This window comes from Cyprinodon tularosa, unplaced genomic scaffold (genome assembly GCF_016077235.1).
Source record: "Cyprinodon tularosa strain WSP-4 unplaced genomic scaffold, ASM1607723v1 ctg386, whole genome shotgun sequence".
Lineage (NCBI taxonomy): Eukaryota > Metazoa > Chordata > Actinopteri > Cyprinodontiformes > Cyprinodontidae > Cyprinodon > Cyprinodon tularosa.
Genome location: NW_024039103.1, coordinates 38724 through 109165, shown reverse-complemented (window position 1 = coordinate 109165; position 70442 = coordinate 38724). Strand labels below are relative to the sequence as shown.

The 70442-nt window shown below is 38.3% G+C and overlaps 5 protein-coding genes across 7 annotated transcripts; 2 read left to right on the top strand and 3 right to left on the bottom strand.

The window, feature by feature from the left end:
• Nucleotides 1-938: 938 nt before the first annotated feature.
• LOC119791300 (disintegrin and metalloproteinase domain-containing protein 11-like) lies at nt 939-27694 on the top strand. Of its 3 annotated transcripts, XM_038297329.1 has the most exons (25): nt 939-1441; nt 1944-2110; nt 8749-8825; nt 9150-9216; nt 12545-12627; nt 12741-12804; nt 15104-15164; nt 15455-15636; nt 15967-16038; nt 16163-16329; nt 16424-16508; nt 19467-19557; nt 19750-19801; nt 20180-20279; nt 20374-20445; nt 20536-20628; nt 22574-22654; nt 22740-22790; nt 23228-23291; nt 23384-23489; nt 23597-23716; nt 23823-23991; nt 24722-24833; nt 25550-27166; nt 27484-27694. In XM_038297329.1, the coding sequence occupies exons 1-24, from the start codon at nt 1381-1383 to the stop codon at nt 25642-25644; spliced, it is 2292 nt and encodes a 763-aa protein (XP_038153257.1). In that variant the 5' UTR covers nt 939-1380; the 3' UTR covers nt 25645-27166; nt 27484-27694. The 3 variants fall into 3 exon arrangements, with proteins under 3 accessions (XP_038153257.1, XP_038153258.1, XP_038153259.1); XM_038297330.1 differs by lacking the exons at nt 25550-27166; nt 27484-27694 and adding an exon at nt 25164-25534; XM_038297331.1 differs by lacking the exons at nt 939-1441; nt 1944-2110; nt 8749-8825; nt 9150-9216 and adding exons at nt 11887-12165; nt 12299-12403.
• Nucleotides 27695-34634: 6940 nt separating this feature from the next.
• On the bottom strand, nt 34635-41663 carry p3h4 (prolyl 3-hydroxylase family member 4 (inactive)). The gene is made up of 7 exons (XM_038297313.1): nt 41090-41663; nt 38157-38306; nt 37909-38080; nt 37705-37833; nt 37481-37626; nt 37024-37107; nt 34635-35247 (listed from the first exon to the last, which is right to left on the bottom strand). The coding sequence occupies exons 1-7, from the start codon at nt 41537-41539 to the stop codon at nt 35098-35100; spliced, it is 1281 nt and encodes a 426-aa protein (XP_038153241.1). The 5' UTR covers nt 41540-41663; the 3' UTR covers nt 34635-35097.
• Nucleotides 41664-43672: 2009 nt separating this feature from the next.
• On the top strand, nt 43673-52970 carry fkbp10a (FKBP prolyl isomerase 10a). Its single transcript, XM_038297305.1, has 10 exons — nt 43673-43960; nt 47256-47401; nt 47493-47682; nt 47784-47929; nt 48038-48227; nt 49959-50104; nt 50205-50394; nt 50636-50778; nt 52407-52570; nt 52668-52970. The coding sequence occupies exons 1-10, from the start codon at nt 43767-43769 to the stop codon at nt 52848-52850; spliced, it is 1692 nt and encodes a 563-aa protein (XP_038153233.1). The 5' UTR covers nt 43673-43766; the 3' UTR covers nt 52851-52970.
• Nucleotides 52971-53262: 292 nt separating this feature from the next.
• Nucleotides 53263-58141, bottom strand: LOC119791307 (cytosolic 5'-nucleotidase 3-like). Its single transcript, XM_038297346.1, has 9 exons — nt 58033-58141; nt 57608-57706; nt 57453-57522; nt 55885-55931; nt 55520-55605; nt 55352-55441; nt 55108-55270; nt 54824-55024; nt 53263-54743 (listed from the first exon to the last, which is right to left on the bottom strand). The coding sequence occupies exons 1-9, from the start codon at nt 58033-58035 to the stop codon at nt 54633-54635; spliced, it is 870 nt and encodes a 289-aa protein (XP_038153274.1). The 5' UTR covers nt 58036-58141; the 3' UTR covers nt 53263-54632.
• A 2465-nt stretch (nt 58142-60606) lies between these two features.
• Nucleotides 60607-65926, bottom strand: LOC119791304 (kelch-like protein 11). The gene is made up of 2 exons (XM_038297337.1): nt 65290-65926; nt 60607-63740 (listed from the first exon to the last, which is right to left on the bottom strand). Exons 1-2 carry the CDS (start codon nt 65838-65840, stop codon nt 62156-62158), a joined length of 2136 nt encoding a protein of 711 aa, XP_038153265.1. The 5' UTR covers nt 65841-65926; the 3' UTR covers nt 60607-62155.
• Nucleotides 65927-70442: the final 4516 nt, after the last annotated feature.

Below are 70442 nucleotides of genomic sequence, written 5' to 3'. Positions count from 1 at the left end.
TGACCAGTGGAGCGTGGTTAGGACGGTTCTTCCTGAAGTCCAAGATGATCTCCTTCGTCTTCTCCACATTCAGGATCAGGTTGTTATCTTTGCACCAGTCCACCAGCTGCTCCACCTCCTCTCTGTAGTTCTGGTCGTTGTTGTCTCTGATGAGGCCCACCACTGTGGCGTCTTCTGCAAACTTCACCATGTGATTGGTGGTGAACCTGGGGTCAGGACGCAGCCCTGAGGGGAGCCTGTGCTTAGGATGATGACATCAGAGGTGTTCTGTCAAGCAGCCAGTTGCAGAGGGGTGTATTGAAGCCCAGCTGTTCCAGTTTGCCCATCAGATGCTGTGGGATGATGGTGTTTAAAGCAAAACTGAAGTCCAGGAACAGCATCTGCTCGTGGCTGCTCTTCTTTTTACTTACAACTTTCCGTTATCTTTGGATGTAATTCCCTGTGAACAGCAGACTCCTTTGACATTTTGGGCCTCAGTCTGTTCATGTTGAAGGTACTGGTGACTATCTCACCAACTGTCAGCCATCCTCCTTATATTTGTGTGCAGCTTTGATCATTTATGTTAAAGAAGACTACATTTTATGTAATATGGGTTGGATCAAATAAAATCAGCTGTCATCAAATCAGCCTGTTAACAAAGAAACAAAGTGACAGCAATGAGTCAGGGTTGTTTTTGGTGACAGGACACACCTTAATCCTCTGCAGACCTGCAACCTTTTCCAGAGCGCAGATTAGAAATATTTTCCCCCTCCTGCTTATAGCCTCGCACTGACAAACGGAATCAACCTGTCATTCGCTGATCTCCTTCCTTCTGTTTCGGTCGGGCGTGCTCTTCATCCGACGGACTGCCGCATCCTCTTCCTGCGCAGCGCTGCATGGCAACGGGAGGAGGAGGCTGCGCGGGATGAGGGAGGGTACCGCGGCCCCACGTGTCCTCCTCGCCGCAGACCCGCTCGCTTTCCCATCCCTCCGTTTCCGCATACCGCACACACACATACACAGCTCCTGCCTTACACCCAGAGCCTACTACGCATCCTTGCAGCGCTGCGGAGCGATGCGTCCGCGATGCGCGCTCTCTCCTTCCTCGCCGATCCCATCACCGATCAGTCTGTAGGTCCGGATCGATTCATGGTTCTTCTTTTTGATATGCAAATTCTGACTTTCCGTTGCGGCGCTGGTCGGAGCTGAGAGGGCGAGAGGTAGAGAGGAGGGAGAGATGAGAGGACGCGCATCATCAGATGTTTAGCAGATTAACTTTGGATCCTCGCCATCATCTCTGCTGTGCGTTTTTGGATCTTTGTCCTCCTCTCCACCTGCCGGAGGGTTGTTGAAGTTTGGCGGGGTTCTCAATGCGGTAATCAGAGGGAATATGTGAAGATCATGCTGGTGGTGTGGTGCTTCATGGTCTTTGGTGCAGTGGGCGAGAGGCTTGCGGTGGCAGGTAAGCGAGAGGGAGGTGAGATGGGAGGGGGGGTTGAGAGGGGGAGCACCCTTTGCATTACCTTTGCATATATATATATATATATATATTTTTTTTTTTTTGCCATTGAGCATGACTTTCTTTTCTAGCCCGGGATTTTACTGTTGCTGAAATAGCTCTCTGACCACCCCCTAGATTTGCTGCATCAACATATTTCTCCACCTGCTATAAAACACATCACCTCAAGTTGTTTAGTACACTTATAATATGAAAGCACAAATTATTTGCTGTCTGATAACCATCTTTTACATTCAAACAGGCCCTATGTTTTTATGAGAGTCGCCCTCACCAATGAGTTGCATTATCCACATCCATGAAAACACTTTTTGTATCCTATAAATGTCTTAAAATAGCAGCCATTAAGCACACAGTGTGCTAAATTAGGTCATCACTTATAAAGAATATGCTTTATGCTTATTAGGAACATCAGGACATGTTTTTGGGATCTGATGTTCTTGTCCAGGTGCAGGTGGAGGTTTGTGGGACTGGTTTGCCCCCTCAGGCCAGCAGGATAATGGGGACACTGAGATCACCTATCCCAAACGCCTGGTGCAGCAGATCAAGTCAGAGGAGGAAATGGCTCATGGCTTCTTGGATACCAGGGTAAAGAATAGCAGTGGGGGCAGCTTGGTAAGTCACCTCTCAGATTCATCGTCTTCTATATTCGTTCTGCCGTTTCTCAGCCTGCAGGGTTAATTTAGAAACCAGGGATACCCAAGTATGCTTGACATGGAAGCTTCCTACTAAATTAGAACTGGATCTCATTAAAACAAAAGCATCCCAGATGGACTGAATGTACTGGATTCACTTTTTTTCAGTTTTAACTCTGTTGCTACACACCATCTATAACAGAAACTCTCTTGAACTGAATGAAGACAGACTATATATGGGATATATATATATATATATATATATATATATAGACATATATATATATATATATATATATATATATATATATATATATGTCTATATATATATATATATATATATATATATATATATATATAGACATATATATATATATATATATATATATATATATATATATATATATATATATATATATATATATATATATATATATATATATATATATATATATATATATATATATATATAGACATATATCTATGTCTAAGGGTCTCCATATGACCCTTAATTAAATATTCAGACGTCACGTTCATTACCTTGCTGAGCCCCTCCCTGCCTTTTTTATTATTCAGTGGTGTGTGGAAATATGCCCTCATCAAATATGAAACACTCCTGTTGAGAAGTGCTGCATGGTCTAGGAGGATTCAAACAGTCCCTATTTTGTTAATGTTTTGCAATGATTTTCAGATTTTTTCTATCCAACATAGAAAGAGCCACAAAAAAAAAAAAGTCACAGTTCCTCGACAGCACTAATAAATGAAAACATGCGGTTAACAAAAATAATCCCAGTTCAAAACAACGGGTAAATAGTTTCCAGGAAATGCTGCGTTTTATGTTTGGGAACATTGAAGATGATTGCGCACTGATATATTTAGACGTAGCAGTGTTTGAAGAGGATCTGAACCCTTTTCTGTTTTTTGTGATGTCAAATATAAGCTGGTTATATTTATATAAACTTTCCATTTTCTAAGATGATTATCTTGAAGGAATATGGCATTGAGGAAATCAACTAAGTACTGGTATAATAGTTTGGCTATTTTATTTCTACCTCAGTTATTCTATTACTGAACAACAATGAGAACAATTCAGTGACATAAACACATTGCTTAGACGTGTTAAAATCTTTCCAAAGGTATGAGTTGTTCATCATTACCTAAACTATGCAGATTTTCTCTATAAGCTACATATAGTTACACTAAACACTTTCAGAATATACATTTTTTTAGAAAAATATGGTAAATTGAGGTGTCCTCTGGGCAAATCATATCTTTGAAAGTTTATTTCAGTAAATCAAACTAAAAAATAACCCACACAGTATTTTTTTTCTACATATTTCCGCATTTTATATTTCTTAATTTCAATTAATATAGCTCAAAGGTAATTAAAATGTAACAGTTCGTTTCTTTGAAGATAATAATGCTGCATAAAACAATTAACATATTTTTTGATACAGACTTTTGGTGGTCATATTTTGGGGAATATCACTGACAGGAAATAGTTTTAGTAAGTTTAATATTAGTTTAATAAGTTTAGTTACTTCTGAAAAAGCAAAAAAAAGCTGTTTGTTTATAAAGGTACTTCTTCCAATCATATTGTCAACATATAAGTGGTAAAAATCTGTGAAAGAGCTTGGTGCACAAGCAATCAATATGGAGAAAAAGGGGACTGGGATGCTTGTTCACGCTCATTCATTTAAAGTCCTATTTGACAGGTTAAAGTATTCTTCTTTATTTGAAATCATAGTCTGAGACCTGAAGGATGAATGTAGATACACAGAATCAAAGTGACTTAAGGTACAGTTTAAGTTCTCAGCAAGAGCTGGGTTCCAATAAATCTTAGAACCCTTTATGATGAAAAACTTTACTGAGATCTTGATTTCATTTCTAACAGGACGAGGTGCTACCAAAATTACCAGTACCTGCTCAAATGGTGTTGGAATTAATTTACCTAAATGGGCTTCAAACGGACCGACACAAACCTCCACTGAATATATATGTGGAGTATTTTATGTCAAAAAGAGGATGTGAGATACTAGACCCAGCAAAGCAGAAAAGCTAAAGGTCTTGGGAGAGAAAGGAAATGGGTTTCCTTAACAGTTCAGTAGAAACCCTTTCACACTTCAAGGGGAGATAAAGGCAACTTTTTGTTTTTCTCTTATTTATATTGAAAGAGTTGATGCAGTGATGGGAAACAGAAGTCAAATGGCCTCTTTCATGCCCCTGACTGGATAAGTAAGGTAGTTATGATCCCCAATTGGCTGACATGTAAAGCGGCAAGCTGGAGTGATGGGGTGAAGATGTATGGTTTTTGCTACCAGCTAGCTGCAGGGGTCACTAGTTTAATCAAGATTACAAAATCATTACCAAACAGAAGAATAACAAAATATGATTTCTCATTTATGTTCAAGGAGTGCTCAGTGGAGCAGTGTGTAGCACTGCTGCCTTGCAGCAAGAAGGTTCTGGGTTCGTTTCCCGCCCTGGGGTCTTTCTGCATGGAGTTTGCATGTTCTCCCTGAGCGTGTGTGGGTTTTCTCCGGGTACTCTGGCTTCCTCCCACAGTCCAAAAACATGACTGTTAGGTTAATTGGCTTTTCTAAAGTCCCCTTAGGTGTGAGTGTGTGTGTGAATGGTTGTATATGTGTCTGTTGCCCTGCGATGGACTGGCGACCTGTCCAGGGTGTACCCTGCCTCTCGCCCGTAGAAGGCTTGACCAGCACCTCTCGTGACTCCACTTGGGATAAGCGTGTAAGAAAATGGATGGATGGATGTTCAAGGAGTCTCTCGGCCAATGACAGGATTGCTTTAATGAATAATCTCTAATTGAGTGTGGGAAAACTTCAGACAAGATTTTAGGCGTAGTGCTACTCCACAGGTCATTTTAGCTGTGTGGCATATCACTGTCTTAACCGGGGATTTAAGAAAGATGTGAGCAAGCTTGAAGTTAGCTCATATTTGCACGTTTATCTGGCATATCTTTTGTATAAGAGGTTATGGGATGTGTTTGCATTGATGCAGTACCTCTTGCAAAACGAGATCTGCATAAAGTGAGCAATACTTGGACATGCTTGAAATTAGTAGCCTACATATTTTCTAATATTCAAATTATGTAAAAGATAAGCTGTATGCTGAGACCATCTAAGTTAACAAACACATGGTGTTTTTCTCTCAACACATACTGTATACATTTTTAACACATAGTGGAATTAGTTTCACATTTATATCTTTGTAAATTAAATCCATGAAATTAACTTAAATTGCACAACTGCCACCGATGGCAGCCAAGATGTGTATCACATTGTTGCAAAAATCCTTATGCATTTTAAAATTATTTTAACATAATACCTAAGTAAGATTTACCTTATATGACAAAAAATGAGATGGTTGTTTTTTATATTGCGTTTTCTGCATGTGCTAACGTCTCGTTCCTTTATCTGCTTGTTAGCTTTTCTGACCCCAGTCTTACTGCTGGGTCACGTGTCATCCTCTCTCTTTTCTAAACCCACCTATCGCACATGCAGCAAAAAAGGTTTTTTGGCACCCTCTGCTGCTCTCACCTTTCACCATTTACTTCCAAAGAAAACATCCAGGCCACCATAAATATGGCAAAACCTTGTAGGAAAGTGTTTTGTTGTCTGATCAAATAACCTTGAAGTTTAGGGTAAAAAAAATGAATGTCTGAATCTTAAACATGTTTAAAGGGGATGGTTTTTGGGGGGACAGAGAGTTCCTATGGGCCTGACCTCCGGCAAAATAGCATCATGCTTTGTGAATCTAGGTGGCAGCAGCATAGTGCTTTGGTCCATCTGATGAAAAGCTGCTTTTTTGTTACCAAAGTAGGTAAAAACCCATCAGTTGTCTCTGAGATAATACATTATTTTTTTAAGTATCACTTAAAGTCAAATAAGGACATCTGTTTCCACAAATGCAAAACTTTATGGGAGAAAATATAGAGCTCTGGAAGTGCAAGTCCAGAGCTGAATTTGATAGAAAGGATGTTATGTCACCTGTAGAAGCATTTGGACAAGATATGTCCTCACAGTATGTAAGATTTGTTTAACTCTTGCTTGGTAAAGATGCTGATAAACCAAAAATAAATAAGACTTAACATTGAGATTAAATCAAAACAAAGTATAGATTGATTGATTGACTTTATTGATCTCACAGTGGAGACATTTACTTGTTACATTAATTCAAATAGTCAAAGAAGAAGAAGGTACCACAGGAGGAAAAAGCTGCATGGGATATGTACAGTATAGAAAGTGTTTTTTTTAATAGTAGGATCACTATACAGTGTCATTGCATGGGGAGTTTATATGGGTATTTATATAGATGGATATTTATATGTATAGTTATTGCAATGGGTATCAAATACATAGAGACAGTTATTGCACATGGTATCAAATGGTAAATTGGACATTATACATTGCTCAGGTTATTGCCGTTATAGTGTAGCATTTTAGAGTCTGGTGGCAGCAGGGATGAATGACCTGCGGTAGCGCTCCTGTCTACAAACAGGGTTTAAAAGTTTTTCACTAAAGGAGCTGCTCAGCTCCTCTACAGCCTGGTGCAGAGGGTGGAAGGTGATGTCCATGATGGATGTAAGCTTGGGCAGCATCCTCCTCTGAGCCACTTCCTCCACTGAGTCCAGAGTGCCGCCTTGGACAGAAACAGCCTTTCTCACCTGTTTGTTCAGTTCTTTCTTTCTCCCCCCGGTTGCCAGGAGCCCAGCAGAAAACAGCGTGGAGGAGGGCTGATAGCCCCACAGAGTCATAGAACGTTTTAAGCACCATGGGCGTCGGTTTGCATAGGGACCATAGGGATATGTCCCTATCAAACTTTTGGCCCGACCTACTTGTCCCTACCAATAATTCCATGTGAATAACATGTTTATAATTTACAATACAGTGTTGTTGCAGCAGGGGCTTCTTTTCTCGCAACTTGTATATTGAAGTTAATATTTTAAATTCTCAGTGTCAGTTCCTCTTATAGTTCCCGCGTCCACGTAAATACAATACATCTATTTGCAGTCCCTTGAATATGTTATTTTGCTTTGTTTTACAATACAGAGAATATCAGCATATCAGATAAAAAAATAAAAATAAGAGTGGGTATTACCTCTGTTTGCCGCTGCACAATTCTATTTCTTCAAAAGAAAACACCCGATAAATACATAAACAACAGACATATTTAGTCTATTTTTGGTTAAAAAGGCACGTATTTGCCTTCACTGGTAAGTTCAAATGTAACCCTTTTCAAAGTGTTAAGTTGTCCCAATTTTACATTATTCTGAGCCACTGATGCTTCAAACATTGATAAACAGCATATTGTGTGTGTAGTGCTTATAAAGTTTGTATAAATGTAGCAAAAAATGCTGTTTTCTCTTTAAATGAAATGCGCCCTGATGCTCACATCAAGCATTAAAAAAAGTAGGAGCATGCATAATGAGTAGGACCAATGACATCAGAAGAATTCAACTTAAGACCAATAGTGTCCCTACCAAAGTTGAGATCAAAACTGCGCCCTTGGCCTGCACACTCCAAAAGATCTGAGTCTCCTCAGGAGGTGGAGGCGGCTCCTGTATAAGTTTTAAGGGTGTGGTCACTGTGTGTTTATTCCCTCTTATATTTGTTTGTTTTTACATTTGAATTGTGCAGGAAATTTGTCCCATTGAATATGAAAAAAGTTTCATCTTTTTCTAATTTTAAATAGACAAACGGCAGTATTTTAATTTGGGTATGCAGAGTTCTCAGATCCAGAAGAGATCAGCTAATTGCCAGCATTTAAACTGTTTTCACATAAAGACTGACAAAACAAAACCCCAAAATCTTTTGTAATTGATCCATACCTTTTTATAACATTTATTATGATTAGATGCCCTAGCAATGCTTGGACAGGAAAACACTTCATCCACTTATAAATCGTGTTTTTCCGATAAAAGCAATAAAGTGATGACCAAAAATGGGCGAAATGATTGAACTGTCCTGTCAGACAACACTGTCAGAGATTCACTCTAGATGAGAGCGTGGAGCAATGTTACTCTATCGTGATGATAACAGAACGTGTGCAATACTTCAGGCTCTCCAAGACAGTGGTGAGAAATATGTACTCACTGAAGGGAATGATTTGCGGACAGTGATGCATTTCATCGTAAAAGCACAATGATTCACTGGGACCCTGTTCCTCTAGACAGAAATCAAAGCCAGGTTGGCACAGTCAGAGCTGCTTAGTCGGTAGTAGATCTCTCTCTGTCTATTTCGGCCCTACTGTCTCCTCACTTCCAGGAAGCTGGCAGCCATCCACTGGGGACATCGGCACAGCTTGACTGATTATAGACAATCAACATGTAGTTCTGTCTTCCTCACTTCCTTCCCTTCTGTCAAGCCCCCTCTATCATTCACCTCACAAAGCTGCAGCAAATATCAAACAGCCTATGTCAATCAATAAGTCCTTTATCAGTCTTTGTGATTTATCAGCACCTGAGATGCTTTTAAGGCGTATTGATCCTGTTGAATTATTCATGACATAATAAGTATAGCTTTAACTAAGTGACACACTTGACCGCAATGTTTTTTATCGCCATCTGTCTGAGTTATATTTATCTGATTCTGTCCTCAGCCTGTCCACCTGGCCCTGAGCTGTTTTCAAGTCGAAGCCTTCGGACACACCTTCACTCTTGACCTAGAACTAAACCAGTTAGTATCATCAGATCCGTTTTTATTCCATCTTTCCTCGTATTAGTGAGCACTCATGATCTGCTGCATCTGTTCTCATTAGCATTTTCTCTGCTCATGCACAAATGCACTTAGCGCCTCTATTATGTTACACGACAAGATGGGGAATACCAATGTGGCACTCTTACAGGCACACACACTCATTTTAATAGCAAAACATGCTAATAGGTCTAGTAATCCTGTGTGGAATACATTTGAAGGGAGAACCTTTGGTGTAAAATATCCCAGATTACATTTTTCTGATCTTGCTACAGATAATAATGTTTATCTCTCCTCTGCCTTCAGTCACCTGCTGTCTTCAGATTATGTGGAGAGGCACTTTAACTACAATGGCAAACCCTTGCAGTCTATGGTAAGAGTTAATTTTTTATTTTATTTTTTTGAGTCTGTGCAGACATCACTGTTAAAATTGGTGTTTTCCTCTAGCTTATGATATAAAATTTCTTTGTTTTATCAGAGTTGCTGCACTGTTCTTTTCTAAAACATCTCTTTATTAAAGAGGAAATCTCTAGTTTTGTTTCCCTGGATGTCAATTACAAGGTTTTAGGAAACTGAACTGATCCTGTCCAGGGTGCTGTAGAGTTTTTTTGTCAGTATTCTTCCCTTCTAAGTTGTTATTTTGTTAAAGCACTTTCGCTGCAATGCATTTTGGGCTGTGTCACTACCAACTTTGCACATTTATATAATTTCTGCACATTTATTTCTTTTCTGCACAGCAGCTGTTGGCTGTTGCCACAGATTGCTTGGCAGATTTCTGTCTCTACTTGGATCTGACCATTCTAATAGACAAATATCTAAGGTATGCTGTTGTAGCTCTCCTTGTATGCTAAGGTCTGTTGTCCTGCTAGAAGATCACCAGCCACTCCAGAATCTATTTGGACAGGTCACTAGTGTCCTATTTTTATTTAATTTGTCTATTTGCTGCATAAACAAATATTGTGTTGCACAAAGGCCCACATGTTTTAAGTTTATATGCCACCTAACCAACTAAGATGTTTTAAATGTTAGCAGGGTGGACAGATCTGTTGAGGGCATGACCTTTAGTTATCCCGTCAATAGTCCTTCTTGAGCCCAGGTTCTTCTACTTGAGCTTTGCATCAACTGCAGCTCATCCAGAGTTGCTGTCGGCTTATTGAGTGCTTCTATGGATAGTATTCTCTCAACTGCTCAGTTGGGTTGACATTCCTCTTTCAGTAAGTCTGAAGTTGTGCCAAACTCTTTTAATTTTCACATAATGGATTGAGGAGTGCTCTGAGAAACGCTGACAAATTGGCTTGTTTAAATATAATTTTGCTGTCTTTAACTTCTCCATTAAGAGGATGCATAAGGCTGAAGCTTATCGGTCTAATTGGCCCTGGAGTCGTTTTGATACCATCCCCAACCTCCCACTGTTTATTCTCTCATTTCACCCTAACCATCAGGGTTGCATCTGTCAAAATGTGTCTTGGGGTGAGTTTATGCCTTTGAATCAGGATGAGTTACGCATTAAGCTATGCTTCACTTATGCAGCTAGACAGAAGTCCAAAGCACACCACAGCCTCATTTTAAGACAATAAATGTAGATTTTAAAGTGGCCTAGTCAAATCCAGACTTTATCTGATTGAGAAGCAGTCGCCTGATTATTAGCAAACCTTTCAGAAATTTTCCAGTTGGGCTGAACTTGAACAATTCTGCAAAGAACAATGGATCAAAGCTTCTCCACAGTCATGTATAAAACTCAACAGTCACCATTAAACTTGCTTGCAGTTGTTGACACAAGTGCTTTCCCAATTCAGTTCTAATATTGTAAATCAGTCTGATATCTGCCAAAAAGTGAATATTGGAATATATGATTCCTGCCTCATAAATCTACTATATTAGAAAACACACAGAACGTCCTGGCTTTTTTTTTTAAGTTTATGTAACTCTTTGGTGAATAGGAAATCAGTTTTTCTCATATCTGATGTTAATTATAGTTCTTTGTTTTTGAAAATTTAATTTTTCTGTCATTCCACACTATAAAATAATTAATAAATGTATGTATGACTCATGCTGAGATCTAATCGGGTCAGTATCGGTATCAGTCAGTTCTCAAAGCTGCGATATCAGTATCGTATATAAAAAATGAAAAGGTTGTATCTGGACATCGCTAGTTGACACTAAAGGTGACACAATAAATTGTTAGATTTAGTGGTGGAGTAGTTCCTCCACAAATGGCCAGGTTAATATGCATTCTATAGCTTCCAAAACAATAAAACAGCTTTTTAAATTAAACACAGGTTAATTTGTCACATGTACGTACTTTTTCTCACAGAAAATCAAATAAGTGTCATTTTTCCAGTCTTATTCAATGTTGCTATGGAAAAATTGATCTATAAATATGTAATTATTCTAAATTTAAAATCAGTGATGCTTGTTGCTTGGATTTCTCTTTTAATGTGAATTTTTAGATTTACCATTGTGCTGTTTGATGCCTTCCAGTTGGTTTGTCTATTTATAGAACGTGCATTATGTGCTTTCTGCTTTAAAGTAGACTGCTATGCAACAACAGGATCCGGAATGTTACTGGTCTGCACATATGGGAGCGTATCTGTCAGTCTGCTGTGGCCTTTCTAAGACGCTCAGGACAAAAAGACTTAGTGTTACATACCTACACATAGCAGGGTTACACTGCTGAAAACTTCACCATAGTGTTGGAAGATGCAATATGGCTTTATTCTTCTGGCAAGGAGGGATGGTGGACATTTATATTTGCAACTTTTTTTTTTTGACAATTGTACCTCTTACTGCCCCTCAAGCACCCACCTACCCATCCACCCTTTCAGCACTACATGTACCCACCCACAGTCGCTCCAAACTCTCCTTCAGTCCCTCTGACCAATCACAGGCTTGTTGCCACAGCAACCAGTTAGCTCAGCAGCATCATTAAGTTCTTGGCAGCCAAGAGAATGAAAGAAGACAAGGAGGGAGGGAAGAGCAGAGCTATAGCAAGAGGATGTGGAGAAAGACGAGAGAAAGGAGGAAAATGCCAGTTCAAACAAAAGCATGATGTATTTGGCAGTGTGACCATGTAGATGTGTATTTGCAGGCAGTCGGTGTAGCTCTGGGTGGTGGGAGGGAGGTAGAGGCATGCAGTGCTGGGAGCGGAGACCTACAGTCAGACCAGATTGTTGCTCAGCTGGATGTAGGCCTCACGTGTCGATGCTGCTGCGGGCTGGACGTGCCAGGCGCCATGCTTTCAGGGCACGCCAACCTGTGCCTTCCTTTCAGTCCGAGCCGCTGTGAGGTTGAGACTCACCCCGCTGAGCTCAGTTTGGTTCGGGTGAAGCAACATTTCTCTCCTTTCCTGCTACTTCGTCCCCATAGCTGCAGTCTTGCCAAGAAAGCGTGAGCAGATAGTAGCGTCCTTGAGTTTCAGCCTACTTACTCTACACTTCATTCTTAAATCAAAACAGTGCTGGCGACATGAGTGTTGATTTATTGAAGAGATCCTTGAGCGTGCTTTGCCTCCACCTCCACCCTTATTGTGAATGGAGCTCAAGAGTGCGGAGTAAACTCAAGTAGGTCACCAACTGCGTTGTAACTGTGATGGTGGGGGGACATGAAGAGTGGTGGTGTCTAACGAAGTGTAAAAGCAGCTATGTAAAGCCCAGGGTCTGTCAACACAGGTATTTGTTGAAGTATTTCTTTTGTTATTGCAGGGAGGAGAGCACTGCTACTACCAGGGAAGGCTAAGAGGTTTACCAGACTCCTGGGCAGCTGTCTCTACGTGTCACGGCCTGTGGTGAGCACCATTGTTTCATTTGTCCAAATCTTGCTTCCCTCTGCATTTTTTTCTTCTGCTTTTCATTATTTCCCTTCCTGCATCCACTAATTCATCATGCTGTTGCTTTGCAGTGGCATGTTCTCTGATGGTTTCTACTCTTATGGAATTGAGCCTGTTCACAATGCAAGCAATGAGGTAAACTTTTACCTAAAGGTATACTAGACAAAATTCAACAGGGATCAATAAAGATAAAGTCTATTCATCTATAAACCAGTGGTTCCCAAATTTTTAAAATGAACAGTTAAAGGCTTTTAGATTATATTGTATTTTAATTATATCTGTTGCTTAGAAAAAATTTTTTTTCACTGCTTCATTTATTGCAGCACAAAAAATATTTTGCAGGTTAGAGTTGTCATTGGATCTTGCAACCTCACTATTGCTGGTTTGCATTCTGAGCTTTAGAAATGACTGTATTACAGACCATGTGTTGAAAAGAACCACATAGTATTTTGGACATAAGGCATGATCTTCAGCAAGTTTGTGCGTTCTAAAAACAGGTGTTAACATGTCAGCATATTTAAAGTACATTTTCAAAAAAGGTGTGCAAACAGTGCATGCAAACCTTTTTTTGCTTGTGTGCCTCCATAAATATACAGATCATATTCTATTTACTAAACTGATTACATTTGTGGGGGAGGGATATGCAAATCTATTATTTTGCACATACAAATTCTATATTTTCTCAAATTAAAACTCAACTTTTGCAGTTTTTGCATCTTTTCAGTACTTTTGAAAGTCAGGTGCAAACTCACTCGCAAAAATATCTCTGTGCTCATTATTGCAAAAAATGATGGGACAGGTACAATGCTATAGGATGTAATGAGATTCATTGCACATGTAAATAAATATCTGCACGGTCAGAAATGACAATAGAAGAATTATGGAAGTAAATCTGTGTCGCTGGGATTTGAATTAAAAATGCTACTGAAATTTAAATGTTGTATGTTTGTACTTACTGTTTCAGTGGTAAAATATTTTCAGAAAATATTTTTGATCTAAAAAGAAGTTCATTGTCATTATTTCTACAAAGTTGAATTTAATTTGTTATTTTCTGTTCGAGCTAAAAATTCACATTACTATTTCAAAGTGATTACATTGTCAATACGTATTTTTCAGTTTAATTTTTGAGTGTTAAAAAAATCTGCATATAAGAAAATTCAACCTTTCAAAATTCAAACTCAATATTTTCAGCCTCCTGAGATTCAACTGGTTCTATTTCACTGTCTTACATTCGGCGTCTAAATTCAGTGTAAAAAGGGAGGGGTTACTTCAGGTCACGGACATTAGCAATGGATTGTGGCGTCCAACACCCAGCCAATCCCGTTACGTTACGTATCCAGTGAAATAGAGCCAGTTGAATCTCAGGAGGCTGAAAATATTGAGTTTGAATTTTGAAAGTTTGAATTTTTTTATATTAAGATTTTTTTTAACTCTCAAAAATTAAACTGAAAATTAAGTATTGAAAATGTAATCACTTTGAAATAGTAATGTGAATTTTTAGCTTGAAGAGAAAATAACTAATAAAATTTCAACTGTGTAGAAATAATGACAATGATTTTTTTTTAGGTCAAAAATGTGTTCTGAATATATTTTAACACTGAAACAGTAAGTACAAACATACATTTAAATTTCAGTGCCATTGTTAATTCAAATCCCAGCGACACAGATTTACTTCCATAAAGAATTATTTTAATAAATAAAATATGTTTAAGCAGGGTGGCACAAATTAATGCAGAGGGACAGCAGCCAATCTTTATACAATTAAATCAGTGGGGAAAAAATGGAAATAAATATTGTGGCAGGTTTATTTAAAAAAAAACTAGTATGTTAAAAGAGCCTGCAAAGAGACATGAAGGGGTTGGAAATTGTGCATTCCTTTTTGCAAAAGAGATTTTTTTCTCCCTCCATTCAACAAAACAGAAAGTACGGTCATAGTTTATATAATCAACAGACAAAGACAACTTTCTAGTGTTTAAAATTTCATTTGTTATATTTAAAACTATTCATTTTCATTATTTATCTTAAACTTAAGAGTTTGGTTACCTGTAAGGTCCACTATAGATAGATATAGATAAGAATGCTCATAATGCTTTAACTGCTTGTTGAACACGCCAACTGCTCATTTTAATGGACTTAAGTAAAACGGTTTGCATATCTTAACATTTGCACGGCAGGCTTTTTAGCTCAACAAAAGCAAATGCACGATCTAAACTCTTTTTTAGATGAAGATTGTTTAAATCTCAGCGATGTGGAAGAGAAATTTAAATAGATAAAAAGCAGAGATTCCCTTTTGTTAAAGTCTGGCTGCTTTTCCCTTCCCTACCTGACCCTTCTTAAAGGAAAGTTTTGAGTTGTGTTTTAGGTAAGAGTCTTTTAACTCTAAACTGGAAATGATTGAGGTATCTGTCTCTAATATGTAACTGTTCTTCTTTAGGAGGATGGAGCTCATTTAATCCGCAGGATGCCTGATATCAGACTTTCCCAGCACTGTCTAGGTGAGCAACACCAATGTGCCTCTCTGGGGGTTAAAGTCTTTTAGCTTTTAAGACTCTTACCTTTACCCTAACCTTTTGCCGCTGAATGGCTCTTCTCTTGTCTTTACCAAATAAATAAAAAAAATGATAAAAAGGGGCCAAATTGTTTTATTATATTCCTTCAAAAAATAAAAATAAGTCAGATATTATTAAACATTATGTTTGTACCCTTAATAGATCAATGTGGACAACAGGGCTTGTAATAACCGTAAAAAATGACTGCCTACAGCTCTGATTCTGGGTTTTTCCAGAGTGTAAAGAGAATAATGAGAAGGACAGCAGTGAAAGTGTTGAAGACGACAGCAAACCAGACCTCAATCAGGATCAGCAGGTGACTGGGGGGCTGAGGAGATCCAAAAGGTTTGCCCGCAGGCCCTCTGTTCAGATGGAGACCAAATACATTGAGCTGATGGTGGTAAATGATTACGATTTGGTGAGTTAAAGGGACGATCATGGCGCTGCATAAGTGTTGTCTTATTCTTTTTTTCCTTATTGTCGCTTATCTGATATGTAAAGACAATTAATATCTAAATCAAGCATCTTGGTTCACCCTGTTTAATGAGTGTGATGCATGCTAATTCATCTATAGCTTAAATAAACCCTTTAAAGATGCTAACGGTAAATAAACACTGTCTACATTTATGAAATTGGGATTATTTTTTTTGTCACTGATGATCTGTGCCATTTCCCATTCTTTTGGGCTGCGTGTTTGCATCACAGATCAATTTCTTAAGCCATCTGTGGATCTTTTCTCTCTCTTCAGTTTGTGCAGCTGCGTCGCTCGAGCAGCCAAACCAAAAACTTTGCCAAAGCTGTAGTCAACACAGCAGACACGGTGAGGACCGTCAATCCTCCTACTCCTTAACTCCACAAACACCACCTGTCAGGATGTATCTTCTCTTTTGGAGAAGGTTCATCTCTCCACGGCCACAAATGATTAAGCCGATCACTATCTTCAGATCTTTCAGGAGCAGCTGAACACCAGGATTGTTTTGGTAGCCATGGAAACCTGGACCTCAGAAAACCTGATGCCGGTGATGGAGGACCCGCTGATTACGCTGCAGAACTTCATGAAGTACAGGAAGGACAGCATCAGGGAGCAGAGTGACGTTGTTCAGCTTTTCTCGTATGAAAATTGGACTAATTTATAACCTAAAGAATTTTACTTATTGGTTCGAGCAAAGATTTTTTTCTCAAAAAGTTGTTTCTGTACTTTTCAGAGGACGTACATTTCACAGTAGCCGCAGTGGGACCGCCTACACAGGAGGGGTGTGTTCTCCAACAAAAGGAGGAGGAATTAATGAGGTATATTTGGCATTAGGCTATTAATGATTTAGAAAAAGCAGATTTTAAGACTCCGCAGTTAAAAAAAAAATAAATAAATCTAAGATTAGATTTAAAAATGTAATTTGGAATCATTAATATTCTAATCATTCTAATTAGCTGTTTCTACATTATTTTGTGTGGGTCTGCAGCACGTCATTCAATTCACGTTTAAAGTTAAGATTTTCCTTTAAATATTAATCAAACTCTTTAGATCAAGTATGTCAAGAAGACTTGCAATGATTTGTTTTATTTATTTACGATTTTGTTGTCCGTGTTTTATAAATAGCTGGTAATATTATATAAAGGCAAAGAAGCCAAGTCACATACCACGAGTTAAAAAAAACATATTTTAATTTTCAAATAAACCTATACATACCAAGAGTCTGTCCTGATAGAGTTAACTTATTCTTTTTTTAATCTGAAAATAGTTTTTGCACCAGATGTGATCAGCAGACATAAACATTGTCATATTATCAAACTCAAAACTTAAACACAGGTGATATTTTCTCACTATTACTAAAAGCCTCATTCTGTCACTAATATCAGTATAAGTAAGGCCATGTACTATAAACGGTTAATGTTATTATTCTCATGTTGTAATTCAATTTACATTTTTTTCATGATATCTGTATAGGAGCAGTAAAATGTTTGCATGGATATAAGGAAAATCCGGCCCCAGTCACCCCAAAAATAATAAAAAACCTGATGCATTCATATCCACCCAAAGCGCAGTTTATCCCATTGATATCTTTGCAGTCAAAATGACACTAAATGGAAACAGTAAGAGAAAATATAATCTCATAGCAGTAAGAGAAAAATGCCTGTTCAGGCAATCTAAAGTGTTCTGAGTTCATTTAGTGCTAATTTATGCATTTAGCGTAATAAAAGCAAAAATACAGCATTTATACGTTTAATGATTGGGGGTTAAAAGCGGCAGCTAATTAGATGAGAAATTCAAACAGGATTGTAAACAGATTTATGCATGGGCGGTTCTAGACGGGGGTCAACGGGGGCCAGTGCCCCTGTAGCTCATGTCCTGGCCCATGTTCTGGCCCCTGCACTGATGACATAATACTTTGTTACTTTTTTTTTCTCTACAAATTCTGTTTTACTAATAATTCAAAAACAATAAGGTAATAATAAGGCTTTTGTGGTATTGAGATAGGATCCCAGATTTTATCTACAAAATGTTTTTTTTTTAATGCTCTACTTTTTACAGGTGAATTTGTCGGCTTTTCTTCAGTTCTAATTCAGATTTTATTTAAAAAAAACGGTAATTTGAACTTAAATTATGGGAAAAATATGTAAAATCCCGAAATCCTGAATGTATATTGACCTAATAAGAAATAGAGTTTTAATTAAACCTAATTGAATTGAAAATTTACTTTATGCAACCCTCTTAATTTATTTGAATCCCTTACCGTGTTTTTTATTTCACGCTTTTCTGTGCCCCCTTGAAAACAACACTGGCCCCCTCCTGGCCCTCTGGTACATTTGGTCTAGAACCGCCACTGGATTTATGTCAGTTCATGCTCTGAAGACGTCACCATTTTCTTTAAGTCCACCATCCACAGCAATATGCATAATGGCTGGAGATAATCTAACACTGCTTAAACCATATATAATTATACAACCATAGGGCTCTGCAATATAAATCAAAAATCATATTTCCATATTTTTAAGCGAAGTGACATTTTAAGATATTTATCTTAAAGTGTTTTTTCTTCTCATCAAGTAATTATAGAAAAACATCTGGGTCACAATATTTTCAAAAATGTCTCATTGGCTCATTTAACAAAGAGTAGACAAAAAGAAAACAATGGCTGAAAAAAATAATAATTAAATGTATAATATCAACACAAAATAGAACATCTTGTTAAAAAATTGTATAGTCTTATCTTAAATCCATTGTGAAATCTTGATATGATCGAAATGTTGATATATTTCCCAGCCCTGGACACACACAACATGCATATACTGTTAATGTCTTAAGAGTCACTAATCTGCCACAGTGACGATGTATCCTGCTAAACAGAACGATTCTTGACCCTCTTGTGATTCAGTTTTAATTATTTTTTTTATATGTGGCAGTGAGCTGCGTTTTGCTTCTCAGTTTAGATTTCTTAGTGTGAAACAAAATCACTACTAGATGCTGTCTTTTAAGAGACACCTTTCTTGTTTCCCTGTTCCTGATCTACTGTTTTATTACCCATCTTGTTAGGTCCAAGCTCCTGAAAAGGCCTGTTCTGCTTAGATTTGTCCAAACAGGCTCGATGGCATGCAAGTCGTCTGTTCTCTGTTCAAAGCCCCTCAAAATAGTTCCTCTGCAGACACTATGCAAATGTCTCTGATTATGACGCCGTGACGCAAAGGCAGCTAAAGCCTGGACTCCGAATCAGATCGTTTGTCAGTTGAGAAGGACTTAAAATGTATTTATATTTACATGCTTAAAAATGAGGATAAATCAACTGTTCATATCAAAGCTCTGATTTTTGAATTGCAACTCTCTTTCCTTTTTTGTCGTCATACTATAAAGTCACTGTTAGCTATTTAGGGAAGGAAAGATCCCTTTATAGCCCCACAGTGGAGAAATTCATCGGCTGCTTTGTGCTGCAATGTGCTGCCTCCATGAGTAGCACATAGGGAGCCATTTGAGGTTAAGGGTCTTGTTCACCAGAAGGTGGTGACAACCCCGTGATTTTGTCCAAGCCATCCCAGTGGAAGGCGTGTATGAAAACTACTAAACTACTAACAGATTTAACCACTTATATCTTTCAGATAAAAGTGGTTAAATCTCTTAATTAGTGTCAGAAAATATCAGTTTCATTAAAAGGATTTTAGTACCACCAAAAATTTTAATGTATAATATTTATCAGTAGGATTGTATCAAAGCAATATCCATTTCTTGCTTTACGTTTCTTTTTGTTTAAATTTCAGTATGGTAGTGTCGGGGCAATGGCCATCACTTTGTGTCAAAGCCTTGGCCAGAACATTGGGATGAGATGGAACAACGCGCGGACCTCAGCAAGTAAGTCAACATTTCTGTTTCATAGCATTATTCTTTTATTATTTGGAACTCAAAAAAATTGTGGAATTGTGACCTAAATGTCTAGGAATTCATTATATTTATATATTTTTTGAATTCCTTTCTTTAATTTTTTTATGTTACTCATAAAAAGAATGGAAGTTTTTCTTTTACTAATTTTTTTTTTTTTTGCAGGTGAGTGCAGATGCCCAGATGCCTGGGTAGGATGCATAATGGAAGACACTGGGTAAAATCCCTGTTTAAAAGCAGTTTCTATGTGTGTGTTATCTTCTTTCTTCATGCTGAAACCCGTTAACGTATTTAATTGTGAACAAGCTTGAATACATGTTGCTAAAAGAGGAGACTCCAGATTCATGTGTTAAGAATGACAAATTGTCTTTGGACTGAGCTCCTTCAGACAGATGGGACAATAAAGAATACAATTATTTGAGATATACTCTTACTGCAGATGGGAACGTTTGTGTTAGATTGCTAAGTGATGGAACACACACCCACGGTGGATCTGGCATTCCTGACTGGCCAAAAAGCATTGTACTGTTTGATTTTGAGTGCATATCTTAATCTTCATGTGTCTGCGTGTGCGTATTTATGTTTGTGATCACAGATATTATCTGCCCAGAAAGTTTTCTCGCTGTAGTGTTGACGAGTACATCCAGTTCTTGCTCAAGGGGGGTGGCAGCTGCCTCTTTAACAAACCCAATAAGGTGACAGCAATAAGGGCCTCTTTCTCAACTGTTAAATATTATATTATATTTAATAGATCATATTATGTATTTTATTTTTTTATTATTATTTTAGCTGTTGGATCCTCCTGAGTGCGGAAACGGCTTTGTGGAGCCAGGAGAAGAGTGTGACTGTGGATCTCAGGTGGTGAGTAGCAGGCATCACCTCATGTTCTGATATCAAGCTGGGAATGTTGTAGCGTTTGTAAAGCTGATCTTTTCCGGGCTTCGTCTGCAGGAGTGCGCCCGCAGGGGGGGATCCTGCTGCAAAAAGTGTACCCTTACCCATGATGCCATGTGCAGTAATGGACTCTGCTGCAGTGGCTGTAAAGTAAGTTGGGCAAGAATGCAAACAGCCGTGTTTCCAAGACTTTGTTGTCTAAGGAGAAAATGTGTGGGTAAAAAGATTTATAATTTTTTTTTTTTTCTCATGCCACATTTTTCTGATGAATCCGTCATACAAAGCGTTTATATACACAATACTTTTTTGGTATAGGTATACAAATGCCTAAAATAAATATTCCTGTAAAAGCATTTTTTATTTAATCAAATTTGTCTGCTGAGGGAAAAAAACTGATTTTGGAAAAAATTAAATAACTATTCATGTTTTTCCAATTTCCTAGAGAACAAACATGTCATAATGAAAAAGTTTTACATTCATTTTGGCCAGTGGTCAAGGATGGACATTTACCTACGATGAATAATCTTGTGAATTGGCCCAGTTAAAATAATGGAATAAAAGTAAAATAAATATTATTAACTCACTATTTGAGAACTGCAGCAACCACCTTTTCTCCATAACAAATCTAAGAAACCACCTACTTCCCAATGTAATATTTTTTATTAATGCATTGAAAAAAAACATCCAAAACATGAAAATGTCACTTTTAACTGGATCAGTACTTTGGATGAGGTTTGAGATTTTCCTGCCACAAACATTAGTAAACAGTTTGATGCAAAATAAAGCAAAAATATGTGGAAAGCAAATCATACCTATATCAAAGCATGGTGAAATATCTTTAATGCTGTGTGCTTTTACCTTTTCAAAAGGCACTATTGCTGTGGACTGTGCGTCATCACAATGAACCGTTTAGAAGCACTCAAAACAAATCTGGTAAACTCTACAGCAGAAAACTGAAAATTAGTACTTCAATAATCTGGATTTTGATTTTTAAAAATTTCCAAATTATTTACTAAAAGAGAAATAACCTCTTTTTTAAATTGCAATCCCTATTTTAATACCTAAATAATTTTGGAAACATGTTTGTTAGGCAGGAGAGATGACTGCAGAGCTGAGGATTTAGGACTGGATGATCCACAGAGAGTGCAAGCAGCAGCAGCATTTTAGGATCTCTGTCTGTTTTTCTGTTAAAGGGATGCAGTCTGCAGTTATGCTTCTATAAAATTTAAGGAGTTTACCTAGAGAGAATATGCACATCTTTACCATAGCTGACAATAAAAAAAATCTGTTTTTGCCTGACCTGATAGGCACAAACCAGATACAGGTTTCATAGAATGAATTCTATTTCTCAGTTCTCTCATATCCAATTAATTAAAAATATCCAAAATATGTGCATTTAAATTACTGGTCTTATAAAAAGTCTTCCTAAACAGACCTCAGATAATGCTAAGTACCTTCTTTCAGTCACAGTGCTGCAGAATTAGCTGCTACTTTCCTAAAATACATTCTGCCATGCCCCCTAGTGGTAGATTTATATATATTATTAAAGAATAATGAAGCGATTTTTGGGTCGGGTGAAGCATTGAACAGATATACTGTAGGAGGAAACCTGGAGAGCCTAATACACCAACATAATCACCGTAAAACTGATTGCACGAAATAAAAAGATTGATTCTTGATGATCAATGACCTTTTAGGTCAATTTTTAAATCATATCTGGTATTCAGCTGAATACAGCTTGTTTTGTTTTTTTTGCTAGACGTAAAAAAATCGAGATTTGAAAAAGCTTAAAATTTTACTAGTTTTAGCAAGATAATGATAATTTTCTATGGATTGATCCTGTACATCTCAGTACACTGGAATATGCATTGTAGTGAGGTTCATTGGTCTGATTAAGAGGTATTAAGCTTATTTTTTTATCATTTGATTTTAATATTCCAGTTATTGTGTTTGAGCAACAAGCAAAAAATAACTGTAATTAACAGAAAAAAAAGTCTTGACAACATCTGTTTCTTCCAGTCACATTTTCAGCAACCTTTATGATAATCATGCACTCCCTTCATTAACCTTCAGTCCCTTTTGTTTTGCTTCCCAGTATCAGCTGAGAGGTGTTGTTTGTCGAGAGGCCGTGAACGACTGTGATATTTCTGAAACCTGCACAGGAGACTCCAGCCAGGTGAACATTACTGTGGAGAACCTCAAATAAAAATGACACGACCTGTTGGAGTTTTTGTAATTTGTGGCATTTTGTTCTTTGTCAGTGCCCTCATAATGTCCACAAACTGGATGGATACATGTGTGATAGCAGCCAGGTAAGACTTGGATCATGCCAGTGTTGTTCTGTCAGATGAGCAAACCCGATCATACCAGCATCCCCATAGTCAATACCTGTTTATCCCTGGCATTTACAAAAAATAAACTTTAAACTACCTCAATTGGCGTGGATCCCTTTAGTCATGTACAAAAACACAATTTAATTACTTACTTTTTGGTGTTTTTTGAAGCATGTGGAGATCTGACCTGAGATCTTTTTTTTTTGTACATGACTAAAGGGATACACGCCCGTTGAGGTAGTTTAAAGTTTATTTTTCGTTCAAAACTAAAGGGATAAATGCAAATCTGACGTCTTACGCATGCGTGGACCATAGGTATGCTGGTCCTACGGGTCGATCTGACAGAAACCCTGTTGTTTTTAAGCTCCTTGTTAATGCGGGCCTCATGCTTTACCTGCACTGTTTGACCTCCATAGGGGCGCTGTTATGGCGGACGCTGCAGGACTCGTGATGGACAATGCAAAGGACTCTGGGGTTATAGTGTGTATTTAAAAAAGAACAATCACTTCCATTTGTCATGCAGAAATGTAACATATATTGACTACTACCTTTCTTATCTCTGATCGGTGCAGATTCAGCAGACAGGTTCTGTTATGAGAAGCTGAATGCTGAAGGGACCGAGAAGGGAAACTGTGGTCTTGGGCCTGGAGGGAAAGGCTGGCTTCAGTGCAACAAGCCGTGAGTTAAACCAGTAGCAGTGTCCTGAGCTGCAAATCCAAAACACAGCTTGCTGTTTGTAACCAGATCAGATGCTCATATTTATTTCTCCAATCTCCTCGCCTAAGGGATGTACTATGTGGCTTCCTTTTCTGTGCAAATGTCACAACAAAGCCAAAATTTGGTGACCTGCAAGGTGAGGTGACCAGCTTCACCCTCTATCATCAGAACAAGTACCTGGACTGCAGGTAAGACGCTTGCATACAGAACATCTGCAGGAAGGTAGTTTACCGTCAGTGATATTTTGCTTCTCTATTCTCTCACTCATGCGGCACTTTTGGATGCTCCACTCAGAGGCGGCCATGCTTTGCTAGAGGACGGCTCAGACATGGGCTACGTCGAGGATGGCACGCCCTGCGGTCCCAACATGATGTGTTTGGAGAGACGCTGCCTCCCTGTCTCAGCCTTTAACCTCAGCGTCTGTTCAGGATCGAAATTTGGACACATTTGCTCCGACCATGGGGTACAAATATTAACAAAATGATTTCAATTTGAGTTGCAAAAAAATCTAAATAAACCTTAAAATAAATTAGAATAAACAGAAATTATGGCAGTTCTGTAGGGATTTCTTTCATTTATTTCAACGTTTTTAACCAAAATAGCATATTCTTGGGAGAATAAATAAAAAGACGTACATATTTCAATATTTTACAAATAATTGATCTCTTTTAATTCACAAGAAAAATGTTCAGTTTAAATATGGGGTTTTAAAGGGACAGATTATTTTAGCAGCAAGGTTCTGGTTTGAGGAATCTGTTTTCTTTAAAACAAAAACTTTAAATATATCTTTTATTTTTTATTATAAACCCAATAGCTTGTTTAAGGTTCTTTATTTTCCATGTTGTTCTAATTTAAGGCTTAGATTTTTGGTTGCTCAGTATAGTTTGACTGTTTTCTTGCTCGCTTGTAGTTAAAAGTTTATGAAACTCATCTAGTGTTGAAAACTAAAACTACTAACTTGAAGGTCTAATTCAAGGCTGTGAAGTTTATATGCTATCATACATCTTCCATATTTAAAATTTTTGATTATAAAACAAATTTTATATAAGAATAAAATAACCTGAGGAAAGACAAAATCCAGTTTTTAAATACTTTCATTTAAAGAAGAAAAAAAGGCATTCAAAAAAGTTTGGGTTTTTTGTTTCGTACCATGTTTTTCTTATTTTTTTCCTCGTTCTGCTTCTTACCTGCAGACCTGCAGCAATGAGGTGAAGTGTATCTGCGACAGGGACTACACAGGAAAGGACTGCAGTGTTTTCGATCCCATCCCTGAGCCCACAGTCCCAACCGGCCCGGAGAAAAAAGGTCAGAACCCAAAATTTTCCCTCCATCTCTTTCTCCATCTCTTTCTACCTCTCACAGTAAACCGCCCCCCCCACACCCGAGTCTCTTTGCATCATCCGTGTGCCTTCTATCTGTGCCGAAACACGAAGTAGGCCACCTCACTCAGCTGTCACCTTAAACCATGTGGTATTTTCTTCCCTGCTGAGTCTTACTGTTGTAACATCGTAGGTGTGTGTTGAGCATATGTGCTGACAAACTGCTTTTTGTGAAAATGTGTTTGTGACTAATAGGTGTTTTTGTTGTTGTTTTTTGGGCACTGCATTTTTTTAAGTGTCTCTTACTTTCTTGCAGTCTGCCAATGAGAGAGAATTTAAGCAGCTGCTCTTTTAGGGCCAAAACAGCCACCCTGAGAAAGAGGGTGTCCAGCTGAGAGAGCAGAAGAGAGGGAAATGATAAGAAAGTAATGCAATTCTCTCTCCCTTTTCTTTGTGTACCTGTTGTCCCCTTTGACCTGCCTTACGTTGCTCATCTGCCACCCAACGGGATGCACCCCCTCCCATCATCTCTCTCTCTCTGTCTGCAGGTATCCCACCATCTGCCTCTCTCTTTCTCTAGTTGATGTCGTTGACGTACCGTGTTGATGCTGTCTTATGACGTGTGTTTTTTAGTGGTGTTGTTTTGTTTCTGCCCCTCCTCTTCCTCCGCACCCTTCCTCCTCCCCTCCTTCCTCTGTGCAGGTCCCAGTGGCACCAATATCATAATAGGGTCCATCGCAGGTGCTATTCTCCTGGCAGCTATAGTCCTAGGGGGAACAGGATGGGGATTTAAGTAAGAGTTCTGGCATGCCTTTGTGTTCCTGTCTGCTTCTACCTTAAGAACCCCCATCCGCCCCTCCCACTATCACCAGTCTGAAATAGGTGCAACTCATTGCACTGTAACTGGGAGGGGAAATGGGGAGTAAACTTTAAGATGCTTTCACTGCTTGAATGCTTTAGGGTTTAAGATCAATTCACCCCTTAATCCTCTTTCTAGCGAAGTCCCTTGCAGTAATGACAGAAAAGAAGTAAAAAATTTCTCTGCCAGGATCTGTTAGAATCAATCTCTTTTACACCACTGGTGCCACATCTGGAAGTTCCCTTTACTTTTGGTTCAGTTTTCTTTTTTTTTTGCCTGACATTACCTTGCAAAAGTTTTAAAATATCCCAAATTCATTAAAACTTTACTTCCATGGAGTAAGACTTTCTTTTAATCTTCAAGCATGCTCTTAATTATTAGTTCACTTGAAGCAAATTTGAAGGGAAAACAAAAGAAATGAAGATTAAAAAAAAAAGAAATTAGGGATGATTCAAGACTTTTGCACAGTATTAAACATGTCGGCTTAACCAAAGCAGTCTTTTTCCTCTTCTACTTTCATTACCTTTCTGAAGCCTCTGTTGTTTATTTTCCTCAGTAGGCCTCATCCTTACCCTAAATCCTCTAACAGAAGTGCAACATCGCCTTTGCATGCTTGCTATTGGTCGCTATGGAAGTTCTGACCTAAAAGGACTGGTTCTACTGGCTAATTAACTTGTCTATTTAAAAGTTATGAATAACTGCATGTCAGTCCTTTTAGGGCCAATGGGACAGTGCTGGTCACATTTAATAACATCTCTGGTAAAGATGCACTAAAAAGCCTTAACTGAATATTTTTTCTTTATCTACTATAATGGCTTTTTCCAAATTCTGTAAAGGTCTAACCTCTAAATAGTTAATATATACTTGGTCAATTTAGAAAATGTAAAGTATACATCTTTTAGAATGTCCAGTCATATCCTATTAAAATAATTATGAAGTATTTCAAGTATTTCATAACCTGATTTTTCTTAGTCAAATGTGGCCGGCATTGTACATTTAGGTGTCTGTGCATGTGTGCGTGAGCAAGTTTCCTCCTATTGGTCAGATTTATGAACCATTTCTATGGTGCTCAGTGCTTTTATGACTTTAATCTGACAGTATATCAATTTGGCAAAACTGTCAGATTAAATTAGACTAACAAATCATTGTCTGATTTATGCTTTGTGCTTAAATCTAAAAGTGTTTTCCAGCGTTGCTGACACAATATAAACCAGTTGAAGTTTTAGTCTGATTTTTGCAGAGTGAGATCTTTTAAGATGAATATTTGATCTTTTACTTGTACAGCTGGTCTTCATGTTTTTTCGTTTGGTCCCATTTTAAGCAATGTTTTAATAATCTAAAAGTATCTGTAAATACCTTTATGTTCGATTGTTTTTTCTGGTCTGGCTGGTTTAACCTGTTTTAACATTTGTCTCCTTTCTTGATGTGCTTCAATGATGCAGAAACATTCGAAGAGGAAGGTACAGTCTTGCAGTGGCGTGACCACGTGATACTCTGAAAATATTACAGAATTACCTCTTTTAGCTTAAAATAAATCCTTTTAAAACACCTAAAAGTTCATTTTTACCTTAAGTTTCATAGTTATTTCTATGCATTTTTAATCACTGTTATTGGATTGATTTACTACTAATTTGATTTGAACTACTAATGCTTGTCCCTTAATCTTGCCACTATGCTTGACTATAAAGATGAATTTGTATGTTCATGTTATTTTGCTCTCCATCTGTTTTTATCTTCTCACAGCTGTTTTTTTTCCCTTTCTCTTCTTCTGTTTCAGATCTGGAGGAGGATAAGATCACACTCTGTCCCTCTGTCTCTGTCTTGTCCACGCTTGTCTTCCTCCTCGTGTCGTTTCCACGTTCAAATAGAGGGGAATAAGAAAAGAAAACACAAGTCTTCCATTTCAACCCCAAGATCTCTCCAAATCTCCTTAGATAATCACTTCCCCCAAACTCCTATCTGTCCCTTTCATTTGTTCCCTTTGGGGACTCCACCATCTTGGGGACTACCAGCCAAATCACTCTAATGTGGCTGCTGCCAGCTGAGGACTGTGTCCAGGCTGCACCTAAAGCAACGATGAGGCTCCGTCTGTGGATGGCACCCAGTCCAGAGGCACCTATGAATGTGCTTTTGTGTCTTCTACTCAAATTTGAGACATTAAGAAAAGGTACACATCAATGATGGTCCGATTTGATAAGAGGCATGTATCCAAAACCTGCCTGCACAGAGAATAGACCAGCCACCATTTTAGTCCAACATTAAATGCTGGATGAGTGCACAGACCGAAATAATGTGATAGAAAATGAAAACTTGTCTTCTTTTTTTTTTTTTAAGAAATGGACCTGAGGTTCAGTACCTCCATAACCTGCTGTGACTCAGCGCACCTTTAAATAAGACCGTTATCAGTTTAAATCTGCCACACCTGGAGAAAAGGAAACATCTGCAAAAGAAATCCTTCAACTGTCTGCATGTTTTCCAAAGAGAGGCGAAGGATCGGCTAGTAATCAGAATCTGAGGTTTTCGGTGCCTGGTAGAGAGAATCATACCCCGGAAAACTGTTTCACACTTTTTCACATATTAGTTAGCATGCTATGTGATAGAGCAACAGTAGTGAATGCTTGTGAAGTGGAATGATTCATGGTTTTAATTTTTATTTTTATATACTAATTAAATTACTTTCAAAGTCTTATAATTAGTAAACAGACTGTGATTTAAGTGCTTCAAACATACAGCTGATCTGCTACCTGAACTAACCAATCAAGGCATGGCTGCCCTGCCCCCTAAGAGGACATGCTAAACCAAAGAGAGCATTAATCACAGAAGGAAGCTAGAGGCCCTTTATAAATTATTTGTGCACTTTATGGGAGAAAAGGCAAGAAAATGTTATTTTCTGATAAAAAAAGAGACAAAGGAAGTCGAAATTATAATTTTTCACAGGTCGGGAGAGACAGCAAGCCAGTGGAAGAAAGGGCTCTGATCAATGCACCGTAAATACAGGGCAATCCTGGAATAAAATCTGCTAAAAGGCTGCAAAATGGTGTGGAGGTTAACCTGCCAGCAGGACAACAACCTCAAACATGCAGCCAAGATTACATCGAAGCCCATCCCATGGTTCAGACTTAAATCAAACTCAAAGTCTGTGATAAATCACAAATTGCTTTTCCAAAACATATCATGTTATTAGAGTGTTGAGGCTATTTTTGCAAAGAAAATGGGAAAGAAGAATGTTCTCTAGATATGAAAAGCTGATAAAGACATAATCCTTGAGAACTGCAGCTGTAATATCCTTAACAAGTGGCTCTAAATGCCTGCTGAACTTTTCAGCTTTTTACTTGTAAAATAGTTTGAGAACCATGCATCATTTTCTGTTAACTTCACAACTCTCCACTGATTTTAGTTGGTCTATAACATAAGATACCAAATGCATCAAAGTGTGCAGTTGTGAGAAAATGTGGAACGTTTCAAAAGCGTTGACTACTTTTGCAAGGCACTGTGTCAGTAATTTCAGCTTCAGAGCTGCATATGCTCCTCGAATTTCCTCCATATGAGTTTTCAGGTAAAACGAGCTAAATTATGGTTTTGGGATCATTTTTAAATCACTGAACTATGAAGCAGCAGAGACCGTAACTTAGTGTTTAAATGTCAGAACTATCAACATACATTCCACTAAATCTGTCTGTGTGCCCTCACCTCTTCCAAAGTGTGTAGAAGGTTTACTCCGTATGTCTGTCAGTGATTGTGTGAATGAAAGATATTTTTAAAGAAAGCCAGAATGTACAGTATTTGTGTTTACATTGAACAGGGGGCAGTTGTGTCCATGCACATGTATACACTCTTCTTAGGTAGACAATGTTTTACCTTTTGTCTCTTTCTACAACCAGTTAAAAGCTGCAGCCATGCAGCAGGTTAATACCGGTTTTTGTCTTGTGTCTTCAGAAAACGAGCACCTGCCTACTATACGCACACCCATTTGTAAATATGTGCAAATTATACTGAATGTTAAATGCAACCCATGAAGCTTTACTGAAAGCTATGTTGAAATATTCAGTTTTATTTCTATTAATGAATAGCTTCTAATCTCTTCAACAGCACATCCCTTCATGCATCTTTAAATGTGGCCAAACAGCCTCGTCTTTCACTAAATCTTTTGTATGTTTATCCACCAAACCTTTGAGAGAAAGCCCCCCCCCACCAAAAAAACAAAAAGCAAACTTTGTGAGGACCCTTCGCTGTACATGAGATTAAAGTTCTGGTCTGGGGTCCAATAGGATGCTTGTCTTATACTGTCAGTGTGAATGGGATCCGTTTGGTTTGTATGAGGTTTGCACTATTGTTACTATAAATATGTACAGAGTGAGCATCAAATGTGATCAAAAGGGGATAAAAAAAGAAAAAAGTGAGATGCATCTTACACCATATTTTTAGACACTTTTTGGACTGGGACATTGGAAATATTCTACCGATGCTTGTAGATGGACTAAAATGAATGAAAATAAAAGACTAAAACATTAAACCACCACCATCACTGTCTTTTTTACAACTTGAAACATGGTTAACGTCCGTCCTAAGCTCTATGTCTATAAAAAAGGAAAATGGTAGTTAGTGCATGAGGATTTCACTTTTCAAGAGCTCAATTTAAGTTTTAATGAAAGTTCTGAGCTGTTTTAGGTTAGAAATGACAAGTTTCCATAGGAAATAATGTGACACTGCATAAAAGTAGTTTCTGTACCTAAACTAGGGACTGAGAATAACAACTGTCCTTACAATAGTCAACTTAAAAACATTGCTTCATGTAATAAAATGGAATTGAATGGATTTGGATATGTATGCATATAATATCTTCACTATCGACAAACATTTTCATCAAAAGTGTTTCATAATTTTGACCAAATGTTTTCATTAAAAGACAAATCTTTCAAAAATATGTGTTCACCAATCTACCCTCACCTGATTTTTTTTCTGCAGCGTTGCATCAAATAATAGAAAAACAACTTAACCTATATTACCTCGCTTTTAGAAGGTACCTGCAAAACTTTTTCAGGTGTTTCTTTCATGCTGGACATTGCAATGATTTGACCAGGAAGATCAGATAAATCTGTGAAATATTTTACAGCTGAGAATTCTGATAAAACCTACAAGAGGATTTTTAAAATTTAAATCTCATCCTTAGCTGTTTGGTACATTTGCAACACAATTTAATGTATTTTTCTGCCCTAAAGAGCTTTCTATTGCATTTAGGAATTTTTTGTTCTCAATGTTCCTAATATGTTGGTCTGCAGATTCAATGTGGTTCCATCCATTCTGACATGCTTTATCCAGAGTGGGGTCGCTAGGGGTGCTGGTCTCCAGCTGTCTACAGTCAAGAGGCAGGGTAAACCCTGAACAGATCGCTAGTCCATCACAGGGCAACACAGAGACAAACAGGATAAACAACCATTCACACACACCTAAGGAGCCGGTGTACCTGGAGAAAACCCACGCATGCTCAGGGAGAACATGCAAACCCCGGGCCGGGAATCGAATCCTTGTTGCTGCAAGGCAGCAGTGATACCCACTGCTCCACTGAGCAGCCCACAATGAGGTTCCTTTAAAGAGTAAATCTTTGATGCAGATCTCTTACTTATCAAGCCCTTCTCTTCTGGAAATAGTTCCAAGTTTTTTGCCCGCAAGGTTAATGGCCTGACCTTTTTTCATAAAGGTTGAGGTTTTAGTGATTTAGTCTGAGGCTTAGTTGAGGACATTCTGACCACTCTAGATCTCTAACAATTACATCACCATTTCTAAACTATAATTTTCTAATTAAGAGAAATTTAAAAGGACACTTTATCAGCTAACTATAGAATTTAGAAAAATGTTTAATCAAATCATGACTCTAAACTGAAAAATGTTTTGAATAACAAATGTCTTGGTACATCAAAACGCCAACGTTTTTGCTGGATCATGATTGTCTGATTAGGAAATTGTGTGAAATCATCTGGTTTTATGCTAAAATGGTTCACAAATGAATTACCACTGTATGATGTGCAATACCTCTTAAATATACTGGAGAAATGTACTTGTTACATCAGCTCAAATATATATGTGTAGATAGATAGATAGATAGATAGATAGATAGATAGATAGATAGATAGATAGATAGATAGATAGATAGATAGATAGATAGATAGATAGATAGATAGATAGATAGATAGATAGATAGATAGATAGATAGATAGATAGATAGATAGATAGATAGATAGATAGATAGATAGATAGATAGATAGATAGATAGATAGATAGATAGATAGATAGATAGATAGATAGATAGATAGATAGATAGATAGATAGATAGATAGATAGATAGATAGATAGATAGATAGATAGATAGATAGATAGATAGATAGATAGATAGATAGATAGATAGATAGATAGATAGATAGATAGATAGATAGATAGATAGATAGATAGATAGATAGATAGATAGATAGATAGATAGATAGATAGATAGATAGATAGATACAGGTGCTGGTCATAAAATTAGAATATCATGAAAAAGTAGATTGATTTCAGTAATTCCATTTAAAAAGTGAAACTTGTATATTATATTCATACATTACATACAAACTCATATATTTCAGATGTTTATTTTGTTTAATTTTGATGATTACAAATGACAACAAATGAAAATCTCAAATTCATCATATCAGAAAATTAGAATATTACTGAAGACCAATAAAAACAAAGGATTTATAGAAATGTTGGCCAACTGAAAAGTATGAACATGAAAAGTATGAGCATGTACAGCACTCAGTATTTAGTTGGGCCTCCTTTGGCCTGTATTACTGCAGCAATGCGGCGTGGCATGGAGTCGATCAGTCTGTGGCACTGCTCAGGTGTTATGATAGCCCAGGTTGCTCTAATAGTGGCTTTTAGCTCTTCTGAATTGTTGGGTCTGGTGTATTGCATCTTCTTCTTCACAATACCCCATAGATTTTCTATGGGGTTAAGGTCAGGAGAGTTTGCTGGCCAATTAAGAACAGGGATACCATGGTCCTTCAACCAGGTACTGGTAGCTTTGGCACTGTGTGCAGGTGCCAAGTCCTGTTGGAAAATGAAATCTGCATCTCCAAAAAGTTGGTCAGCTGCAGGAAGCATGAAGTGCTCTAAAACTTCCTGGTATGTGGCTGCGTTGACCCTGGACCTCAGAAAACACAATGGACCAACACCAGCAGATGACATGGCACCCCAAACCATCACTGACTGTGGAAACTTTACACTGGACTTCAAGCAACGTGGATGAAGTGCCTCTCTTCTTTTCCTCCAGACTCTGGGACCTTGATTTCCAAAGGAAATGCAAAATTTACTTTCATCAGAGAACATGACTTTGGACCACTCACCAGCAGTCCAGTCCTGTTTCTCTTTAGCCCAGGCAAGACGCTTCTGACGCTGTCTGTGGTTCAAGAGTGGCTTGACACAAGGAATGCGACAGCAGAAACCCATGTCTTTCATACGTCTGTGTGTGGTGGTTCTTGAAGCACTCACTCCAGCTGCAGTCCACTCTTTGTGAATCTCCCCCACATTTTTGAATGGGTTTTGTTTCACAATCCTCTCCAGGGTGCGGTTATCTCTCTTGCTTGTACACTTTTTTCGACCACATCTTTTCCTTCCCTTCGCCTCTCTATTAATGTGCTTGGACACTGAGCTCTGTGAACAGCCAGCCTCTTTAGCGATGACCTTTTGTGTCTTGCCCTCCTTGTGCAAGGTGTCGATGGTGGTCTTTTGGACAACTGTCAAGTCAGCAGTCTTCCCCATGATTGTGTAGCCTATAGAACTAGACTGAAAGACCATTTAAAGGCTTTTGCAGGTGGTTTGAGTTAATTAGCTGATTAGAGTGTGGCACCAGGGGCCATCAATTTTGAACCTTTTCACAATATTCTAATTTTCTGATATGATGAATTTGAGATTTTCATTTGTTGTCATTTGTAATCATCAAAATTAAACAAAATAAACATCTGAAATATATGAGTTTGTATGTAATGTATGAATATAATATACAAGTTTCACTTTTTAAATGGAATTACTGAAATCAATCTACTTTTTCATGATATTCTAATTTTATGACCAGCACCTGTAGATAGATAGATAGATAGATAGATAGATAGATAGATAGATAGATAGATAGATAGATAGATAGATAGATAGATAGATAGATAGATAGATAGATAGATAGATAGATAGATAGATAGATAGATAGATAGATAGATAGATAGATAGATAGACAACTTATGTATTTTTTTAAAGCAGGGTTATATAGATGGGTATTGATCTATATAACTATTGCACTGTATATCATATATTAAGAAGCAGATCCTTTCTGCTACATATGTTAAAAAATTTTGATGCTGTTGACATATAGACTAAAATTTTTTTCTCCTGCTTTTCCAAAACACTTACTGAGACCTAAATATTTGTAACCGATGATGCTTTTGTTAGCATGCCTTCCACATGAATTTAGTAAACACATAATTGTTTTTCAAGCTTAGAAATCAGCACTCAACTAGACCTAAATAAACTTAGCTTAGAGAAAATGAGAATAATCTTATTCAAGGTTTTAAGTGAAGTTTAACAACCACATAAAGTATGTAGGTACATCAGACAATTAGCACCCATTGAGTTACGGCTTTTCTATCCAGACATGAAACTGCAAAGCTATGCATGCTTTTATTTTATTGTTCTGGATAATTTTATGTTGTTAAAAAATAATAAATCAGTCACCTGCAGCTTAATCAAAATTCTGTTGTTAGAGCCCTGACCTTCACCAGGAAAGAGGATCACATTATACTATCATATAAAAACAAATTATATCAAATATGCAAAAATCAAATGTGAGTTATTGTACTCAGTTATTGTGTGGGTGGGACTGTTAGAAAGACAAAAACCAGAAGAGCATAAATTAAAATAACATTTTAATTACGAGCAACATCTCAGGAAAACCAAACTGCTGGAGTCCGACACATTGCTCAGCACGAGAAATGTTACAGGTCATCTTACTTATAAAACAGCACAAAGACATTCAGGTTTCTTTAAATAAAATAAGAAAAGAAAAACTACAGAAAAGTCTTAAACAATGAGCGAACAGGCTGATGGACTGTGTGCTCATTGATGATAAACTGTTTAAATAAGGCTGATAATGAACCGTTTCAACCAGGCTGTTGGCAGCAGAGACCGAGCATGTTAGTCTCTAATATTGATCAACATGACCGAATGGAAAAAAGCCCCCCAAAAGATCTGTTGTGTTGTTTTCTCCTAATAGAGCTGAGAATGTAGATGTCCGTTAGTTGAAATGTCTTTGGGATGCAGGCATGAGAAGTGGGATTGAGTCCGCCCCACCATTTGGAGATAAGGATGGACGTCAGTCGGCATCCTCACCAGTGTCCCACTTAGATTTGGGTTCCTGCCACCATTCAGCCAGAAATGACTCCTCATAGTCACCGATTCCTTCAAATTCAGCATCAGGTTGGTCAGAGTGAGAAGTTTCTGCTTCTTCTGGGCTCACAATGTCCTGAAATATAAAATAAAATGACAAGTTCAAGAAAATGGAAGGCAATTACTTTTTTGTCTCATTCTGTGTTGGAAAAAAACCCAACAATGCATTTTCCTTTGTGGTGCCCATAAATCTTTCATGACTTTCCTCTGTAATTCTCCATGTCCTGTCTAAAGCCCAGGCAGTTTGTTGAGAGCTGGGAGGAGCTGACCTAAGTTAAATGGATGTGGCTCAGACACCTCCCAGCCACATACCACACACTGCTGGCGGAAAGCACAACCCCCTCCCTTTCATCTTCACTTATTTATTTATTTTCCTTCTCCTGCATGTTAGACCACAGCTTGCATTTAACCAGCAAGTCCTTCCTCTGTTTGCAGGGTTAGAAATGTCATTCCCATCATGTCTGGTCCTGCAGACAGTTCAGGTCTTATCTTCTGAGGCATAAAGATGTCTGGCCTAAAAATTTGCTGCCGTCATTCAGCTAAACAACATATCAAGAAGTAAGCAAATCAGATCAACACAGTCCTTCAAAAAAAATCTAAGAAAAAAAATGTATGCATTAGAAAAATTCAAAATTGTTTAACTAAATAAAAATTTGCCTTAGGTTCCGACAATAACAGCATATAGGATTAAGCTTTTTAAGTCAGCTGGAGAATCCCTTAAACTAAATATGCCTTGACGTTGGTTGGAACTTTTTTCTCAGGGGCATTCAACAAGTAATGCCCCTGGCCCACTTCCAGATGTTTGATCGAGCTGAAATTTTGCATGTGAAGCATTTTAAATCTCTATAGAATAAATAGCAAATTAGAGCTCTGAACTAATTTCGGTTTCTGATTTACTGGTGTTCAAACTGATTCAAGTCTGTGTTTTTGCATTTGAAAGGAGGCACACAATGGGAGACTTTTGATCAAATGAAAGTAACTTATAGTGATAATGTCCCATAATATAACCTGTAAAACATTTTACAAGGTCATATAATGGGCATCATCACCATAAGTTACTTTAATTTAATCAAAAGTCTCCCGTGGTGTGAATCCTTTCCAATAGATAAACCGGATCACTGCTCGACACTCAACAGGCTCCATTTCTGACTTTAATCAATTCAAACACCAGTAAGTCAGAAACCACAAATAGTTCAGAGCTGTAATTTACTACTTAATCTATGGAGATTTAAATAACGTCACATGCAAAATTTCAGCTTGATCAAACATCTGGAAGTGGTTCAGGGGCATTACTTATTGAACGCCCCTCGTGCACACGTCACATGTGTCCACTGCAATACATTAACACTCTTGGTAAATAAATCAGGATGTAAATAGACTTTAATGTTGACGTATATATAAATCACTGCTTCTTGCTTATATCAAAGCATTATTTTCATTAGTTATCAATTTTTTAAAAACACTAAAGAAAATGTGCATGGGGGAACTTTATATTTTCTTATTTTAAACCGCTTAAAAGATAAAAAAAAAAAAAGATTTCATTTTTTATTTGATTTTTTTGTGTTTGTCCTATCAATCACCAGTAACAGCTTGTCTTTAAAAAACTGGACAGTGTCCTTCAATTATTTATTATTATTATTTGACTTTTTAAACCCGTATTCTATATCAAACTTTCTATGTTAAATCTCTCACACCAATGAGAGGTTTAATAGTTTTGTCTGCAAGCAGTGAATGAGAAACTAAATTGCTTTATTCAACTACTTAACTAAACATCCTATACTACAGATTTTAGGGTTACTGTGAGGATATCATCATTTTGCTACTAAAAAAGAGAAATCCAGAGGAAACTTACCTCATCATCTGTTTGTAGGTAGTTCAGTGCAAAATCAAGCATTTCTTTTTGTTTTATTGTCTGGTTGTAATACCTCTGGGCTTCCTGAAAAACAAAAAAAAAGATCAACATTAACGTTAGCTCAGTAAACAACCCAAGAGTTTTATAAGCCCAATTTTGGTTTGCCCTTTAAAAAAAAAACCCTGCTGCTACCAAAGGGCCACATTTACAGTTTTATAGCTGGTACTCTGAAGCTGCTGCCACATTTGCACCACGCAAAATGCAAAGAAAACAAGTTTTTCATGACTATATGAGTTTGTAATTACAGCCCAGTGATTGTGTTAACATTCGCGCCAGGGCTGCTTTTTATAACACAGTCTCCTTGCTTTGCCAGATCTGTTTTGACCGACACAGTCCTGCAGCAGCTGCAGGATGCAGATGGATTTGCAAAAGAAAAAGCGTGGCTTGTTTTACTCACAGGCCGAGGCTGGAAGTCCTCCTCCTGCAACCCCCACTGCTCCCGGTAGAATCGATAATAGGCCACGTTCTGCTGCATCACCTGGTCGCTGGGGTCAAAGAGCATGTAACTGGCCGCACAGGGAGCAGCGTTCTTTACATCATTCACTGGGAAACATGAGAAAATCACAATTTTAAGCACTATGGTAATTTAAAAATTTAAATAGAATAAATTTTTTTCCTTACATTTATAATATGAAAACTGGAGGTAGTGATACATGGTAGCAACAAACTTCTCAACGAAGAACCCTCCGACGTTGGGCATCAGCTGCTCCTCACATTTCACTTTACATTTCAGCACATCAAGGAACAGATCTGAGGGCAGAGGAAGTAAATGTTGATATGCATCTCTGACATTCTGAAATCAAGCTGCTGTGTTTTCTCTTTTACCTGCAAGTGTTGGGAAGAAGTCTTTATACTCCAAGATTTCATATGAGCCTTCGCAGGCTGCTGAGCAGAGGCTGTACACCTCAAAATACTCTGTGATTGCCTGCTCCATGTTTCTGGCACTGCTGCTGAAATCCCCACTGTTATAGAGTGTCACGCTCTTTAAGAAAACACTCTGGGATCAAAGACATTTTGTTAATGATATTTTTTAACAAGCACATGTCAGGCTGTTTTTTTTTTGAGCTACTGACCTCATATGGTTGCTCTTCATGGTCGATGAGATACTCCTCCACATCAAACAGGGTCTTGTAGTAGTTCATGTTTTTGGTCAAATAGGGCTCATCTGGGTTTTTCTTCAGGAAGGTGTGAGTTGCTGACACAGCCTTCTCCAAGTTGTTAAGCTGAGGAGGAACACAGGGCTTAATCACAGTCTCCACAAAGGCAATACCTTTATTTAAAAAAAAAAAAGAAAGATTTTCTGTGGCCCTTATTTTCTAGCAAAAAGCTAATTGGTGCTTAAGTAAAAATACGCAAATCCCTTTCTTCTTCCATTTGATTTCAAACTACCACGTTTTGAATTAATCTGCAGCTCTTTTTTTTAAAGATTAGAGTGTGGTACTGTATATTTAATTGCAATGATAACAGAATGTTTCACATGACTTTTACTACAGTACAGCTGCTGCCTGTGTCCTCACTAAGACTAAGAAAGTAGAGCACATCACCCCAGTTCTAAGGTCCTTACACTGGCTCCCTGTATCTCAGAGAATAGAATTTAAAATACTTCTGTTAGTCTATAAATCTCTGAATGGCTTAGCACCTAAATACAACACAGACTTGCTATCAGTGTATCAACCCTCCAGACCACTCAGGTCTTCTGGCTCCAGCCTGCTCTGCATACCTAGAACCAAAACTAAACATGGAGAAGCAGCATTTAGTTCCTATGCTCCACATATGTGGAACAAACTTCCAGAAAACTGTAAAAGTGCGGAAAGCCTTTTTTTATGGTTTTTTTTTTTGTTTCTGCATTTTTTTTTCCCTACTTGCCTTGATTCTGTTTTATTTTCCTATATTTTAATCATGTAAAGCACTTCAATTAAATTTTCAATGGACATTTGGAATTGAAAAAGCCGTTTTGGGAACAGGGAATAGGAAAACTGATCTCAAAGAAAACCAACAGCTGACAGTGCTCACCAGAATCCTCATTGTTGAAGCTATATTTATTTTTAGATTTCGGAATTTGAGGTTCTTGTTTTGTTTTGTCCCTCTTTTGAGTTTAGGAGCCATGGGAACGTTGGCTCACTTTACCTGCTTTTTTTGCAGGTAACTTTAATCATCAAAAAAAAAAAAAAAAAAAAAAGGATCTTCCCAGAACCAAGCGAAGAAAAAAAAAGGCAGGAACTTCTAAACCAGAGTTTTCATTGTGTTCTTGCAGATTATGTGGAAGTCATAAGAGTCAGGCTGTATATCTGAATACCCAGGACCTGCCAAAAAAAATGCTTTGTTAATAAGGCTATTCTTATGGTGCTGTTTAAAATCCAAAAGGTTTGAATGTAAATGCAATGCTTCAGTCAATAAAATGAATATGGTACATTTGAATTTAGAAGCTTTCTCATCATCACCATTGTTTATTTATAAAGCACTTTAAAATCCATTCAGGATTATTGTTTCAAGATGATCAGTAAAGTTGAACTAGATTCATCTAATGGCCATTAAGGGAACATATTTAGGATTAAAAGGGCAGTGGATTAAAATCGTCCTAGGCTGTGTTGATGTCAGTCAGCTGCAGGTGGAGCACCTAATCTGAGTCTGATTGATTTATTCACCTTCTATTTGATCAGTTCAACCATAGAAGTATGGTATGGAGCTGAGACATGAACTCCAAAACATCTATCTGAACTGAATCTGTCTGGATCAGTGTGGAAGTCATTAATAAGCTTTTCTATTGGTCTCTAAGCGTTGTTAGCATTAAAAGCTATTTGATTATTGAAACTCACAAGAATGCATTAACAAACATATATTTTCCTTTACTAAGTGCTTCACTCGTTAAAATGGATACAAGGTGTGAAAGAAAATATGTAATTTGTAATATTTAATTTGTAATATGTAATTTGCATGTAGTTTAGATGCCAAACAATCAAATTTTTGTTTTCTCTGTGAGTTGGAATGCAAACTTCAGGGGAGTTTATTTTTATTTTTCCAACTTTTTAAATTAGGGTATCCATCTTCCCAGTACAATAACAATGAACAATTAGGACACAAAAACCTATTTGCTATTGAGCATCTTAGAATATCTTAGTATATTTACACTCTTGATCAGGTATATCAGTGTTTTAAATCTTGTTTCTTAATTCTTGGTTTCTTTGTTAATTAATTGTACGTATTCCTTCGATTAGAGGTGAAATATTGTTTTTTGTGTATATCTGTGTCTTTTGTCCATTTAAGTTCATCCGCTGTAATGCAAATATTTGTTGATAAATAACATGCTCAATCATACATTGCATATGTGGTAGCCCCTCAAAGAAATAATCTATTGTTATTTTCTTTATGTTTTATTTCTCTATGTTAAGGCAAAGATAATCCCTGAGATTTGATGACTATACATGATTGGTTTTTAAACATCAATGTTGCATAACATTACTTTTAAAAACTGACTTATTAATAGTAGTAGTTTTTTATGGTAAATTATATGTAGGCTAAATGTGTAAAAGCTCTATTAGAGTACAATATTTCTAAACATTTGAAGATTTGAAGAAAAAACTGATTAGGAGCTCTTTAGACGATTATAAGAAACAAAATATAAAGGAGGAGGTTTGGCATTATTAAGGACAGACTAATATATTTCCCATAATTCTGAGTGACTGAGAGAAAAATGGGGGGATTGTTTTCAGGTGACCCCGGGAAGAGACGTGGCACATGCTCAGTTTGATCTGCAGGAGGGCGCAACAAAGCAACTGTTCTCCGTATTTCTGACAGAGGGGAGTCCAGCTGAGTGCGCACCTCCTTTATTTAGATCAAAGCCACAAACACATGCAGATGGAACCATATTTAAAGCTTTTAATCTGCAACATGTGGACTATATCTGGAAATATGGTAAAATGATAAAAGAAATAAAACATCCCTGTAAATCATGCATAGAATCAGCATCCAGGTTATATTGACCCAAATCAAAACTCTCAGTTCTCACCTGATAATAAGCATACTGAATGTACCGATACGGTATTCTTTTCTCAAAAGTTTCCAATAAATCCCTCCGCGGATATGAAAAGTTAAAAATGGGGAAATCTGCCTTGCACTTTTTCAGGCAGGCAGCCCTCAGCAGGATGTGGCGCACAACGCGGAGGCTGCTGTCGGGGCGCAGGGAGTCTCCGTCCCGGCTGGCGCTGCTGCAGTTGCGGGCGCAGAACGCCTCGCTGTCCCGCAGCAGCCGGTGGAGCCGCAGGCTGAGCTCCAGGTACCGGAGGCTCTCTGCCCAGCTCTGCGCCCCGTACTGCTCCAGCGCGTAATTGTACGCGGACTCCAGCGGCATGATGTCCTTCTGGGGAAAACTTTTGAAGCTGTACTTCTCATACTGAGCCTCCACCGAGGAGAGCAGAAGGAGAGACAGACACAAGCTTCTGAGGAGCATCATCCCCATTCCCCGGCTCCAGCGGGAGTCCTCTCTGGCTTTCAATGGATCCAGCAGACTTCCCTTTTCGTCTTTTAACAGGGTTAGATCATGTCTACCCGCACGTAGGCTGTAAAATCCCAAAATCCCTGTTGAAATAAGAGACTAAAATCATGTATCTTTGGGAAAAGACTTTCAAAATAAAAGCTTTCCAAACAGTGCATATATTTAAAAAAATATATTTTCCCCTAAAGTCAACCTTAGAATTTCTATTTTGCTTAAAGCGTTAAAATAAAAAACATTTCCAATAAAAGTTTATAACTTATGTAACGAAAGGATGGGGATATTAGCTCCTTAGGTAATAACCGCTTTAACTCTTGGGAAAATACTTTTAAAGTGAAACTTCCTGCTTTCTGTAGAAATGGGCATTTTTATCTCTGACTTGACTGCAAGCAACACTTTGGACCGCAAGGAAAAATGGACTAAAACTTTCTGAAGTTTGGTCTGTCACGTCATAATCACTTTCAAAAACACCCTGTCAATCCCAAAGTTATAAGCTGTGCATTTAAAAAAAAAATTTTCTACAATTTATATCTCACATTGCATTTATAAAAATACATTAAAACATAACTTTTACATTTCTTTCAAATTTTAAAATGTTTTTTGTACTTTTTTTAACTTTCAAGTAAAGTAAACTAAACTCCATTGTGATTTATAGTAAGACAATCTGTGCAGTTCAAACTATAAACATTTCGGATTTAAACTAGTACAACATATTATTGTCTGTATCTTATTTTGCACCTTATGTGACTAAATTGAGACACACAAAAAAAGAAAAGAAATAAAATCAAATGAACTAAGCCTTGATAAAATAAAGTTACTTTGGTTTAAGCCAACTAAAATAGTGGAAACTTGGGGTTTCCTTAGTGAAGACATGGGGGAGGGCCCTCTCAGCCAGCCTTTACACGTTTGCAGAATTCCATTAAAAGGTAGGTGGGGGCCCGGGGCCACTCCGCCCCGCTGCTACTGCGCCTCTCTGCGGTGCGTCAAGTTTGACAAAAAGAGACGAATTAAAGCCGGAAAGAAGAACTGATTCCCATCTAAATAAAAGTAAAAGGTAAAAAATATTCATATTATCCAAGTGGATAAAATTTACTGAACTATTTTAGAAAAAATAAAAACATTTATTTTATTTATTTTGATTATAGCTATTTAAATTTGCTTATTTCTTAAAAATATGCTATTTGAAATTATAGTGGAAACGTGCTGAAGATGAAGAAAATAAGATGAATGGGAAGGAAAGGCCATATGGGGGATTTTGAACATGGTCTGGTTTTTCACAACAAACATGATAATATGTGTATTCCAGACTGTGAAAAAATGGGATTTTGACACAGTAACCGCATCTTCTCGGAGGAAAATTGTCACAAAAAAAAGGAAAAAGAATTGAGGGAGCGTCAGCTAATTGATGAAAAAGCATGGTTAATGTCAGGATAAAATTGGCAAACTGGTTGGAAGTGACACAAATGTTGCACGGTTTAAGGAGCCTAAATTTCCACAGCAACTTCCAGATGAAAAAGTATAAATGCAGCATAAGCAAGAACACTGAAAGCCTAAATCCACCCTGATTTATAATTATAGGTCAGGATGCTTCTGGTTTTGTTATATTGATATTTTGTTGACATAATCTGAGCCTCTGCTGAGTTTATCCACCCCCTCAGTGTAACGTTGCCGTTCTCTGTCTGCTCTATGCATCCAGATAATGCACAAAGCTCAAATCATTTCAAACTGGTTTCTCATGATAAGTCTATTGTTCTTTAATAGTCTCCAGAGTCATCAGATCTCACCCAAACAGGTCAGCCTTAGTATATGGGGGAGCAGGAGATTTACACTGTGTCTTTGATTAATTATCATGTTAGAGCTATTCATAGGATTACACAGCTGCAAAAAAAAAATAAATAAATAAAAAATCTGCAGCAGAAATTTAAATCAAAAAATATTTTTTCTACATACATACTAATCAAATGTAAAGTAAAGACATGTTTATTAGTAAATGCATTTTAAAATTTAAACCCATATCCTTAGTATTGTTTTGAAACTCTTAAGCGGAAGTTTGTTCCTTCTTCCATCTAACTTTCCAGTCCAACGGGACTCTCTATCCAATGCTTCTCTCCTTTTCTCCTCCTCTTCATGAATCTCTGTCAGACTCAGATTATCTTCTCTCTGCTCCGTTTATTCTGCACCCGAGTCTTTTAAAATGGATTTAAAAACAAGCTTTGGACTTTTGCTTTTTGCTCTCGCAGTGCAGTGCAACCCCAGCCCGCTGGCGGACATCGTTGTGGATCGGTACCTCTTACCGCAGATCTGCCCTAGAGAAGTTCAAGTAGAAGATTTTATCCGTTATCACTTCAACGGGACCTTCTATGACAGCGGCAAAAAGTTTGACTCCAGGTGATCTTACAGGCGATGCATTTACTATAAGGAGATTTTTAAATGTGGAAAAATGCGCAGCAGAAACAACAAAATGTAAAAAGTTGATCTCATCATTTTAAGACGCGATGGCAGCTTGCAGACGTGTCATCTTTACCATTATGATTATCACAATTAGATCCATCCCCATGGGCGGTTCTAGACGGGGGGTAACGGGGGGCCAGTGCCCCTGCAGTTCATGTCCTGGCCCCTGTAATGAAGGCATAATACTCAAAGAAATTCTAATGGTGATATGCACTGAAACAGACAGTGGTGTCCAAAGTAAACACATTTATTACTTAAGTAGAAGTATAAATACTGCAGTTTAAAAACACTCTGGTAAAAGTTGAAGTATCAGCTTGACCTCTTTACTCAAGTAAAAGTAAAAAAGTATGTTTTCCAAAAACTACTTAAAGTATAAAAGTATAAAGTAACCTTTAGAAAAACAGCCAGATGCCACTATATGAATTGAAAGCTCAATTTTTTGACTATTTCTAAAAATTCTTTGAGATAGGGTCAAGGATATGAGGTTCCGTTTGTATCAAAAATAAGCCGATGTAAAATGTCTAGATGTTATGCTGTTGTTGCAGATCTGTTGTCTGCATATATATACGTTGCACATTTATTTCTTGCATATGTAGATGTTGCATGTCTATGTTGTATATGTAGATGTTGCATATGTCTAGGTTGCATATGCAGATGTTGCCTCACTGTAATCTTGCCAGTCTGCATGTCTGAAACATCCGTGTTCGGTAAGTGCCTTTGCTCTCAGCTGTTGGTCCATGTCGTTGCTTCTTGTTGTTGGTCTTGTCGTATTATCCCATCGCTATTTAAACCTACGCCCCCTCCTTCCTCCTTTGCTGTCCTGATTAATGCCGGAAGTAAATACGAGATTTGCCGAAATCTAAACATTTTGGAGCTATTGATAAAGACAACCTTTCAGTAATTTCTAATAAACACAAAATAATCTACTTCCATTGTTTGTAATGGCGAGGGGAACAGGCATCAAAGACCAACCATATGGACCAACGACATGGACCAACAGCTGAGAGCAAAGGCATTAACCAATGCATTATCTACATATGCAACATAGACATATGCAACATAGACATATACAGCATCTAATCTACATTTGCAACAAATACAAGTGCAACTTATACATACGCAGACAATACATATACAACAACGACACAACATCTAGACATTTTACATCTGCTTATTTTTAAAACAAACTGAACCCCAAACAAGGATGAGGGAGGTCTTGTTGGTCTCCATCTCCATCTCCATCTCCCGATACGCTCTCGCCTGTGTCCGACCTTTCAGACATTTCAACATCTTTTTCTGAATCCAACATTGTAGCATGGCATAGACAATTCACGTTTGCAGTTTGAAGAACACCTGCTTGCTTCTGATGATTTTCTTTAGCTAACCAATGAGTGTTTGCGTTATATGACTCATCAAATTACACTAGTTTTCACTAGATGTGGATGGAGCCAATGATCTGCATTGCGTGGCGCACATGACATGAAATAAATATTTATAAACATTAAACCGAAGCCAAGTTTAACGAGTAACGTTTGTCTTAAAAATGTAAGGAATAGAAAGTACAGATACGTGTTTGAAAAAGTAATGAGTAAAAGTCAGAAGTAGGAAGAAAAATAAGTAATGGAGTAAAGTCTAGATACCTAAAAAGTGTACTTAAGTACAGTAACGAAGTATTTTTACTTCGTTACTTGACACTTCTGGGAACAGATATAGTTACTGATAGGTCCTTTTGATCTATTTCATATGTTTTCTTTACAAATTCATTTTTTTCTAATTATTTAAAAGCAACAAGGTGATAGCTTCACTGGTATTGGGATAGGATTCCAGTTTTCATCTGCTTTTTTTTTTTGCTCTAATTTTTACAGCTGAATGTATCCGTTTTTCTTGAGTTCTAATTCAGATTTTATAGAAAACTGTCATTTTACCTTAAATTATGTCAAAAATATGTTAAATTCCTAAATTATGAATGTATATTGACCTAAAAAGGCATAGAATTATAATTAAAGCTAATTGAATAGAAGTTTCACTTCATGCAGCTATCTTAATATATTTGAATCCCTCGCCCTGTTTTTTATTTCATGCTTTTCTGTGCCCCAATGAAAACACGCCGGCCCCCATCTGGCTCCCTAGTACATTTGGTCTAGAACCGCCACTGTCCATCCCATCTAATCCATGTTGGAATTGTGTACACTCATCATTATGAGTATTTGAACCATTTTTTTCCAGGGTTCAGAAGAATACACATTTTTAAACGATTTATAAAAAATTGTAATTTATTGAGAGCTTTTACTAACATGCAAGTTCAAAGTCTCATGCCGTATTTATTATGTAAATAAAGACCTGCATAATATTTGGGTATGCAAAAGATTGGCATCCTGGGAATTCCAGAAGCATAATGCTGTCTTTCTTTCTTTCAAATCCAGTTTTGATGCGTTACTAGAATCATTGTTCTCTGGGAGCGACCAGTTTTGCTCAAGTTTTATTCCGTTAACAAATGTCTAAGATAAAGATGGAGAGTGTTCTTAATGCAGCAATATCTGACGTTGCTAAACACCTTTCCTGCCATTATACCACCACCATGCTTCCACACTAACCTGTTGTCACTGATCCAGAATGGTTGAATCTTTGTCTTTTCTCCTCAGGTAAAGGAAATTGTTGTCAGTCTTAAAACACGGTTGTGCATCTTGGACACCATGGAGATTTAAAACTGACCTTTGTTTTCATTCTAGCTGAATAATTTGCCGGTTTTTTGGCATGGGTCATAACTTTAGGTCACTGTAGGTCATGGTCACAGGGATCTGCCATTTTAGAAGCCTGATTCTAAATAGTGATAAGGACAATTTCTCTTCTGGTAAAGCTTATTTGGTCCCAGTTTCACCCAGCTGTCAATTATAAATCTAAGAATTCAGTTGGCGTTCGATCTTAATTGTTCCAGAGGTGATGCAAGGGAGAAGTACTACTAAAAAAAGCCATCAGGATGCTACCTCCAACATGCTTGGTAGATGGGGCAGTACAAAAAACAGACCTCTCACTTGTTATTTTCACTAAATTGCTCAATCTATGTTTATAACAAAAGAGAGAAATAAAAACTTTATACAGATAGGATTCAGTTTGTCTGAGGAGGTGGGTTTAAATTTAAGATTAGCTTAAAAGCTGATAATTTTTGATCAATTCTGTCACTTTTCCATCCATTGTAATGTTAAACTTTTTTTTTTTTTTTTTTACTGTGCAGCTATGACCGAGGCAAAGCCTTCGTCAGTCAGGTGGGCCTCGGTAAACTCATCACAGGGATGGACCGAGGTCTGCAGGGCATGTGCGTCAACGAGCGCAGGAGGATCACAGTCCCTCCTCACCTGGCCTATGGAAGCGTCGGCACAGGTGTGGCTCACCACCACTACGCTGAACTATTAGTTTTATGTAATAGATTATCTGTTGTGGTTTAACCCTATGTGTGCTGCTGATACCGCAGGTGGTTTGATCCCTCCTGACGCCACACTGGTATATGATATTCTCCTGCTGGACATATGGAACGCTGAAGACAAGGTCCAGATTCGCACGATCAGCAAACCTGAGAACTGCAGGCGAACCACTGTGGCGTCAGATTTTATCCGGTACCACTATAATGGCACACTGTTGTCTGGGGAGGCCTTTGATTCCAGGTGAACCAACCACTTCTGTCTGTTGAACAAAACAAAATAAAATGTGTATTTGTTAAAAAAGAAACAACAAATTTGACCAGATTTTCTCTTTCCTTCTGTAGTTACTCAAGAAATACAACTTATGACACATACTTGGGGCAGGGTGACCTCATCAAAGGGATGGACGACGGTCTTCTTGGCATGTGTATTGGGGAGAGGCGGCTCATTATTGTTCCACCATTTTTAGCTTATGGAGAGACCGGCCATGGTAAATGTACAAATATGAGATGGTTACGTTCTTGCATTTATTATTTAACTTTCATTCTCAGTGAGTTGTTACTGCTAACTCAAGCCGTATATGTTCCCCCACCCCTAGGAGCCAAGATCCCCCCCCAGGCAACACTCGTATTCGAAGTTCTGTTAGTTGATGTATTTAATCCTAAAGATGATGTGACTTCAAAGGTAATAGAGAAGCCTAAAAACTGCACACGCAGGACAGTTACTGGGGACTATATCCGCTACCACTACAATGGCACCTTCCAGGACGGCACGTTCTTTGACTCGAGGTAAGCTCCTGCAACTCTTCTTGTTTTCTATGGTGGCTGAGGGGTGCAAATACTGTGCAAATACGTGAGTTTACAACTTATTCAAGAATTATCATGAACACAAAAATTGAGACTAACACAAAGCATATGCAAAGCTGAGAGGAAAATGCACACTGCATTAGGCAAAAAAACTCATATAGCCTTTTCCGACTGGCTAAAAAACTTGTTTAAACCCCGGAACAACAGGCTTTCAGTGGCAGTGGGAACAAAGCACTGACCTGTGTCTAACCGGGTTAAACGACTTGGCAAGCGACCTGCGTTACAATCACCTTGGCTCTGATCTGCATGCTGTGGAAACAGCAGACGCAGGTTGATCCGTTAAAGTACGTGACATTATTGAACACAATGTATGGTATCAACATCAGGGTTTATACAGGAATGAGTAACTCTTATTTAATGCTTTTTTATGCTCTTAGAAATAATTGTAATGCCATCAACAAGTACTCATGACTCACATATAAACATGGCAAAATCTTTTATCCTCTTTACCGTCGACAGGGTGCAGCCATGTCGAATTCCTCGTTTTCTAGCCACCTTTGTTGTCTCTAGTTTTGTCTGCGCCTCACGCTTCTTCTATGAACAAACAGCTTTACGATAAACGGGAACCAGTTCCGTGAAAATATATTGCGATATAATGTATCTGAAGAAATTGTTTTTATAAGCGTTTTTGTTTTTTAAATAAAGCATTTAAAATACCACAATTTCAATGCCAATGAAAGACCTTAATTTAAAAAATAATAATTTAAGGACTTTTAATGATTTTTAATGACCCACGGAAACCATGAACACACCGCATCAGTTGCGTCTGATCTAAAAAGCTGAAAAAACTCTGCTTACATTCATTGAAAATGGAACAGCGCTGGTAAGAGGGATTCAGACAGATAAAAGACCGAAACAATCACAGACTACACCCTGGCTTCTTTACATGTTGCTCTCCATTGTTTACTTCCGCACTGGTGACATCATCAAAGCTAACCTAGCGGGATGGTGTAACCAGACATGCAGTGGAGGGGGGCATAGGCCAAGCAGCCTGCCAGCGAGGGGTTAGACCCAGCTTTTGTTTGCCGTTGGGAAGGGAGCCAAATGCAGATTGTTAGCGGGTCGACCCATGTTTGAAAAACATGTTAACCCGCTAATTTCAGTCGGAAAGAGGCTAAAGTTATGGAATGCTGCAGTCCATCTATGCATGGCGGAGGTACTGCAGACCACAAAAGGGGAGATGATCATCATAACATATGTTTCCAGACCATAAACATTACAGCAAATTAATTTCTTTTGAGCAGATGTTGCAAAAATCCCGTCTATGCTTTTTTCTAAGGATCTTCTCCAAAATGAATTGTTGATTGTCTCCCCCTAGTGGTCTGGAGCGCTTTCACTATGCAGCATTATGCAGTTTGTGACTTTTCTTAACTTGCAGTTGTTTTTACTAGGGGGAGCATTTTCCCTTTTCATGTTTTAGCAGTAGGTTTTTTGTTTGTTGGCAATCTACATCACTATCTCCTTGACACTGTTTATCCTTGGCATATGTATTGTATGCTTGCCCCACTTTTGTGTTTGCAGTACTTTTTGAATTTCCTGTGAAATTTCCTGTGAATATCTCTATATATTTTCACACCTTAGCAACAGTAGCTTCCAGAAAGCATATGAAGCATCTTCTGTTTGAGCTCTCATTTTTCCCACTTCCTCTAACAGCTACCAGCGAAACAGCACCTACAACACATACATCGGAATGGGATATGTGATCCACGGCATGGACAAAGCTCTGCAGGGTCTGTGCATTGGTGAGAAAAGGAGAATCACAATTCCTCCTCACATGGCATATGGCGAAAAAGGAGCTGGTGAGTTCGACGCTCACATTTAAGAGCTTTTAAACTAAACTGAGGAGGAATACAAACTAATTCTGTTTAATTATTATTTTTTTTTACTCTTTGGTTGTAGAAAACTTCATTCCTGGCTCTGCTGTGCTGATCTTTGACGTCCACGTGATTGACTTTCACAACCCCAAAGATTCAGTGGAGATCAGAGTCACCCATAAGCCTGAGGAATGTAATATGACCAGCGAAACCAATGACTTGATTCATTATCGCTACAACTGCTCCCTAATGGATGGCACACTTCTATACTCCTCGTGAGCGACCCCTGCTGTTCACTCTGCAACACTGCACCCTCGTGCATGTAATCATTGCTGGCTACTTGTCTGACAGATTTTACAGGGTTTTGGAGTAGACATAACCATTTATATATCTGAATGCACATATGGCTGCATGGCTTTGGGTTTTTGTTTTGGTATTAAGTGTTTTTTTTTTCTGATCGGTATCCTAAACATGTTCTTTTAAATGCTGAAATTGTATATTTGTGGGGTTTTTTAGGGACCAGTATGACTCACCTTCAGTCACAACTCTGGGAGCTGGGAAAGTGATCATGGGTCTGGAGGAAGGATTAAAGGGCATGTGTGTGGGTGAGAGGAGAGAAGTGGTGATCCCTCCACACTGGGGTCATGGTGAAGATGGAGGTAAGATCTTTTTTTATTATTCTTTTGTTTATATTTGTCTATATGTATCTGACATATGGGGGGGGGGGGGATATGATAAAGTAAAATGATACGACTGGCATAAAATCAAATACAAACAGCATAAAAATAAAACAACAAGCCGGTCCCTTCGAGGCGTAATCGGAGAAAATGACAGACGAAGTGTGCTCCTGATGTTGAGTCTGCTCCATAGCTTTGTTTTAGTCGCTGTAACCGCAGAGAATCCCGCCTCACAAAGATAGGATGTTATATATAGGATGAGTCTTGAACTGAATTAACCTGTGTCAATAGGCACAGATGAACCGACTGATGTAATTGGGAGAGAATACCACCATTTTTTATATTTTTCAAAATAAAACATCACTCAGACTCTGATCATCGATAAATTATATATATATATACACATACCTTTTTTCTGTGCGGCCCGGTACCAAACGACCCGCGGACCGGTGGTTGGGGACTGCTGCTCTAAAACACCAAGCCTTCACAGATAAACTGGATTTATTTCCCTAGATTAAACCACAGACAGGCATATTCCACTTTCTAATCCTCTAATCTGTTGGATTTAATTAATGAGTATCAGAGTAAAGGGGCTTCAGCTACTCTTTTTTCTATTGTACTTTAAATTAAGTCCGTTTACATCCACATAAATTCCCAATTAGGCTTGTCCCGATCCGATCCACGTATCGGACGCCGATATTGGCAAAAAAATGCATATCGGCAAAGCATGTAAAAATGCCGATCCAGACTGCCGATCCAGTTTTTAAAAAAAATTCGGTCCGTATTTTCCAGTTTCGCAAATTGAAACAATCCATTCCACTATTTTGCGCCAGTGTTCCCCGAAGCCGGTCCGTATTTTCCAGAACACCTTCAACACACCCACAGGTCTTTTCGGGTCTGTCTCCCGGCCTAACCATTAAAACAGCTGAATTGGAAGATAGCGGGGAAAATGGCAGCCGTGTGGGATTATTTTATCCTGCACGATGTGTAGATGGAGATTAGGTGTGGAGGACATTGGGGAGTGTAAGGCATTTTTGTGTAACTATTATTTGCACTGATTTTTTTTTAAGCAGTGTCTTTTTTCAAGAGTAGAGTCCTGATTCTAAGTTAATAGACTATTTTCCACTCTTGTCTGTTTTGCATTTTTATTAAAACTTACAGTATTATAGCACCTTTAACTGTTTACGGTTTTAGTGTTCACTGTGCAATATTAGATTGCTATTCATAATTTTGTCCAGTTTGTGTTTATCTCTTAATAAACAGGTAAGTTTGTTGTTACTAATCATTGTGTTTTATTCAATCTCACCTAATTCAGCTGGCTAGATGTTATCAAGAGTACTAAAACCCTTTTCAACATGAGTCTTACAACTAAGGCTGAATACTTTAACTTAAACTTAAATACATGCTCGGATAGGCTGGTATCAGCCAGTTTCTGTATCGGATCGGAAGTCCAAAAACAATATCGGTATCGGATCGGAAGTGCAAAAACCTGGATCGGGACATCTCTATTCCCAATGAAATAGATTGAAGTTAACAGCTTTTAAATGATCGTCTTAAAAGGTTTCGGGGTTATGACTCCTGTTTCATCTCCCCTGATTGGATGTTTTTAGCTGTTGGAGTTCCTGGAAGTGCAGTCCTGCTTTTCGAACTGGAGCTAGTGCAGCTGCAGAAAGGTGTACCAGAAGGCTTCATGTTTGTCTGGCTTGGCGACACGCCTGATCCCCTGTTCAACGCTCTGGACCTCAATGGAGACAAAGAGGTCCCTCTAGAGGAGGTAAGCAGTAAAGCTTGGTCGGTTGGTACAACTAATAGTCAAGTTTTTGAAGTAATCTCTTAATAAAAATTACGATGCTCTTCTTCCCCACCTGCAGTTTTCGGAGTTCATCAAACTGCAAGTCAAAGAGGGCAAAGGTCGACTTCGGCCGGGCGTCGACATCGACACTGTTATAAAAGACATGTTTTATAACCAGGACCAGAATAAGGATGGGAAAATTGTAGAAGATGAGCTGAAAATTAAGGATGAGTCTGAAAAACTGAGACGAGATGAGCTATGAACAGCAGAGGAGACACAAACTGTGATGATGATGTGCTCTCAAAACTATTGAGCAAGAACCTTCCCAAAAATTAAAAAGGACATTTTGCTGCTCATATTGAAATAATCTTTTTTTTTTTTCCATCGAGGTTTTTTTCTTATGCAAATGCAAGGAAATGGATTATGTGTTGGGGGTTTTTTTTGCGGGAATTTTCTGGTTAATTCTAAGATGGAACTTCTCAAAGCTTTGGAAACAGACCCCCCATCTTAAGGTTTTACATCGATTCATGTAAAGTTAATTATCTGCGTCTGATTTTACTTTTAATGTTATGTTAAGTTGTACTGATCTATTGTGATTTTGGTGGATCCATTTTGTGTATGAAAAAAATTAACTTTTATAACAAAATGTGATTAAATCTTTTCAGACTGATTGAGGTCTGACAGATGTGGGTTTATTAAGATGAAACCATGTTTAATATCAGGAAAGTTACAAAACAAATCTTGATGGTTCAAAGAGAAAAGATGCTTACAAAGCTTAGATAATGACAGAGAACCCTCTAGAAACTTCTGCTGCATTTTACTCTACATTTAAACATTTTTACAATGATTAGCAATCCGATGATACAGCTGGAACAGAACCGAACAAAATAATATTTTTCTTTATTTAAACAAACTCACAGAGGAAATAGCTGAAACATCTTTGATTCCCGATTAAAATTTTGGGAGGAGCTTCACTGTGCATAAAATAGTTAGAAATCTTGTCAAAATAAGGTGCTGCCTTTTTATATTGTGCGTTTTATTTTTTAAATATTTTATCCTGTATCAAAACTAGAAATGTTTAAAGAAGTCTCAGGGAAAAAAAACACCAATAAATCCACAAAAACACGTATTAGGCTGCAACAAGATCCAAAGAGGTCACTGTAGACAATAGGTTTGATGGAGATGTGACAATAATGAGGACTGAAAACAAGTGGAAACCCATTTGCTTCCAATACAGACTGACTCAGGTGAACTTAGTTATTTTGGACAGTAAAATACAATCATATGCAGTGCCTTGCAAAATTTATTTTTTATCCCTTTTGTTTCTCTTTATGGAATAGAGGCTAAAAACGCGATAAGAATCCATGTAATCAGTGGCAGAAAGCAAATATGCGAAGCAAGATTCTTTAGTCGAATGAGACCAAACGTGAAAAACAATGAAAACAACATGATGGGAAATCTAACATAATCTAAACACACCATCCTCATGAAGAAGCATAACGATGGCAGCATTATCCTGAGGAGGTGCCGTTGTGGGTAAAGGGAAACTGCAGGAAGGTCCCAGAAAAAAAATGAATTATAGGCTGCAGGGAACTGGAGAGTAGACATAAAATCAGAGCTAGAATGGATCGGCTTACATCAAGGCATAAGCAGAGGTCAAAATGGCCCAGTTGAACCTGGTTCCAGCTCAGATGCTGTTGTAAGATTTGAAAGTTAATGTCAATATAAGACTATGCTACAGAAGTGGTTCAAATTCCTGTCTCTAATTATGCATAGATGGGAGCATTAAACATCGAAAGACTTACTTTACCGCAGTGAAGAGAAGTTTAATTAAGTATTGATTTGCAAATAAAAAAAACACTTATTGTACCTTGCAGGTTTAATCAATTTAATCATTTGTGTCTAAGTTTGGTATTAAATTCAGATAAAAAGCATTATGTGGTTCAAAGGGTTATGAATACTTTTGCGAGGCACTGGACCGTTAATAGCTTGTTTTAAAAAAGAAATCCCAGTAACATCTTCACAGCTCGGGATAATGAACGGTTCACTTGTTACTTGTGAGGTAGTGGAGGACAGCATTAGGAACTTCCAAAGATTCATCATTCACCAACACTATGTCATAGGAGTCCAGATAGGACTGTTTCCTCTCCTCAACCTGAAAACAAAGAAAAAGCAACTTAGTACTGCTTGAAAAAATAAATCAAGATATCATTAAAATTCAGGCTTCTTGCCTACCTTGTCATTGAGGTATCCAATCTTGAGGATGTATTTCATATCCTGAACACCGTCCGCCATGTTCGGGTCCCCCAGGGAGTCCCCCATCAGCAAGACATTGGGTCTTGACCGTAGCTCTTCAAAATGGCCCGTGTTGAGCAGCGCACCTTCCCTTTTATTGTAGATGTGAATCAACTCTCCCTTGAAAGCCTTCAGCCTCCCCTGATCAAACACAATGAGTCAGAATATCACAGAAATCCCAGTTATGGGAGTAAAATTCATCTCTTTTGTTGGGTACAACTCACAGATTCATCAAAGTCCATGTAGTTGGAGATGACTTTGACATTTGAGTGGAAGACGTTAGCTTGCCGAATCACCTCTTCCAGGATGTCTCCGATTCCAGCAGAGAAGATGAGCAGAGGAATTCCGTGCTCGTGCAGACGGTCGAAGAAGAGCTCGTAACCCTCCCTGTTTTAGCATCGCTACTTTTTAGTGAACTTTCCCTTTAAAAAAAGTTTACAAAAAAATGTAGTATTGAAACATTCTTACCTCAGCATTGCATCAGACTCCCGCACTGCCTCGGCCAGCTCGTCTTTTTTGATTCTCTGCTCCACAAGGAGGTCATGAGCTTTGGTCCACCTATTAGAAGAACAAACCTCTTTAAACGAAACCTCACAAAATGCAGGAAACAGATCCCTAGGAGAGATAAATACTTACCACTCCACCATTAAAGGCAGCTTCTCTGAAACTGGCTTGGAAGTGTCAATCTCTATGGGATAATAAGTCTTTAGAAGATGATCCAGCTGTGGAAGACAGGACAGCAGTCTGAGAACTAACCAACGCTAACCAGGAAATCCATCTGAGGATCAAATATTGTGGAAATAAATGAAAGGAAAATGTGATATTAAACTATTTCAGATATCACAATCCAGCTTTAAAGTTTAAACCAGCTCCAAATACCAGCGAATAAGAACATTGTTATAACAGAGACATAATAAGCCATAATAATTTTTTTCTGTGCTAATTTTAAATCAATTAGTAAAAAAAGATTTTATGATTAAAACAAAACAAAAAATTCCTACCTCTTGGCGGCACTCGTCGGAGATTGCTTTGCTGTTGTCAAGTATATCTGTCAAAACAAACAATTAAAAAGCAAATATAATCAGTTAATAAAAATTATTATTTGTTTATTCTAATTGTTGCAGAATATGTTTTGCTTGTTTGTCCTTTGCATAAGAGCAGTTGTCTCTTGCTTTACAGAAAGCTTCTCCAGGAAGGTCTTCTTAGATGTACAAGGCCTAGAAAGGTGTTGCCTCATGCAGGGATGCAACTCGCTCAGAAATTTGCCAAATGGATAACAGAATTAAAACAACCTTCAAGAGGAATTTTCCCAAAGATCCAAAATCTGTTAACCAGGTGGTTCGCTGCTCAGGGGTAGAGATTCCCATCTATCCTGTCCCATCAGACTACAAGTCTGTGTCCCTGTCCTGTCTGATGCAGAAACACCCAGATTACACTGAGGTGTAATTGGGCCCTTGATTTTACGTTATTACATCATGTTCTACTCACCCATATAAGTTTTATGTCATTTGGAGCCGTTTTGAAGATATTCGGTTAGGTTTTATCCAAGTAACGTCTTCCTATGGGCAACAAGTTGAAGGCACAAACTAAACTGTTCATTATTTATTCTTTATGGTACGCCAGCATTCATAACATGTAGGCGAATCACTGTCCCCCAGACATCCACGGTTATATTTTTTATATTTATATCTTTTAAAAACAAAGCGCTACTTGGATATAACCTAACCGAACATCTTCAGAACGGCTGTGTGACAAAAAACTTATATGGGCGAGTAGAACATGATGTAATAACGTAAAATCAAGGCCCCAATGTAAAAAAAAACCCGAAGTTCCCCTTTAAAAACTGAGGACCAACTACAATGGACAACCTACACGTCCTCCTTTGTCTTTTTGCCAACTCCATCAACAGAAACTGTTCCTCTTTGATGTCTAGCAACTCTAGATCCATCTCTGTGACATCTTGCAGATGCGCCATTGTTGTTTTAAACACTCCCGCCGGCGCCGCCAAAGTTCTCGTGAGTTCTTGAATAGGCTCCCCCTTGCGCTTTGGTGGGAAACTGCTGTGCTTTCCTAGATTTCCAGACCGACAGTGCAGAAGCATAGCGGCAAAACTGGATTCCGACCAGACCCAAGCGACATTTGATGTGTGCGGATGCAGAAGTATAATCTGCCCTTAAGTCTTTCACTAAAGGAGCTGCTCAGCTCCTCTACAGACTGGTGCAGAGGGTCAGAGGGGTCGTGCATGATGGTGTTAGCTTGGACAACACTCTCCTCTCAGTCCCTTCCTTCACTGAGTCCAGAGTGCAGCCCAGGACAGAAGTGGCCCTCCTCACCTGCATGTTCAATCTGTTTCTGTCCCACTCTGTGCTGCCAGGGGCCCATCAGACAACAGAGGGCAGAGGCCACTACAGAGTCATAGTAGTTTTTAAGCAGGGGCCTGCTCACTCCAAAGGACCTCAGCCTCCTCAGGAGGTGGAGGCTTATTCTGAACTTTAAGCTTATATTTATTATCAGTTCTTTAATAAATGCCATGCATCATTCAAAGAGACATAGCTGAGTATGTACTTACTGTGACATGTAGGACATCGCTTCCCGTTGTAGGAGAATCTCGTGAGAGTCATGTCAAAATCTGAGATCACCTGAATTCAACAAGGTAATGAAGATGAGTCAGAAGCGGTTTTCTTGCAGACTTTCCTGCATTTTATTACATTTCAGTGAAGATACCTGCAGGGTGTTGATGCCAGCCTTTGACATGGACTGCAGGATCTCTTGAACCCTCTGAGGATCCTTCATCAACACGGATCCACTGGAAAGCTCTGGTATCTGTTCAGATGAAACAGTGCGTGGAAATAAAATGAAAGATATCATCACACACCAACAAAACTGTTACTTTGTCACTAAAACAAACACAAATGTGACTGACAGACATCTGACTCATTTAGTTCCGTCATTATCCTGTCTTTAAAGTTCAGCCCTGGACTTGTTTTAAGCCATTTTCTTCTTTATCTGACTTACATATTTTTCTAGCTAGAGTATAGAGGTAGCTCGATGTAAACTTTAAATTCAGCAAACTATTAAACTATTCACAAATACGAAGTTAAGATATAAATATTTCATAACAATTCTGAACGCTTTAAGGGTATTATTACCATTGTTTTTATTACAAATCGTACGTTGCTAGTTTTTCGGCAAAGTCTGCTGAGGAGGAGAACCAGCTAAAAGGACAGTGCTGCTTTCAAATCCTCTCCGAGTGTCTGCGTATTTTTATGGTGTGCGTTTACAAATACCTAAGTTAAGTTAAACATGCATTTAGATCCTTATTAATTCACGTGTTTATTATTTTTTAACACTGTTTATGATATATTTAATGCAACCATACATCATAATGAATCTTGGCAGCATTTCTATTGAGAAAAAAAAGAAAATCGAGCCGGTAGGTTAAACCTGAAGGCACCATCATTGTTACGTAACGCTCCGGGTGCAACCGTCCCCCTTAAACAAAAACCATCTGTCTCAGGTTCCTACTGGTAATACAAGCATAGTACTGACGTCTATTCATACAGTACAAGTGCGTATTAGGATATCACCGAAAAGTTATTTTAAGGAATTTAGACAAAAAAAATAAAAAAAATAAAATAAAATAAAAAAATAATAATAATAAAAAAAATATATATATATATATATTATTTTTTTATAGAAAAAATAAACAACCGCCTATATATTATTCTAATGGCTTACAGCAAAGGACAAAACAGCTAAAAAAGATTGAATTGGACATAAAAAATAAAAAAAGCAGAACATGACATGTCTTCTCAAAACCTTTGACCACATTGCAGCACGTAGCTTTTAAAATGTCTTTAAAGATGACTATACTGAATTCAGACATGAAACAAGCAAACCAACACCTGCAGATGACATATCTCCTCCTATCACCACCAACAGTGGAAAGTTCCCATTTGATCTTAAGCACCTTTTATTTCTTTGATTCTTTACACTTTTTTATTTTATTTTATTTTTTTACTTGAATTAAAAAAATTTAATTTTATTTTCATTCCTAAGTTAAGAAGCTTCTGATGTCTCTGGATCAGGAGAGGCTAAACCCATGAAGTAACAGCTGTACATCATGTTCTTGATAACTGTGTGATGGCTTTGGAGTTAATGCCATGGGAATCTCACCAAAATTAATGCTTGATTGGACTTTATTTTACAAGATTCTAAATGTTTGGATCATACTGTCCACCTTTTGATGCATTTTCCCTTCCACTCATGCATAAACAGTATTAAGCTCACTGTCAACTGGAAGTTTTTTTGTTTTGTTTGTTCAGTGGTTTGATGTGGCTTTCCCTTTCTTGTAGAGCAAGAATTACAACTTGGAAGTGAGCAGCATAACCTGTTTTTCTTTTTTTTTTTATAAGTTCACAAAGAAGCTGAATTCTATATGTTTGAAATACATAACAATCTGTGGTAAGAAAAACATTTATAGGAAAGCTTCTTTCATCTGATTTATTGATATATATTGACTTCAGATTGACTTTAAATTATTGTCATTCGATTGCACATCTACTTGTTGTATTTTCTACTCCACTATATTTGGAAGAAGCTGATAGTTACTTGTTCATTTAGGCTCAGCTTAGCTTTGTAATTCCCTGTTGCTGTTTTTCTTTTTGAGATGCAATTTCAACATGCAAGATAGCAGCCTATAGGATGGAATTTTGACACCGCTGTTTTAGAAATCTGCTTGACATTCCACAAATTTACAGAAAATCAGGGCAGATCTTATTTGGAGTTTATACGTTTCATTAAGGTGTTAGTTGTTGCCATGTGGCCAAGTTGTTCAGTGTGATGAGTTCTCAATTCATTGTTGTGGTTTCATTGTGGTGATACCATTCAACCTCAAACATCTATTCCATAGTGAAAGTGTGAGAATCAAGATAATCCTGTTTTGTTTTTTGCTGTTTCTAAACTAAAAATCATCAAAACAGCCATCTATTTTTGTGGCATTTACGCTGGAGTTCTTTACAGGTGGTGTAGAATTTGTAGTGGATGTGGTTCTACGCATTAGTACATTTAGTGGTTTCTGAAAGTTACAGGTTCTTTAACATTACTCTGAAAAAATACAGAAATGTACTGATATTAGAATATTTAATTTGTATTTTTGAATACTTTTACCTGAAGAGTAATATTTGACCATCAGTAACAATAGTTTTACTCATGTACTTCTGGTTAGTGCTTCATCAAAGACTTCAAATTATACAATCACTTCATTTTATTATGTAGAGAGACTGAAATAAACGTATCTATTTAAAATACATCTTATTTATGAATTTTTGAATGTAAATTACCAAAAAAAAACATTTTTAAATAGCACAGTAACTCAATTTTGCATTGCATAAATCAGTGGCACACTTTTTTTTTTTAATGTGACATCCACGTGTATTCATTTAATTTTGTGCAACAATACAATTTAGCAGTTGTATCTCTAGATTAAAAAACAATCATGCAACTTCCCAAAGGTAGGTTTTAACTCCCAATTTGGAAACCCCTAATCTAACCCTAAAGGTAAAGTATTTTCTGATTATTTCAAGACCAGGTTCCTTTTTTCTTTTTTTCAATTCAATCAGAGATCTACTACTTCCACCAAAACTTAAATGTTTGCAAAGCAAATAAATGATGAAGTTCAAAACTAGCAGGTATTGATTAATGGAAAAATACCAAAACACATATTTATCTTACAAAAACAGCTTTAATTGCAAGTGATGCCATTAGTAACTCTTACATCAAAATATAAGGACACGATTTTAAGACTATCACGTGCAAAGCAAATACATAGCTTATTTCAGTTAAGATCTGCAGTGCTATTTATATCGGTCATAAAGAGGAAATGAATATCATTTCTGCGCTCTAAAACCTTAATGCTGCACAGCCTCTGAATGTCAGTCACAAAAGAAAAAAAATCATAGCAATCCCTTCTTTGTCTTGATGTTTATTTCCCTTTCATTACACCTCTAAGTCTCTTTGGTGGGCAACAGGAGACAGTATATTAATATACACCTCGTATGACCATCTAAGTCAAAATTAAGTATAAGGAATGAGTTCATAGGATATTAAATGGTTGAAACAATTCTTTTCAAATTCATATTTTTTTTAAAAGTTCGAAAATTTACTTGCTGGAATGTGGCGTATACGGTATATATATATAAAGTAAAAAAAAAAAAAAAAAAAACAGAAAAAAAAAGGTATTTTGAAAATACAATCACCTTGTCCGATATGACACACCTGTCGAAATGTAAAACTCAAAATGCAGTAACAGCTTTTATGCATTCTTTAAGACTCTACAAACAATAAGATGTAAAACAAAAGTGCTATATGAGGAGAACCCTTAGCCATTCTTTGCAAAAACAATTACCAAACCACATACTGACCCAATTCACACCCAGCCTTGCATTCATACGTATCAACATTTGTTTCTTTACATTTCTTCCTGAAGTTTCAGGATAAAGTTGATAGATTTCAAAAGTGCAAAAGAAAGGAATGATTGAGCCACTGCCAGATTTTGGTGCTTAATGCAGAAGCATAAAACTATTTTTTTTATATACATAAATGTTGTTGCAACTTGCATGTTACTTGAGCCTGCACATCATATTTGAAAAAAACTGTTAAAGCATTACGTGTACAGAAATGACCAAAACACACGGCATTTGTCAAGATAAAAAAAGGGTATACTAGCCTAGAAGTTTTGCAACGAAAAGCCTAAATGTTATGTTCACAGTCGATGTTGAAGGTTTAAAGCAAAAAGCAGTCTTTTTTCAGTAAATTGGACTTTTACGAGGGAACTGTCACAGTGTTAGGAAGGAAGGAATGATGGGACTTTAAGAAACTAGGAATGCTTCATGTTACATAGTCTTACCAGTAAAGCCATATACAGGAAAGGAATGTCAAATATCAATTTATACATATACAGCTTTATAATATACAGACGGATAAACAGCATTATTATTAACATTAATTACTAAAGAATACTTAGTTATTTGGCTGCTGGAAACACTCTCCTAAACCTGTGTACATCCATAACATAGCGCCTATGCGGATTCGTCCCAGTGAGAATGTACCTGCATACACATTGCATGGCTTTAAGTCAGCAATAAACACAAGATAACATGAGAGCTGATGACACGCGGCTATGAGGAGTGAAAACCAGAACGACAGCAACACGACATTCACTACAGTGCGTTACGCATGGATGGTGTGGATTTTCGGACGCTGCCTGCTGGTTCAGCACTCTATCTGCGACTGGAGCTGTCGGCGTAGGGTGAGCGTACGCCTGTGGAGCTGCTGCATCTGCTGCATGCGATCTCGCTGGCGAGCCAGGTTCTGGGGCATGGGGTACCGCTGGCAGCCGTACAGAAAGCGGTACGGGATGCGGACGTGGCAGGCCGTCGCCCGACAGCGGGGCTGGGGCATGGGCGGCAGCAACATCCACCGTTTCCTCTCTGCGCAGTAACGGTAGGCCTCCTTGCGGTATTGCTTGTCGACGTCGTCGCTGTTCTTCCAGCCTCCGATGATGAAGACGTCCTCATCGAAGTGGCATATGGCCGCGCCCTCTATGCTAGTCACCTCTGGCGGCAGGCTCTCCAGGATCTCATCAGAGATGCGAGCACTGATCTTCTGCCTGGCGACCTCATCCCGCACTGTGTAACTCTTAGGGCAGCAGGAAGCTGTATGGTAGAAGTTGGTCGAAGCTACAGCCATCTGGAAGATGCAATAGTTGTCAATAAGTGGCAAGGAGTCGACATCCTGCCATTGGCGACTTTCTGTGTCATAGCGAGTGGTCACCGTCTTCAGTCCATCGTCATTGTCGGTATCCACGGGTGTGCGTGCCGTCACATAAACGTAGCGATCCTCCACGCTCACGGCTTTCACATCTCGAAGGATCTTAGGTGCCGATTCCAGATTGTGCCACTTGTCCTGCTCAGGCTCGTACACACTAACATCCTTGAAACCTGGACTGAAGTTGCCATGGCCGCCGATGCTGTACAGGATATCTTTGATGCACGTTAAGCCAAAAGAGTGCTTGCGTGTGGTCAAGTTGCTGACCTGCTCCCAGGTGTTGCGATTGGGATTGTAGCGTTCCACCGTCTTTGCAAAGCCCGGCTCCATTGACCCGGCTACGTAGACATGGGACTCCGTGGTGGCGATGGCGTGGCCGTCCAGGTGGTTGTGGATGTGGGGGAGGTTGACCCAACGATCCTCATAGATGAAGTAGCCCACACACTCACTCAGATAATCCCCACCCTCCGACACCCCACCCACCACCATGATGACGTCCATGTTTTGGCCGAACCGAGGCTGAAAGGAGGCCATGTGTGAAGACCACAACTCCATATCTGCCGATTTCAGGTTTTCAAAGCGAATAGCGTGGCCCTCTACAGCCTCTGACACCAGCCGCAGGCAGGCTTCGTTTGAAGCCACAAGTCGTTCGTTTTTCACCACCCTGGCCAGGTAGGTGGGCTTTATCTGAGGGAGTCTGAGAAGACGAAACAGCTCCTCAAAGTAGCGACTTCGCTCTTCTGGGTTCTTCTGCACCCACTTCACCACAGCCTCAAACAGCACCTCCTCTGAATCCACGGTGATCTCTGCATCCGACAGCCAGTCACGGACGAGGTGAAAGGGGAGTGTGTAGAACTCCTCGTCCTGGATAACCTTGTGGAAATTGCGTCGAATCATGTCTGCAGCCCGCAAAGCCAGCTGGTCCAGGGTGTACATGTGAGCTAGACTGTGCACGGCCACACAGTTAGTCAGGCTCAGCTTCTTCTTAAGGAACTCGCCACAGAAATCTTTGAGCTGTATCAGCAAGAACCTTCAAGGAAAGCAAGAGAGAAAACACGCAATGAATATCATGAGAGGAGAGGACTTTCAAGAAAATGACCCAGATGGGATTTAAAATATTATTCTGACTAAAAAAGCAAGCATGCGGTTAGAAAGAGGCTCCTGTTTCATTTTTCTCCCCATTTCAGGATTGCATGCAAAATCCCAACAATAGAAGGTATCACATTATTTTTAAAATGAAAATGTACAACTTTGTTGTCTAATCACATATACATCTGTAAAGCATGCGGTGAGTTTGCATTCAGACCCTAATTTTCTGATAGTCCTAAATAAAACCGATTTTGTTGAAATGAGCATTTTCCCATTCTATACCCTTTTCTCCACCTCAAGCTTCTTTTCAAAACATTCGGCTTTACGATCAATGGAAGCACTTCTGCGCAAACACGCAGATGTATTTATGTTTTCATAAACGTCTTTTTTCTCTCTTCTTTTTTTAATACCACTATAATCGCATTTAACAAATTTTAATGCCAATTGAGGCCTTGATTAAAAATAATCATAATTTCATGACTTTTAATTAGTTTTAATGACCCGGTAGAAAACCTTGATAAACAAAAAAACAAATAACACAAAGACAGAGAAAAACAGCAGACAGTCAAGGGATTAAGATGGAGAGACGTTTAAAGCAGCGTTTGGTAAAAAAAAAAAAAAAAAGTGACGTTAAAACTGTTTACTGGACATTTTGCAATTTGTAAATGATTCGGGTAGGTTGGTGCCACAAATCCACTAAGCCATGGGCATCTACTTAAACCGACAGGCTGGGCAAAGGGAGTTTAAATCAGAAAGCGGCCAAGAAATGCATGATAACTCTGGAGCAGCTGCAGAGATCCAAATATATGGTGGAATAATCTGTCAAGTTCATATTCTGCTAATCTGATTTTTAAGGAAAAGCGCAAGCATTTTTCTGTTTACTGTTAGCCATAAGTAGACCATTATACGGTAGAAGGTGTTCTGGTTAGACAAAATATAATACAACACGTTTCCCTTCATGCAAAACACTACATACACTGCTATGTGGCTAAAAAACATGGCACATGAACACATTATCCCTATAAGGCACAGTGGTGGCAGCATCATTCTAAGAGATTCTATTCCTTAATATAGATAGAGAGTTACAGCCTGGACAGGTTGCAGGACTGTCCCATCCATGTTCATGAATAAGGATAATTCAGTGGGCTATAAAGGAAAAGATTAGCTGAAACCATATTGGCTGGCATGGTCAAGTCAAAGTCCAGGACTAAATGTAGATAACTGAGAAAAGACTAGAAGTCTGGTGGATAAAATTTGAGTGCATTGAAAAAAGAAGCAAATAAGTCCTCCTGATGCACTCAGCTGGAGTATATATAAAGGTTGGGTCAATATAGCTTTGATTCTGTTGGTCTAAGGGAGCAATGAAAACCATGTGTCACTTTCTTTCCATGTGCATTACATACATCCTGAATGAAAAAGTCTGTGATGATGGAAATAAGGGAGGATGTTTAAGGGATATAGGGACCTTTACAGGTACTGTGTAATTCTACCTGTCTGCCAGCTCCAGCACTTCATGCACATTGCAGGTGCTGACGCGGATTTCTCCAGTGTACATGTACTGGATGACACTCTCCACTGTCTCCGGGTCCGGCCCCAGCTCCGAGCTCCATTCCTTCATCTCCACCCGTCCGGACAGGGACTCAGAGAACTGCCCTCCCAGCAGCGGGGTAAAATAGTCGGTGGCGGCAGCCAGCACGGACCTGTGGGCCGAAAACTCGCAGCTCTGGACGCTCCCTGTAGCCGCCCCGCTGCTGAAGGCCAGCGTCACGTCGCAAAACAAGCCCAGCTTCCTCTGTTCGTTCTGCCGCCGGGAGAGCTCTGAGCAGTGGGAGGAAGAGGTGAAGTCCTCGGCCTCTTCCGCGTCACCCTCTCCGGCTAGCGAGCTTGGGGTGCTGGTGCCGCCGCCGCTGCTGCCGCTCCTTGCGGAGTCCTCCGGGTTGGGGGCCGCCGCTGCCATTCTGCTGCCTGGTCTGGAGGTGAGCAGAGCCGGGAAACGCAGTAAACTAGAGAGGGAAATAAGGCGACATACGCAGCCGCACATACATGGACTCTAGGCGGGGTCAGACCGTGGACAAGATATACGTAGACGCTCCTGTGCTGCCTATTGGAGCTGACGTAGCAACGCTGCAGCCATCTTGGATGGGTCTGTCTGGCGCCCCCTAGCGCATTTATGAGGAATGGTCAAAATAAAATGGAAAAATTCACAATGGTTTGTTAAAAAAGGAAGACAAGCTGCCAGACACTAAATAAAAAAGACAGAAATAAATCGCGGCAAATTGTTAAACTTAAAAATGTATATACCCTGCAGAATAGAAACTTTAATTATCTGACATAAAGGACTTTGACAGTACTCCACTTTCCCTTTAATATATTCTGTAAAAGACGTTCAAAAGAGAAAAAAACCCAATGAAAAAAGAAAAAACACACCTTAAAATGTATTTGAAATATCTATATATTTCTGATTAATGAAATCTATATACTGTTTAGTGCTATATTTCAATTTGGTTTCCTATAATGCTTTCTTGGCCAGTAATACTTTGTACTTGTAATGAAAAGATTCCTCTGTGATCAGACCTCTGCAATCAGAGGGCGCTCATACAGATGACATTTGTGGACCATCAGGTATTTTGCTAACTAGCTTTTTTATTTGGTACCTGAGGGTTCTTTTTTCTGTTTACTACTGATAAGTTGTTTGTCGTGTTGAAGGTGAGAATTGATTCTACATTTGATCAGTACTTGATTAAACTTTAAAAGACCACAGGTTCCTAAAAAGATGAAGGAGCTGGATAGCTTTATTATAAATTGTGTCAGAATGTGTTTTGAAGGACAGACATGTGACCATCTTCATCCCCAGATACTTAAACTCTTATACTTATTAATTTTATATATATACACTACCATTCAAAAGTTTGGGGTCACCCAAACAATTTTGTGTTTTCCAGAAAAGTCCCACTTATTCACCACCATACGTTGTGAAGTGAATAGAAAATAGAGTCAAGACATTGACAAGTTTAGAAATAATGATTTGTATTTGAAATAAGATTTTTTTTTACATCAAACTTTGCTTTCGTCAAAGAATCCTCCATTTGCAGCAACTACAGCATTGCAGACCTTTGTCATTCTAGCTGTTAATTTGTTGAGGTAATCTGGAGAAATTGCACCCCACACTTCCAGAAGCAGCTCCCACAAGTTGGATTGGTTGGATGGGCAATTCTTGCGTACCATACGGTCAAGCTGCTCCCACAACAGCTCAATGGGGTTCAGTTCTGGTGACTGCGCTGGCCACTCCCTTACCAATAGAATACCAGCTGCCTGCTTCTGCTCTAAATAGTTCAATTTGGAGGTGTGTTTAGGTTCATTGTCCTGTTGTAGGATGAAATTGGCTCCAATCAAGCGCTGTCCACTGGGTATGGCATGGCGTTGCAAAATGGAGTGATAGCCTTCCTTATTCAGAATCTCTTTTACCCTGTACAAATCTCCCATCTTACCAGCACTAAAGCAATCCCAGACCATCACATTACCTCCACCATGCTTAAGGGATGGCGTCAGGCATTCATCATTTGGCAACAGTGACGATGTAAAAATTTTATTTTTCTGAGTTTGAGGATTTTTCGCAGAATCAACATTTTCCTATGCCCAAACAGGTCAGCTAAACAGCTAAACCATAAATGATATCGAAAAAATTATTTCAATGTGAGTGCTAGAAGGGTCTGAACATGTTCTATACCAAGTTTCAGGTTTGTACATGAAATAGTTTAGAAATGGCAGCGATACGAAAATATATGTCGTTTTGGACTTTCGGATTTGATTTTTTGAAAGTCTCTCATTAGATTTCTATTGGGTAAGTGTGGACTTCTTTGCAGTTTGGGCCAAACTGCAGGAAAACCGTAAATCCCACACAAATGAGCGTTACATTTCCCGAATTCTGACAAAAATACCTACGTTTTGATGTAAAATTTATTTCAGTTGAGTGAAAAATGAGGGAGTGAGAAGAATTTGTTTGGAAAAACCAGAACAGCTCAAAAGCTAGAGCACGCACTCTAGCAGTTAAAGAATTCCGTCCATAGACTTCCATTATAAATCTGAAAATCGTTAAAATTTATTTTAAAGTTTGAAGCTTCACTGTAGAAAAACTGTAAAAGTTAGAAAAAAGAAGAGTTAAACAGTAATAGCAGAAAGATACTAAAACATTTTAAAAGTTCAATGGTGTTTTTAGCTGAAAGTATGCTGAAGTAGCAACCCAGTCTCATGGTAGTTAAAGGTCAAAGATGACGAAGTTTTAGTTGAATTTTGCTGAAATCTGAGAATTCTACAGGCATTTCAATGGGACGAAAGAACTTGCAGAAAAAGCTGAATATCACGAAAACTACAAAAAATATCTTTACCAAAAGATTTACCGGTAGCATAATTCTCCTGAAGAAGCTGAAATTTTGATTTAAAATTTGTTTAAATCAGTTGAAAACTGTGGGACTAGTTAAAGTCTGAAAAATAAAAAGAGAAAAACATAAGTGGGAATGCTTATGCACTTGATATAGATCACATTACAGAAATTATTGCTAATATCTTATTATTGAAAGTTTATCCTGCAAAATCTACTTTCAATACTGGTAGAGAGAGACCTGTACTTAAATAACTTTTATAGCCAGAGTTCACCAGTGAGCAATAAGCACCCTGTTATGTAATTCACTGTGGTTTCAAACAGTGACAGGCGTGCACACGAGTGTGAATAATTTTAAAAATATGTCTTTATTAGGACATAAAATTAATGCTTCGAAAGATTTTAGGTGGGAATGTTTCTATATGAAGTTGAAATATCTGCCTGATTTATCCAGATATGGCTGGATTGGTACTCCAATCTAAAATTTTCTTTGCATTGTTGTCTGACTTCCCATCAGTCAGCAGTAAATAAGTAAGCACTGCCATAGATTTACAGATACTGAGAGAAAAAAAATCCTATTATGGCCTTATCATAACTTTTTTTAACATGCTGCAAGTCCAAATCTGAAAAAAACTGATAACAAAGACACTGGACAAAAAATGAACAAGTCACTGTTCTTAAATGGTGTGTTTGTGTCAGGTTCAAACACCTAAAACCTTTATCAACATACAAGGAGGGAAAGAAAAGAGCATCAGATTCTTTTACACACGAAGAGGGGAGGCTTGAAACCAGCAGCAACATTCTCTTTGTGAAAGTTTTACAGAAGAATAAACTCTATAAAGGGCATGTCATCTGTATTTTACTTTTATCTAGAGTGGGGAGACAACTGCTCTCTGTCACCCCCACTTTTAATCCCTGTGTAGTGGTACCGAGTGATCCAAATTGGTAACTGCACTTTAAAACTGCAAATTTAATGTAAGGTTGCAATAGTTTCCCCGGAAAGTTACCTTGAAGGCACACAGGCCCGCTAAAGAGGAGGCTTGAGACAATCTCACCAGATTCAATAATTTTATTACAGTATTAGACAAAGCTATTAAAACCACTCACACATTAAAATAACAGTGACAGCTCAACTCCAGGCTGGCAGTGTAAATCAGGGTAGTGACCTACAAAAGAACACAGCAAAAAACAAAACAAAAAGAAAATCGTGCACAAACCAAAAGGAGTACCACCACGCAGAAGGTCCACCACCAACACCAGGAGCTGGCCGTTTCTGTCAAAATAAAAAGACAGTCAAATCACACATTTCATATTAAAAAAAACGTTCAGTTCACAAAAATCAAGCAGCAGTAGTTTCAATAAGGTAAGTTTAGGGATGAACCCCCACGCCGCAGCAGACACTGCACAAAGATTCACCAAAAGAATTTGTACACGCCAGTCACAGACCGGCCCGAATCAGTCACAGTGGACGAGAAACAGGAAGCAGCTTCACGCTGACCAGGACGGCGGGCGTGGAGCCGACAGCCAGAGTAACAGGCAGCCGGCGACGGACGCCTACAGGCGGACTGCCGGCCGGAAACAGCAGACGAAACAGTCGGCCAAGGACAAACAGCAGCGTCTAATCAAACATGCATGTCAAAAAAATATAAAATCTATAAGCATGTGAAGAATGAGCTTTTCACTTACCACTGAGCTCTATGTAGTGCCTCTGGCAAGGAGAACAATCAGGCAGCTTGTATGGGACACCTGCATATATATCAGTAAAACTGAGCTACGGCTAGGCTAACAGAATTAGAGTACCGGTATAAAATAACTCTTACCACAAGAAGGCTTGATCAGCGTTTAGTAGTGATGGGTCGGGCAACACCGATGCGTCGGCGCATGTGTCTGTCTCATAGAGCGAAACCTGTGTCGACGTGTGTATCGCTACGGGAAAGTAACGTGACCGAAACAGTTCCTGTATCGGTCACGTGACCGATGTTTCGAAATGATTGACAAGCCTTTATAAGGATGCGCATCTGCCAACGAGATGCATCTGCCAAAACAATCTTGCGTGTTTTGCGAATATAAAATTCATCAAAAATTATGGAGCTTCCTCAAGCAAAAAGAAAGGTTTCTACCGTGTGGGACCACTTTGATATCATTTCGGAAAATAAGGTATTTGTTTTAATTTCCTTGTTTCATCCTGTTCCTCTCAGAGTTTCCACTTGATTCATGTACTAAAATACTTTTTTTTTTTTTTTTAAGATGACGTTTGGGAACATT

Excerpts from the sequence above, each read along its gene's own strand:
- LOC119791304 (XM_038297337.1), bottom strand. The coding sequence starts at position 65,840 with ATGTGCGGCTGCGTATGTCGCCTTATTTCCCTCTCTAGTTTACTGCGT. Across the intron at positions 63,741-65,289 it reads GTGCTGGAGCTGGCAGACAG|GTTCTTGCTGATACAGCTCA; the intron begins GTAGAATTACAC and ends CTTTCCTTGAAG.
- LOC119791300 (XM_038297329.1), top strand. The coding sequence starts at position 1,381 with ATGCTGGTGGTGTGGTGCTTCATGGTCTTTGGTGCAGTGGGCGAGAGG. Across the intron at positions 8,826-9,149 it reads CTTGACCTAGAACTAAACCA|TCACCTGCTGTCTTCAGATT; the intron begins GTTAGTATCATC and ends CTCTGCCTTCAG. Across the intron at positions 9,217-12,544 it reads GCAAACCCTTGCAGTCTATG|GGAGGAGAGCACTGCTACTA; the intron begins GTAAGAGTTAAT and ends TTGTTATTGCAG.
- LOC119791307 (XM_038297346.1), bottom strand. Across the intron at positions 55,271-55,351 it reads GAGTCTGATGCAATGCTGAG|GGAGGGTTACGAGCTCTTCT; the intron begins GTAAGAATGTTT and ends ATGCTAAAACAG. Across the intron at positions 54,744-54,823 it reads TTGGATACCTCAATGACAAG|GTTGAGGAGAGGAAACAGTC; the intron begins GTAGGCAAGAAG and ends CTTTGTTTTCAG.
- p3h4 (XM_038297313.1), bottom strand. The coding sequence starts at position 41,539 with ATGGGGATGATGCTCCTCAGAAGCTTGTGTCTGTCTCTCCTTCTGCTC. Across the intron at positions 38,081-38,156 it reads ATGAAGAGCAACCATATGAG|AGTGTTTTCTTAAAGAGCGT; the intron begins GTCAGTAGCTCA and ends CTTTGATCCCAG. Across the intron at positions 37,627-37,704 it reads CCAGTTTTCATATTATAAAT|TGAATGATGTAAAGAACGCT; the intron begins GTAAGGAAAAAA and ends CATGTTTCCCAG.
- fkbp10a (XM_038297305.1), top strand. The coding sequence starts at position 43,767 with ATGGATTTAAAAACAAGCTTTGGACTTTTGCTTTTTGCTCTCGCAGTG. Across the intron at positions 47,930-48,037 it reads TTATGGAGAGACCGGCCATG|GAGCCAAGATCCCCCCCCAG; the intron begins GTAAATGTACAA and ends CCCCACCCCTAG. Across the intron at positions 50,105-50,204 it reads ATATGGCGAAAAAGGAGCTG|AAAACTTCATTCCTGGCTCT; the intron begins GTGAGTTCGACG and ends CTTTGGTTGTAG.